The sequence below is a fragment of the Neolamprologus brichardi genome, chromosome 15 (genome assembly GCF_056152115.1).
Source record: "Neolamprologus brichardi isolate AB-2024 chromosome 15, ASM5615211v1, whole genome shotgun sequence".
In the NCBI taxonomy this organism is placed as follows: Eukaryota; Metazoa; Chordata; class Actinopteri; order Cichliformes; family Cichlidae; genus Neolamprologus; species Neolamprologus brichardi.
In genome coordinates this window covers 10,406,208-10,478,296 of record NC_142118.1, presented here as the reverse complement: position 1 = coordinate 10,478,296, position 72,089 = coordinate 10,406,208, and the positions used below count along the sequence as shown (strand labels likewise).

General features: G+C 39.1%; 3 protein-coding genes across 6 annotated transcripts; 2 read left to right on the top strand and 1 right to left on the bottom strand.

The window, feature by feature from the left end:
- The first annotated feature begins 31,126 nt into the window (after positions 1–31,126).
- fam110c (family with sequence similarity 110 member C) lies at positions 31,127–34,252 on the top strand. The gene has a single exon (XM_006797247.3). It carries the CDS (start codon positions 31,210–31,212, stop codon positions 32,257–32,259), a length of 1,050 nt encoding a protein of 349 aa, XP_006797310.2. The 5' UTR covers positions 31,127–31,209; the 3' UTR covers positions 32,260–34,252.
- Positions 34,253–38,705: 4,453 nt separating this feature from the next.
- Positions 38,706–56,939, top strand: fbxo25 (F-box protein 25). Of its 4 annotated transcripts, none has more exons than XM_006797064.2 (11): positions 38,706–38,786; positions 39,564–39,760; positions 49,277–49,380; positions 50,018–50,067; positions 50,184–50,276; positions 50,376–50,469; positions 51,015–51,196; positions 51,504–51,686; positions 52,128–52,271; positions 53,875–53,901; positions 54,509–56,939. In XM_006797064.2, the coding sequence occupies exons 2-11, from the start codon at positions 39,633–39,635 to the stop codon at positions 54,596–54,598; spliced, it is 1,095 nt and encodes a 364-aa protein (XP_006797127.1). In that variant the 5' UTR covers positions 38,706–38,786; positions 39,564–39,632; the 3' UTR covers positions 54,599–56,939. The 4 variants fall into 4 exon arrangements, with proteins under 4 accessions (XP_006797127.1, XP_006797131.1, XP_006797129.1 ...); XM_006797066.3 differs by having other exon boundaries at positions 38,719–38,786; positions 39,580–39,760; XM_006797065.3 differs by lacking the exon at positions 38,706–38,786 and adding an exon at positions 38,821–38,993.
- Positions 56,940–57,261: 322 nt separating this feature from the next.
- On the bottom strand, positions 57,262–71,784 carry si:ch211-225h24.2 (testis development-related protein). The gene is made up of 4 exons (XM_006797069.3): positions 71,378–71,784; positions 65,032–65,088; positions 60,402–60,517; positions 57,262–59,151 (listed from the first exon to the last, which is right to left on the bottom strand). Exons 1-4 carry the CDS (start codon positions 71,462–71,464, stop codon positions 58,698–58,700), a joined length of 714 nt encoding a protein of 237 aa, XP_006797132.1. The 5' UTR covers positions 71,465–71,784; the 3' UTR covers positions 57,262–58,697.
- Between the last annotated feature and the right edge of the window lie 305 nt (positions 71,785–72,089).

Here is a 72,089-nt window from a genome sequence, read left to right as displayed (position 1 = left end):
GTTTCAAATAATTATAGCATTTAAGTGATTCTCCAATCATTGCATTTTTATGATATTTACATTTTAAAACAGTTCCTTCCTTGTGGAAATAGATGTTGTTTGCTCATTTCCTCTGGTTTGCCGCTGTATTAAATATACTTGTAACAGGGCGGCCCTTAGCGGCTGGAAACACAGTGAGGTGGACCAAGGCAAGTATAGTGGAACAAAGTATTTATTTTCTATGCAGCTCTCCTTACAACAATTTGTCAAGCTTCTTCACAGCACAAAAAAATCCACACTCTAATGACAACTGGCAGCCTTAAATATGTTCAGCTGTCACAGACTTAACCATTATTCCACTCTCATGTAAGTTATTAAATCCCAACCTTCCACCACAGTATACAATATATCAATAAGAATAAATAAATACATAAATACATTTCACATATTAATAAATATTTCACACTTTAATATTACACCAAACCCAATATTATAAAAACCCTGAAACCCAAGCACAAAAAGATTCACCACACTCTCTTTACCAATGGTCTCTCCCGGAACCTTTAAATGGTGTCTGGATCGCTGGGGAAACATTTGCCCAAACACCCTGAAGAGGACACAGGCAAGAAAGGTGAGTAATCATTATCTTACACTTATTTGCACTACTTTTATCCCTAGATTTCACCCACATTTGCATTCGTTTTCCTTACTGGTAAACCTTAATCACAATTTCAATCACCATTCTTTTCTCCTGACAGACAACCACCACATTCCTTGATGAGAAACAGCTGTGCAGGATCTGAAATAAGGCTACCAACTGATTTTAAAATTCCCAATAAATAGTCAATAAATATTTAAACTTCTTGTGTGCAAATGTTTTACTGTGCAAATCCATGCTTAAAGTGCAATGCTAAATAAAGTGCTTGATAAGGTGCTTTTAATAAAGTGAAAGGTGTGCTCTAAAGTGCTATACAGATAGTATAATATAAATAAATGTAGTAAGGGAGTCCTCTTCCTTACAATACTTCATCACTAAATTTAAAACACTGTACTTGAGAAATATTATTCCTAAAACCATGTTAAAGGCTGTAATACAAAACAGTCTTTTTTTGGCACAAATGTCAAAACACAATAAAACTACATTAAATTAAAAAAAAAAAAAATGGAACAGTAAGCACTCTGCAAGTTCAGACAGTATTTATTATAAATATTTCAAAAGAAATGAACATTAGTACAAAACAAGGCTGTTTGGGGAAGAATGGTTTCAATGCATTTTAATGGCTGGCTTAACTGTTCTTGGAGCATGAACAAATTCCTGGAAAGAATGCTCCTAATTGACTGAAAAACAGCAGCGTTTCATTATTGGTCATAGCATGCGCTCACTACCATGATCACCTTCTTTTTCTTTTTTTCCCAAGCTTTATTTTCATTTTTAAATTGGAAAACAAACAAAAACAAACAAAGCAACAACAAAACTCTAGCTAGCTCATTAATCCAGTGTCTCAATGTTGGAGAATTTTCAGATTTCCAATGTAGCAGAATACATTTTTTCACTGTTGTACTCGCAAGTAAAATAAAATATTTCTTATGGTAATTCACATTAATAGAACCTGTGTCACCTAGAATCCATAGTTTTGGGTCCAGTTCAATTTGGATCCCCATTACCCTTGAGATTATTTCAATGGCCTGTCTCCAGAACTCTTCTATCACTGGGCAATTCCACAGCATGTGCAGGAGATCACCATCTGCCACCTTATACCTCAAACATTTGGGGGAATAATTATTATCAATTTTATGTAACCTATAAGGGGTGTAATATATCCTATGAAATATATTAAATTGCATTTGCCTGTGATTTGTAGAAATTAACATGGTCTGTGCCTGTTCCAGTAAATGGTGCCATTCTACCTCTTCATCGACATGGCCCAGGTCTGTCTCCCATTTTCTTTTTATAGATGCTTTGTTATGGTCAGGTAACTTTTCATTGATAATAGCATATATAGAAGATGCTATTCCTTTTATTGACTTCCATGGTTTGGTGCAAAGATGAGTTTCAAGAGGAGTTTCTTTCGGTATCTCGGGGAATAACCCTTTGGATTTCTCTTTGACCCAATCTCTTATTTGTAGGTTTTGAAGAAACTTTGTCCTGGGAGTTTGAATTTTTCCTTTAGTTGTTGAAAGTCAATAAATGTATCAAATTGTATAAGTCAGCAACAGTTCGAATATTTCTGTCCTTCCATCCCCGCAATATTGGGTCAGCAATATGCAGTGTTGGGAAGGTTACTTTTAAAATGTATTCCACTACAGATTACAGAATACATGCCCCAAAATGTATTTTATAACGTATTCCGTTACGTTACTCAATGAGAGTAACGTATTCTAACTGACTAACGAGCAATTATTTCTATTAGTTATCAAATACCGGATTACCATAAGTCGTATCTCCAATTCGTCTGAAAAGTAGAGGATGGAGAGTTTCTATGTCAATGCTTGATGTTATAGTCTTTTCTTCCTTCATTTCACCCCCACCCCCAAAGTTAACAGTGGAGGCCTTCTCATCTGAGAGTATAAGAGCGAATTGCTTTGTTGAAATCACATTAGATCACTTTAGTCTACTCACTCGGAAGATCTTTCAGATAACGTTGTGCTTCGGCAGGAGTGGGGAAAATTTTGATAGATCCCTGGTGCCTGATGCGAATTTGCGCTGGGTACATCAGAGCATATTCAATCTCCTTCTCTCACAGCCTCTGTTTCACGTCACGGAACTCGTCTCTTCTGTGTTGCAGGTCTGCGCTGTAATCCGGGAAAAAATATATTTTCTTATTCTCATTGCTTAGGCTGCTGCCTCCATGACCCGGCCTCGGATAAAGCAGATGAAGATGGATGGATGGATGGATATGTCATCTCTCCCCTACTTCTTGCCAGTCGGAGGACTTTCTCTTTGTCTCTGCAGTTCAGAAACGTGTGAGGTGAAGTTATCATTCCCCAGGATTTGTGGTATAAATTTCTCCAAAAATCCAACTTCTGCTTGCTCGGGATGTTCAGTATCCTAAGGTTGGACCTTCTACTGTGGTTCTCCAAGTCGTCAATTTTGTCTTTGAGTTGCGTTGTCAATTTCTCCATTTTATCGACACAGTTGTGTGCATCTTTAATGTCGCCTTTGTTTGCGCTCACTCGCGCCTCGATCTCCTCAACCTGCTCAGAAAGCGCATTAAGAGAGGATTAAATTTTCGTCAGGGTTGTTTGTATGTCGGCCGTTTTTTTGTCAATATGGTTCGTGAGGTCCTCTTTAGTTTCCTTGATAGCATTGAGTAATTTGCTAATTGGCAATTCCTCCTCCCCGTCCGCCATATTTCTTGTTGCTAATATGTGCAGGTGCCCTGAAGTTTTAGCCGTTTTCTTTCGTTTTGAGTGTCGCAAATTATAACTTGTCATACAGAAGTTTCCTTAGTAACCTTGCCTCTTGCTATGGTCCAGAATTATATGAGGGCAAGTCAGGATAAAGATAGATTCCTGGGCCTACCGCTGGGAGCTCACAAATACACGTCTACTCTCTTCCGCTGTCAGCCATCTTTTTCATGATCACCTTCTTAAAGACTTTAATCAAGATGGCAATTGTTTTTTGTGGGCTAAACTGTGATTTGGCGTAGAAAATATTGCAATGGTGCTTTTAATTAAAAGAGATTCCACACATGAATACTGAAACTTAAACTGGCGAATGATTTATGGTGGAAGATGTGGCCAGGTTGTAGTCACAGGCTGATTTATTTAATGTCACGTCCGAGTGGCAGACGTGTGGAGTTGTAGAAAGGACCCAAAATGCGGCAGCTCTGGTGCAGGTATTTATTTACAGGAGTGGGTACAAACAGCAAAGGTGGGTGAACATGAAACTGGAAAACCTAAACTGGGTAAAACTAACAAAACAAACCAGAAACGTAGATGCAGGGAGGTCCGGGGAAATACATACGGAGAGACGCAGGGAGACCAAGGGGAAACAACACAGACGAACAGCAACGACTAAGACAGAAGACACGACTTAAAAACACTCAGAGAACACAGGGAGATTACACACAGGTGGGGGACACAGCTGGGAGTGATTAACGTGACGAGACTAGGGAGGCAAACTGAAAACAGTCACATAAGACGCAGACCTTCACAATAAAACAGGAAACACATACACGCAAAGACACAGACTAGGAAACGCGGCCTTAACACAGGAATAGATGGGCAGAACAAAATAACACTAAACAGGAGGAACAACAGAACCAAAATCACACTAATAGAAAACACAAAACGCTGGGTCAAAAGGACCCAGGATCATGACATTTAATATAGAAAAACTACTTATGTCATTGTGAAGCTCACAGAGGAGTTCAAGCACAGCTGTGACATATTGTGCTCATGAAGAAAAAAGAAGTTGGCAAGCAAAACAGCTGTTGGCCTTAGTTGTTACTAATTTGAATGCATACTTAATTATTATTTTTGCTCACATTAGCCAGCAGAATATGTTCTTAATACTACTAGCTCACTTTGAAATTAACATCTGGATTTACTGAACATGATACTAAAGTGGGTTTATGGTTGGTAATAGTGTTTTAAAACTTACACCCAAATCCTTGTTTAACTATTGAACTCATAACCCACCAGAAACTCTTGGGATTTTACACCAGAAATAAAACAGGTTCACAGCCTGGTAAAAAGTATTAGTTTCTATAGTTTCTATGTCATGATTCTGTCATTGTGACAACTGGTGAACAGGTTATTATAATAATTATTATTATCACATAATTATTTTTAGTTGAAGGTTTAAAGCTGATTAGTGTGTAATCACTTCTTCCAATAAATTGATGCATTCTGATAAACTTAGAAATAATCCATTTAACATACAAAAGAGCAGGTTTGTGGAAGCTGTCATGTTCCCCCACAATCTTGAATACAGTGGATAAGATCTACATCACTACAACACTGCCTAATAACATTTTATGTATGTGGCTATAGACTGGCCACATACATAGTATGCCAAAGGTGGAGGAAAAGGAACTTGTAGGTGTTCACTTGCTGTGGAGGTACATTTAAATTTGTGCCTGCACCTTCAGACTCAAGATATGCATTAACATACCTGTGTTTTATTATCTGAGAAGGGGCCCTATACACTGAAGACGAGTAAACATGAAGGAAACATCCTCTTCCTCGTGATCTCAAGCATCATCTCCTAAACTGAAGTCAGGGGGCTCTGCCACACAAAAAATGTCCGACAAATCAAACTTGCCCTCTGATAAACATTTTGATTCAACTCTAACATCATATGATGGTAATTTTGTTAAGTGTCCAACTCCACCAATGTTAGATCTGCTTTAGTAAAGCTGCCTTACAGCAGCTAATGGCAGCTAACAGGGGCTAACAACATCTAAAACAGTGGCTAACAGCAGCTAAGAGGAACAAAAACAGTGCTCACTAACAGCAAAGTTCAGCAAATCCTCAACAGTTCACCTCACTGTCACCAAACAGAAGTGAGCTTTTCTGACCTATTGACTTGCATTAGACTCCTTTCACAAAGTTTTACAGACTCCTCCAGAGTAAATTGATATGGACACATGCTAATTGCTCAGATAAACATTGGACTAACAACCTACACTCACTACAAATGAACAACAGTAAGGTTTCCTTGCCCTATGATGGCCATCATAGCTTAGATTATACACTTGAAATGGGAGCGGTAAGAGAAAAGTATTCAGTTGATTGTAATTTATTGACATCTACAGAGATTTATGAGATTTTATACACAGCACACTGTAATGTTAATGTTGTGCTAGACCAAAGTGAGCAAATTTGAGTCCCTGAACTAGACCTCGCAGACACCTTTGAGGTATTGGTGCTTTTTGAGCATTTTAAAGCAGCTATCTGACAAATAGTAAGTTTGGCTCTGTGGTTGATATGTAACAAGGCTGCACTTTAATTTTGGTGAGTATTTTATTTCTACATTAGTTAACACTAATTATCAGGTCTGTGTCTGAGTGATTTACCCAATCAGTTTAGGGATATGCCTTGCTAATAATAATGGCTGATGAAAATTTAGTACACCATCCTCTCATCCAAATTTGATGACTTGTTCTTCTCACAAAATGGTCACAGCCATAAATAAGGTTACCTTTAGAGGTCAAATGCACTCTTAGTTAAGAATACACCAGCAAATTAAAAAAACAACAACAACAACAACTGCAAAATCACACAAAATATGACAGAAGCTGAATAAAACACAAACAAATTAGAAAAAAAATCTCAAAAACCATAGCAGTAGTGTTTTCAGACAGATGCTAACATGACGAAGCAGCTGCAGATCCTACAGAAACTAAAACTTGTGAAGATTTGCACGGAGACCGAGTTTTAATCGCATGACTTGCATGTAATGCTGTTAATATAATATCAATGTTTGCTATTAACTGTTTACTGTTATCTTGTCACTTTTGCATCTGTTTCCTCACCTTATTGTCTCCCCAAAACACTTCTGCTGTGTTTTGAGTGCTTTTGCAGTGTTTATCCTATTTGCTGGTGGGGTTTTTTTTCATGTTGCAGTATTTGTTCTGTCAGGGCCAGCGTACATGCTGCTAAAACTGAGGCTTTGAAATGGTCCTGTGGAATATCACATTGTGCATCTTCTACATACAGTCTATGCGATGCATAGGGTAGGGAGGGGGGGAAAGGAAAAAAAGATTTGTAAGAAAACATTTCAAACATGAATAAAGATTGAATAAAGATCATTTGAAAAATAGTTAAGAAAAAGTACGATGTTTTAAGGATTTATACTGCTGAGCTGAAAGTTATAGTTATTCAGTTTATTTAAGTTACATGTTAATAAAAACACTTCTTTTATGTAGTTCTAAAGAAGCACTTCAGTAAGATAAATCCAAGTTCGTTGTGTAGTGAGATTTATGATGGACTCATGAGGAGATATCTCCAGAGAAGGTGAGTAGTTCAACATGCCGTGAAGAATCTGATAATGAGCATATGTATGAGTGTTTGAAAAGCATGTGTCTAAAGGTGATGGAGACGATAAGGTATTCACTTAATGTAATTTATGGTGGTCAAAGTGAACTGTGGTCATGATAAAGCCTCAAAAACTTAATGTCATCCTTCTTTTTTGGTTTCTAAAATTAAAATAATAGTCCATCATTCTTATCCTGCTTATCATGCAAAGTCACTTCATCAGTGTATGAGATAATTAATCTATAATTAATCTTCAGTTTCCCACTTTTATAGTTTCAGCAATTCAGGTCAAAGGTCAAAGGTCAGGTCAGGAAAAAGGTCAGTTTTAGCTCGTTCTTGTGGATTACTGGCTTCTGCATAACTGCTGTATGTCTCAAGAAAAAGCCACTGTTGTTCAGAATCTCTAATAAACTGTAAACATTGAGCCTTTACTCACCTTATATCCTTAAATTCCTGTAATCCTTCTATCTGCATATCTAAAAACTAGCAACAACCTCACCAGAACTTCAGATTGGCCTTAAACCTGGCCCTTATTGTGTTGATCCCCATCCATGATGATTTACAGCATCAGTAAGCTAAATCAGAAGAAGCCATTTGGGTGTTCTCACCTGGCAGATGGAAAAGGAAACACAACTCCCATAACAGAAGTAACACCCACCTCAGGGGCCAGCTTTCATGGACCTAGATACGCCCATCTTGTTAGCCTTGTCCAACATCCAGTCTGTCATGTCAGTTGCAGACTCCAAAGCCTAAAGTCCGGTTTATTCACCAACCGGTCTTCCTCTCACTCGTCCTCCTTGTTAGCGAGGCCTGGCCCCTTCTTCGATGTTGTTGATAGCAACAGAGCCCTGCTGAGATGACTGAAAAGTGTAGTCCCAGCCTCCACTTTATTTCCTCCCACTGCTGTAGTGTTTTTATTTTTTTTCTCCAATTCATGAAACCAAATCCTAGCAGGGACTCTCCTTTCTTTTAATGGATTATTAGCTTCTAAGTAGCATACAGACGAGGCCTCCAGGGGTTTTTACGTGGGTTTTTCCAATAATCAGTGCTCTGCTGACCTACAGCCAAAGAACTGTCATCCTTGCAAACTCATGCTTCCTCCAATGCTGGCTCGTATGTATATGTTATGATATAACCTCTTGAGTAATGTTTATAAACTCTCTCATTGTGTTACCTCAAAGCCGCAAATTTGTGAACCTTCTGTTGATCTTACTACACGTCATACAAGTCTGTTTTCCTTTCCCACGATTGCTGCATGTGCGCTCTCTACCTTGGGTTTTCTACATGTGCACACCAACAGGCATGGAGGTTTAACCAGAGTAGTTGGTTTTGGGGGGTATTTATGGCTATACTACCTGCTTCAGGCTTTCACTGTATTCACACTGAAGGGGAAAAAGTTGCGCTCTGCTTGGCCTAAAACGGAGTTATACTGCCTTATATAAAATGCTGCAGATAGATTTCCTTTGATAGTCAGACGGTCGTGACTGATTGAGCAAAGTGCTGGTCTAGGCAGGCCATAAAGTAAAACTCAGCCCACATTCCCAGTGCATCAGCTGATTTTCTTTCCGGCCCACATCAGCTGATGGCTCAGCTGATGCCCTAACTAAGCATGCAGTTGGCAAATCTAATATATCCTATTAAAGCTGCTTTAGCCTGCCAATCCAAGCTGCAAGCTGCTTCCTCTACAAACTGCTTTGCAACCCGCCTCCACCCCTGCTCCTCCTCTTCAAGCTACGCGTGACTTAATCAGCTGTCACTGAAGCCAGCTCTGTTCTGTGCCCTATGGAGTTTAGGTTGCTGCTCTCCCTGCCTTATCCTTTCTATGTATACACACTGAAGAGCAGGGAGAAGGGCAGGGCCATACGGCCAAATATAAATGACTGCAGATGGAAATAATTTTCCTTGACTAAAATGATTCTGACTGAAATACTATGATTTGGTTTGCAGCATCTGGCAGGGCTGCTGGATCATGATATATAGTATACATCATATACTATGTTGAAAGAATACTTTTATTCTTGCTTTTTCAACAACACAAAATGTTGTGCAATATCTGTGTGCACACTGAAATTCAATATTTGTTCACAGTGAAACAATGTGGCCTTCTGACATTTTAACTTGTCATCCAACATATTGCTTTTCATCTGCTCCACACTGGGGATTTAAAGGATGCACATCATTGTATTGTTATTACAGTTTTATCAGCGTATTCGGTCATTAGCTACAGGAGAATGTGTTATATAATATATTTACATGTGAATGGAGGTGCATTAGCAATGTAATTATTGCTTTTCTTTAAAGCAATCATTAAATCTTGAATATGTTAGAAATTGTATGAATCCATTTTGCAGTTATGAGATCTAAAGAGCTGTGATCCAAGAGATATGTTACCAATTACAGTTTAATTTCTTGTTGACTACATGATTTAAATGTTAAATTTTATTGGTGTTCGTAATAAAGACCTAATGAAAATCAAATTTTCATTTTAAAACAAAACAAAAACCATCTGTGGCACTACTTACTTTCAAAGTTCTGTAACGAGCTTATATCCCTTGTGTGCTGCAGTTTCGTGTCACAGTTGATGCTCATAATCACTTCAGTATGAATGTGGCAGAAAGAAATGCACTGACATTTTTTTCAAAGAGAAGTCCACATTTGCAAAAATAAAAAAGAAGGATTTACAATGTTTGGGGGCTTGAATTGACTAGAAAATTATTAACTAGTGTTGACTAAACCAGACTGTATGACTACATTAAAATAAATGTCACATGTTTTGTCTTCCTAAGGGTTTTTTTGCCTTTGATTTGATTATTTTTACAGTTTCATGCTAAGCTGCGGCGTCTGAAAGCACAACGCAGGTATGAGAACTCCAAGGTTTGCCAGCGCACTGTGACATCACCGATTCTTACAGGTGCAACAAAGCGAGCCGCCCATCCATCCTTTGTGTAAATTACATGTTTGTGTCAGATGATTCTAGAAATTTAAAAAAGCTGCTGTTATGCTGTTATGTGCATAGTACCCATGTGCATAATACAAACCAAAAGGAAATGGTTTTTCCCAGAAATTAAATTCCCTTTCCCAATTCAGACACTGTGAGGGCCAGTCTGCCCACTATCTTTTATTGCCTTTTATTTCATCTCATCTTTTGTTAGTATAACAGCATCATTTTCAACTTTATTACAGTTTTTCTCTATTGGCTCATTTCTTGAAACAGAAATTACATTCTCAAAACTCTAAGATCATTTGGCAAAACACTCTTACAGTTTACAACACTATAGCTCACCTGCAAAAGCTCATTTTTCTTCCAAAACTGTTCACTCATTTGTCAAAACGACATTTCTTTCTAATCTGAATAGTCAGTGCCCCCAAAATGCATTATTCACACGCAAAGAAAGTTTCATACATATGTAAAAAGAAAATGTACATTACATTTGTATGAACACAAAATCAAAAAACAAGGACTTATTCAGTGGTTGCTGTACTCATTCTCCCGCTCTTGTCCACTGTCTTCACCCTCCTGATTATTTACACCCTGTTGTCCGTCTGGCCACAGATTCTCGTCCACATCACAGCGGATACTTTCTCTTGCGATGCAACGAGGGAAGAAACGGCGTGATGCCGCAACCATCCCCTGCATTGATCTCCTGTAATGTCGTCACACGCTGCATCCATAGCATGGAGCATGGACGGCTGATCCTGAGCATGATGCTCATACACTCTCCACCTCCAAGCAGAGAAAAACTCCTCTATCGGATTGAGGAAAGGAGAGTAAGGTGGTAGGAATCCCATGACCATCCTTGGATGCGTTGCAAACCAGCCCCTAATGAGTGGGCTATGGTGGAAATTGACATTCCCCACACAATTACATAAATGGGTAGGTGAGGCCCTATGAGACCTCTCTCATTTTTAGGGATAAAATCGGTATAAAGGCGATCCAAGAAGATGAGGAGCTTGTGTGTGTTGTATGGGCCAAGACTGGGGATGTGAGTGGCCACACCATTTTCAGAAATGGCAGCACACATAGTTATATTGCCCCCTCGCTGACCTGGGACATCCACTGTGGCCCGGTGGCCAATAATATTACGGCCACGTCTTCGGCCCTTGGCCAGGTTGAAGCCAGCTTCATCCACGAACACCAGGATGTGAGGGGTCTCTTGTCCTTCCAATGCCATTATTCTCTAAAATAGAGTAAAGAACATAAAATCAGTCATACAGAAGAGTCATATACTACAGTTAGGCAATTACATGTTCTCCACCACAGGTTCAATATACTACAGGCCACTACTCCAGTGGTTCTAAACTAGTGATAGGCCTATGAGGAAGTACTGCAGGGGTATTTGATAGAAAGGGGAGTGGGAAATACTGATGACTTACTGAGATGTTACAGTAAAACCTACAGTATTAGATAGATTTGATTGGGAGACAACAAAATAAGGATTATAATGAGAATTGTATCATACAGTAAACTGCAGTTTTCTGTTGAAATTGTTGAAGTCAGATGAAGCAAATACTGATTCTGAAATCAGGTAAAGGAGGTATTGAAACCAAATAAGAGAACTACTGCTTACTGTAATTACAGGTAAGGTTAAAATGAGAGACAACCAGTAACTGACTTACATTTACATACTGGTAGCGCAGCTCCTTCACTCTGTCAGAGTTCCTCTCAAATGGTACCCTGTAGATTTGTTTCATTGTCATCTGATGCTTCTTCAAAACCCAGTCTATTGTGGAGATGCTTATTGTGTTTATATTCTGGAATATATGATTGTCCTGAAGGATGGCATCACGGATCTGTCTCAATGTGATGGCATTATTTGCCATCACCATGTTACAAATCTCTCTTTCCTGTTGTTCATTGAGCAGTTTTCCTCTGCCACCCACACGAGGTTGTCGTCCAATTCTACACAAAGAACAGAATACAGTAAGTTACCAGTGTAATTGTATTATTGTTTTACTCACAGTAACTTCACCACAATCCTAATGCAACATTGCACAGTGACTGGAATACTACTCTAAACTGTATAAATTATGTAATTCCTTAGTTTACAGTAATTTGTTCAATATATTTCTTGTCATATTTAGTATCAAAACATTCCACTAGTCCTCTCCACCTGCTAGTATAGACCTACTACTGTAGGCAGATGCACACAAAATCTCTACAGTAAGTTATACATTTTTTGCCTCACGCACAGTGCCCTATCCTATACAACATATAATTCCATCATAGATTACATAGAGTACATACCTGTTTTCCCTGCGAAAGGTTTGGATGATGGAGGAGACTGTAGAGCGAGGCACATTAGGCTGCACTCGACGATCTGCCTCTGCCATTGTGAGGCCATGGTTTATGACATGGTCTATAATTGTGGCCCGAATTTTATTCAGGACAGCACAGTGTCTTCGCGCACCTCGGCCTCTTCCCCCTACTCCTCCACCACGCATTCTCAGTCCTCCTCTTCTTCTTCTTCTTCTTCTTCCTCCTCTTCCTTGAGGAAGAACTTCCCCTTGTCCATTTGCTTGGCCTTGTCTATCTATCTTCAGAGATCGGACTGGCTCTGGTCAAGCTCTATATATCTGTGTTTGGCAGTACACAATCATGGAACACACCGTTAGTCTAGTTTCACCTGACTGTCAATGACTGTCATCAATTTATCAAATATTCAAAGAAATTCATATTTGGTATTCATGGTATGTTCTTGACCAATTTTGACAATTGAACAGACGGTTGTGCATGCGAGTACTTATACAATGAAATCATGCTGACATGTTTTGGAGAGAATGATCGTTAGACTGAGAATCAACTAATCAGTTTAGATCTACAAGATCTATTCATTTGGAAAATGTGCTAAATGTGGGCTAACTGTATAACTGTAGGCTACTTGTACTTAATCATTTGCAAAGATGCACTGAGACAATAGAGACATGTACTAAGGCATTTGCCATTTGATAAAATGAATGGGAAATGCCATTCTGTTGTGAACATTTGCCAAGAGGTTTGGAGGTTTGTCCATGTTATTTTGAGAATGTAATTTCTGTTTCAAGAAATGAGCCAAACCAATGGAGAAAAACTGTAATCCCTCGGGTAGGTCCAGGAAATTCAGGTTCCAGTAGCAAAACACCGACAAAAATTTGCCTAGTAATAAAAATTAAAATAAAAAATAAAGGGGAAAAATTAATATCAATATATAAGCATAAATATAACATATATACATGCATCTATAAATACAGCATGTAAAAATAACCAGTGTAGCAGCCAAAATATCTATTGCACAGTATTTTGTTGTGCATTCAGAGATACTGTTCTACATACATTGGTTATTTGAGTTTAAATCTATCAGTTCAAAGCAGCTTGACCAGCAAGGCATTTTTACACAAAAAAACTCAATAATTTTCTTTATTTCACTTTAAACACTAAAAATGTTTGTGCATGAAAATCCCAGTAGATTAGCAGTTTCACATTAGTCACTTTTCTCGCTCTCTCTGGTGCTCAGTTTGAACTTTAGAAGGTCATCGTGACCTAGTCTACGAGTCTAAATACATTAGGTTCTTGCCATGTAAACAGCTGGATATTCCGCTAACAAGCAGCTGAACAGGTTTAACTAATAATAATGTGTCCAGAGAGTGTATTTTCCACCCCTTGTTAGACGTAAAGCGAGTCTGTTATTCATCTTAACGCAAAAAAAAAATATTAGGTAAAAGGGGAAAAAAATCATTTAATGAGGAAAAAAACATTGCATCATTAATCCCCTGAACGGTTGTTTTCTGAAGAATTGTAAGATGAGCCTTTGATTAACAGACACTGAATAATTGAGAGGGAGGTGACCTTATATTGATGACAATTAACACTGTATGCATAATTAGCAATTATCAGTTACTTTACATAACCTTCTGACAAGAACTGCAAGCAAAAGATGGCTGCGGCAATAATATTTGACAATTTGCGAGTCGTTTTTAATTGAGTCAACAAGTTTCATTCACGTCTCGGGATGGATGGTAATTGTGAATGGCTTAATAAAAACACATTTAGCAGACGATACAGTGTGACATTAAAATGCAAAATGTGGGTTTTTTTTCAACAAGCGGCATAAGTTTAGAATTAAATAAATGTGAGAGGACTCGGGGGAGAAGTGACTAATGTTGTCAGTGCTCATGTTTACTTTGCTTCCTTTCATCCCACCCTCAGTTTTTCGAATGAGAAACAGATTTCAGCAGACGACATGTTAAATGTTGCCTGCGATTAGTTTTAGCGCTAATGCTTATATCAAAAGATGTGACACAGGTGTGTTTGAAGTCATCCACTTGCAACCCTGAGCCAAAGGACAGATGTGCTGTGGTACATCTGTCTTTGTAATTGATTTTGGCCGATAGTCACTTTGGCCGAACCTTCAAAAGAGGGCTAGTTTTTAAGCATTTTTCTAATTTCCTCCTTTTTTGTGTTTATTGGAGAAATAGAAAAAGAGGTGGGAAATGACTTACAACAAAGACTTTAAAGCCCTAACCATCGAGGGTGCCCCCAGGGGGGCTGACTGAGGATGAATTAGGTTTGTGTGGAGGTGATGTGCAAAAGTCTCAAGCAGCACCATTTCTTTATATTTTGGACAGAAAACGTGAAATAAGTGTTGTAATTTATTGGAAAATGTCCCAACATAAATGGATATCAAGCATACAGAGCATACAGAAACAGAGTTTGTAACATTTTAATGACCTTGAAAGTCAATATTTGGTGTGACTACCTTTATTCTTCAACACAACCTGAACTCTGTTATGCAAGCTTTCTTGTCATTTCTTTAAGTAGTCTTCAGGAGTAGTTCTCCAGGATTCTTGAAGGACACTCAGAGCCCTTCTTTGGATATTAGCTGCCATTTGTTCTGTTCTCTGTCAAGATGATCCCACACTGCTTCAATTACAGTGAGGGCCAGGGCAAGTTGTTACCAATCAGATGCTTTCCAGATGGGTATTGTGTGGTGGATCAAAACCTGATGGTACTTTAATTGTGTGGATGCCTGAAAGGGCATCCAGACCATTGAGTTCCTGTTTCTCTTTATTCTTTATTATCCTACTTTATTATTCTGGTTGCTTCCGTACACTTTTTGGCGCCTAACTACTCCCTCAGTTTTTGTGCTATTTGCACCGTTCAAATCTTAAAAAATTCTGCTCTTTCTGCTAATGCCGGCTATGACTTTTGGTGCTCATAACTTCTATAACTTCATAACTTCACATTATCAGTGGCCTCACTGATTTTCCTTGCCGGGTTGACCTGTGTTTTAGCTCAGTGAGATGAGCATCCGTTCTCAGACTGGGAGGCTCAGGTTCAAATCCCGCTTATGGCAACATTTCTTTCAGTTAACAGTTAAACTTTTTTAACTCTTTTCAGCAGAAATTCTGCTGATTGAACTCTTTTCAGCGGAAATTCTGCTGATTCAAACTCTTTTCAGCAGAATTTTAAATTTTTTCACCCCTTTTACGCACAAATCCCAGCTTTTTCAGCTGTTTTCAGCAAAAACCTCTTGTCAGCAGAATTCTGCTCATTCACCTCTTTTCAGCAGAAATTCTGCTGATTGAACTCTTTTCAGCAGAATTTTCAGAATTTTAACCACTTTTCAGCACAAATCCCAGCTTTTTCAGCTGTTTTCAGCAAAAACCTCTTTTCAGCAGAATTCTGCTGATTGAAGTCTTTTCAGCAGAAATTCTGCTGATTGAACTCTTTTCAGCAGGAATTCTGCTGATTGAACTCTTTTCAGCAGAAATTTTGCTGATTGAACTCTTTTCAGCAGAATTTTAAATTTTTTCACCAGTTTTCAGCACAAATCCCAGCTTTTTCAGCTGTTTTCAGCAAAAACCTCTTGTCAGCAGAATTCTGCTCATTCACCTCTTTTCAGCAGAAATTCTGCTCATTCACCTCTTTTCAGCGCAATTTTCTGCTTCTTTCCATCTTTTCTGCAGAAATTCTGCTCATTCAACTCTTTTCAGCAGAATTTTAAATTTTTTCACCAGTTTTCAGCACAAATCCCAGCTTTTTCAGCTGTTTTCAGCAAAAACCTCTTTTCAGCAGAATTCTGCTGATTGAAGTCTTTTCAGCAGAAATTCTGCTGATTGAACTCTTTTCAGCAGAAATTCTGCTGATTGAACTCTTTTCAGCAGAAATTTTGCTGATTGAACTCTTTTCAGCAGAATTTTAAATTTTTTCACCAGTTTTCAGCACAAATCCCAGCTTTTTCAGCTGTTTTCAGCAAAAACCTCTTTTCAGAAGAATTCTGCTGATTGAAGTCTTTTCATCAGAAATTCTGCTGATTGAACTCTTTTCAGAAGAAATTCTGCTGATTGAACTCTTTTCAGCAGAAATTTTGCTGATTGAACTCTTTTCAGCAGAATTTTAAATTTTCTCACCAGTTTTCAGCACAAATCCCAGCTTTTTCAGCTGTTTTCAGCAAAAACCTCTTGTCAGCAGAATTCTGCTCATTCACCTCTTTTCAGCAGAAATTCTGCTCATTCACCTCTTTTCAGCGCAATTTTCTGCTTCTTTCCATCTTTTCTGCAGAAATTCTGCTCATTCAACTCTTTTCAGCAGAATTTTAAATTTTTTCAACAGTTTTCAGCACAAATCCCAGCTTTTTCACCTGTTTTCAGCAAAAACCTCTTGTCAGCAGAATTCTGCTCATTCACCTCTTTTCAGCAGAAATTCTGCTCATTCACCTCTTTTCAGCGCAATTTTCTGCTTCTTTCCATCTTTTCTGCAGAAATTCTGCTCATTCACCTCTTTTCAGCAAAATTTTCAGCCTTTTCACCTCTTATCAGCACAAATCTCAGCTGTTTTCAGAAAAAACTCTTTTGAGCACAAATTCTGCTGATTCATCTCTTTTGAGCAGAAATTCTTCTGATTCACCGCTTTTCAGCGCAACTTTCTGCTTCTTTACCTTTTTTCAGCAGAAATTCTTCTGATTCACCTGTTTTCTGTAAAGTTTTCAGACTGTTCACCTCTTATCAGCACAAATCCCAGCCTTTTCAGCTGTTTTCAGCAAAAACCTCTTTTTAGCAGAATTCTGCTCATTCAGCTTTTTTCAGCAGATTTTTCACCTCTTTTCAGCACAAATCTCAGCTGTTTTCAGAAAAAACTCTTTTGAGCAGAAATTCTTCTGATTCACCTCTTTTCTGCAAAGTTTTCAGCCTTTTCACCTCTTATCAGCACAATTCTCAGCAGCTTCTTCTCATTTCATCACAATTGTTAGTCTCTCCACCTCTTCTTTGTGACAATGAGTTTGGCTCAGTGAGATGAGTAGCCGCATTGAAACCAGAAGAGCCAGGTTCAAATCCTGCTAAGGGCAACTTTTTTTTTTTTCACCACTTTTCATCAAAAATTTCTTCGTCTTTTCCCTTTTTAGTATAATTTTTTGCTTTTCACCACTTTTCAACAAAATTTTCTGCTTCTTCACCTGTTTTCAGCAGAATTTTAAGTTTCTTCACAACCATACAACTTTTTGCAACTTTTCAACTTTTTCAGCTTTTTTCAGCAGACATCTTAAGCGTTAAGGCATCCACACAGCATTTTCGCAGGAAATGCAAATTTTTCTAGTTCTTTATTATCCTACTTTATTATTCTGGTTGCTTCCGTACACTTTTTGGCGCCTAACTACTCCCTCAGTTTTTGTGCTATTTGCACCGTTCAAATCTTAAAAAATTCTGCTCTTTCTGCTAATGCCGGCTATGACTTTTGGTGCTCATAACTTCTATACTTTTTGAGATATTGAATTTTTTTTGCAATATTTTTTGCCCTTTTCTGCCACATTATCAGTGGCCTCACTGATTTTCCTTGCCGGGTTGACCTGTGTTTTAGCTCAGTGAGATGAGCATCCGTTCTCAGACTGGGAGGCCCGGGTTCAAATCCCGCTTATGGCAACATTTCTTTCAGTTAACAGTTAAACTTTTTTAACTCTTTTCAGCGGAAATTCTGCTGATTCAAACTCTTTTCAGCAGAATTTTAAATTTTTTCACCCCTTTTACGCACAAATCCCAGCTTTTTCAGCTGTTTTCAGCAAAAACCTCTTGTCAGCAGAATTCTGCTCATTCACCTCTTTTCAGCAGAAATTCTGCTGATTGAACTCTTTTCAGCAGAATTTTCAGAATTTTAACCACTTTTCAGCACAAATCCCAGCTTTTTCAGCTGTTTTCAGCAAAAACCTCTTTTCAGCAGAATTCTGCTGATTGAAGTCTTTTCAGCAGAAATTCTGCTGATTGAACTCTTTTCAGCAGGAATTCTGCTGATTGAACTCTTTTCAGCAGAAATTTTGCTGATTGAACTCTTTTCAGCAGAATTTTAAATTTTTTCACCAGTTTTCAGCACAAATCCCAGCTTTTTCAGCTGTTTTCAGCAAAAACCTCTTGTCAGCAGAATTCTGCTCATTCACCTCTTTTCAGCAGAAATTCTGCTCATTCACCTCTTTTCAGCGCAATTTTCTGCTTCTTTCCATCTTTTCTGCAGAAATTCTGCTCATTCAACTCTTTTCAGCAGAATTTTAAATTTTTTCACCAGTTTTCAGCACAAATCCCAGCTTTTTCAGCTGTTTTCAGCAAAAACCTCTTTTCAGCAGAATTCTGCTGATTGAAGTCTTTTCAGCAGAAATTCTGCTGATTGAACTCTTTTCAGCAGAAATTCTGCTGATTGAACTCTTTTCAGCAGAAATTTTGCTGATTGAACTCTTTTCAGCAGAATTTTAAATTTTTTCACCAGTTTTCAGCACAAATCCCAGCTTTTTCAGCTGTTTTCAGCAAAAACCTCTTGTCAGCAGAATTCTGCTCATTCACCTCTTTTCAGCAGAAATTCTGCTCATTCACCTCTTTTCAGCGCAATTTTCTGCTTCTTTCCATCTTTTCTAGAGATGGCACGATACCACTTTTTTATGTCCGATACCGATATCATAAATTTGGATATCTGTCGATACCGATATGAATCCGATATAGTGTGTTTTTTAATCAATAAAACGTTTTTTTTTAATATCTTGCTGCATTTTGTATAAGTTTATACTCAAGTTTAAATAAATAACAACACTAAAGCTATTCTGTTATACCTGTATGTAAAAAATACAACAAAATATTTCATAGTTCAGCAACACTGATCAATCTAATAAACGTAAACCTGCTCCATCCTCCCTATTCTGTTATTTTAAAGAGTACTTAGCAGAAATATCAAGCAACCTAACTAATAGGGTTGCAAACTCCCAGCAAAAAAAAAAAATAGGGAACCACCCCCCACCCTCCAGCTCATGATGCTTAATCGATGTAATCAAATTTAATTTGATGCAGGGGGAAAAATGCACAGAAAGAAATTATTTTTCAAGAATAATTAAATAGATTCAACATCTTTCTTCAACAGAATTGCAGACTGCACAGATGGTGCCTTCCCAAAGGAAAAAGTACTATAGCTTACTAGGGTATAGACTTAATAGTTACTATATACAGTAATGGACTTCTATATATTTTACATCAGATTAAAACTTTGGGTGTAAGAGTCAGATAATTATTTATTAAAAGCTAGATATTTTAAATGAGAACAAGAAAGAAAAGTATGTCTTTGTGCCCCCCTTTTCCCTGTTCATGCCCTATCGGCCCCCCTGGCTAAACTTTGCTAGATCCGCCCCTGCACAGTTACCAGCCGTCAGCTACGTAGAAAAGGATCCTGGTGTAGAAAGTAATATTAAATAAATTCTAACAACAGCTTATCAAGCTTAAACGTGCTGCTGTTGTTCAGCCGCTGGTTTCCTCTTTCTGGTGAGAAGTGGGCCAAAAACTAAGAAGAGAGACGGACTTGCGACAGAAAAGCCGATCAGCTGATCATTAAGCAGTTTCATGATTGAAGTAGCAGCAGGAGAGAGAGAGAGAGAGAGAGAGAGGCAGTCGCTCCATATATCTGTTGCTAAGCTTAAGGTGGGAATGCTTTACAAACATTCAGAGATGAACTTACACACTTGCTTTACTTCTCTCTGGGAAAACTTCCTCGGAGATGAAATGCTGGTTTGCTAGCAAGGCTACAAATACACACAGCGGCTCTATCACGTGACGCATACTGCTGCGACGTGCTACGGTTATGAGCCGAGTTACGCCGTGTAGCAAGCTTTGTGAGGTGCTTTTTTGATATTTAATGGATCGGATTACATTTTTTATTTCTCACTGATATCCGATCCAGTAATTTGGGTCAGTATCGGACCGATACCGATACGTAATATCGGATCGGTCCATCTCTAATCTTTTCTGCAGAAATTCTGCTCATTCAACTCTTTTCAGCAGAATTTTAAATTTTTTCACCAGTTTTCAGCACAAATCCCAGCTTTTTCAGCTGTTTTCAGCAAAAACCTCTTTTCAGCAGAATTCTGCTGATTGAAGTCTTTTCAGCAGAAATTCTGCTGATTGAACTCTTTTCAGCAGAAATTCTGCTGATTGAACTCTTTTCAGCAGAAATTTTGCTGATTGAACTCTTTTCAGCAGAATTTTAAATTTTTTTACCACTTTTCAGCACAAATCCCAGCTTTTTCAGCTGTTTTCAGCAAAAACCTCTTTTCAGAAGAATTCTGCTGATTGAAGTCTTTTCATCAGAAATTCTGCTGATTGAACTCTTTTCAGAAGAAATTCTGCTGATCGAACTCTTTTCAGCAGAAATTTTGCTGATTGAACTCTTTTCAGCAGAATTTTAAATTTTTTCACCAGTTTTCAGCACAAATCCCAGCTTTTTCAGCTGTTTTCAGCAAAAACCTCTTGTCAGCAGAATTCTGCTCATTCACCTCTTTTCAGCAGAAATTCTGCTCATTCACCTCTTTTCAGCGCAATTTTCTGCTTCTTTCCATCTTTTCTGCAGAAATTCTGCTCATTCAACTCTTTTCAGCAGAATTTTAAATTTTTTCAACAGTTTTCAGCACAAATCCCAGCTTTTTCACCTGTTTTCAGCAAAAATCTCTTTTCAGCAGAATTCTGCTCATTCACCTCTTTTCAGCAGAAATTCTGCTCATTCACCTCTTTTCAGCGCAATTTTCTGCTTCTTTCCATCTTTTCTGCAGAAATTCTGCTCATTCACCTCTTTTCAGCAAAATTTTCAGCCTTTTCACCTCTTATCAGCACAAATCTCAGCTGTTTTCAGGAAAAACTCTTTTGAGCACAAATTCTGCTGATTCATCTCTTTTGAGCAGAAATTCTTCTGATTCACCGCTTTTCAGCGCAACTTTCTGCTTCTTTACCTTTTTTCAGCAGAAATTCTTCTGATTCACCTGTTTTCTGTAAAGTTTTCAGACTGTTCACCTCTTATCAGCACAAATCCCAGCCTTTTCAGCTGTTTTCAGCAAAAACCTCTTTTTAGCAGAATTCTGCTCATTCAGCTTTTTTCAGCAGATTTTTCACCTCTTTTCAGCACAAATCTCAGCTGTTTTCAGAAAAAACTCTTTTGAGCAGAAATTCTTCTGATTCACCTCTTTTCTGCAAAGTTTTCAGCCTTTTCACCTCTTATCAGCACAATTCTCAGCAGCTTCTTCTCATTTCATCACAATTGTTAGTCTCTCCACCTCTTCTTTGTGACAATGAGTTTGGCTCAGTGAGATGAGTAGCCGCATTGAAACCAGAAGAGCCAGGTTCAAATCCTGCTAAGGGCAACTTTTTTTTTTTCACCACTTTTCATCAAAAATTTCTTCGTCTTTTCCCTTTTTAGTATAATTTTTTGCTTTTCACCACTTTTCAACAAAATTTTCTGCTTCTTCACCTGTTTTCAGCAGAATTTTAAGTTTCTTCACAACCATGCAACTTTTTGCAACTTTTCAACTTTTTCAGCTTTTTTCAGCAGACATCTTAAGCGTTAAGGCATCCACACAGCATTTTCGCAGGAAATGCAAATTTTTCTAGTTCTTTATTATCCTACTTTATTATTCTGGTTGCTTCCGTACACTTTTTGGCGCCTAACTACTCCCTCAGTTTTTGTGCTATTTGCACCGTTCAAATCTTTAAAAATTCTGCTCTTTCTGCTAATGCCGGCTATGACTTTTGGTGCTCATAACTTCTATACTTTTTGAGATATTGAATTTTTTTTGCAATATTTTTTGCCCTTTTCTGCCACATTATCAGTGGCCTCACTGATTTTCCTTGCCGGGTTGACCGGTGTTTTAGCTCAGTGAGATGAGCATCCGTTCTCAGACTGGGAGGCTCAGGTTCAAATCCCGCTCATTACAACATTTCTTTCAGTTAACAGTTAAACTTTTTTTAACTCTTTTCAGCAGAAATTCTGCTCATTCACCTCTTTTCAGCAGAATTTTAAATTTTTTCACCACTTTTCAGCACAAATCCCAGCTTTTTCAGCTGTTTTCAGCAAAAACCTCTTTTCAGCAGAATTCTGCTGATTGAACTCTTTTCAGCAGAAATTCTGCTGATTGAACTCTTTTCAGCAGAATTTTCAGAATTTTCACCTCTTTTCAGCCCAAATTCTGCTTATTCACCTCTTTTCAGTGCAATTTTCTGCTTCTTTCCATCTTTTCTGTAGAAATTCTGCTCATTCAACTCTTTTCAGCAAAATTTTCAGCCTTTTCACCTCTTATCAGCACAAATCTCAGCTGTTTTCAGAAAAAACTCTTTTGAGCAGAAATTCTGTTTATTCATTTCTTTTCAGCGCAACTTTCTGCTTCTTTACCTCTTTTCAGCAGAAATTCTTCTGATTCACCTCTTTTCTGCAAAGTTTTCAGCCTTTTCACCTCTTATCAGCACAATTCTCAGCAGCTTCTTCTCATTTCATCAGAATTGTCAGTCTCTCCACCTCTTCTTTGTGAGAGAGAGTTTGGCTCAGTGAGATGAGTAGCTGCCTTGAGACCAGAATAGCCAGGTTCAAATCCTGCTCAGTGCAACATTTTTTTCAACTTTTTCAGCTTTTTTCAGCAGACATCTTCAGGGTTAAGGCATCCACACAGCATTTTCGCAGGAAATGCAAATTTTTCTAGTTCCATCAATTTTTGACAAGATCCACAACACCAATGAAATGGAGCCCAAAACCATAACAGAGCCCCTGATTGTTTTCCGATTGGCATAGGCATTCATTGTTGGGTGTTTCTCCTGAATTCCTCCCTTCATGCTGCTGAAAGTTAAACTCAAAAATTTCAAATGTGTATTCATCACTCCATAAGACCTGTTGTCACAGATTTTCAGTAGAGCTGTTGAGTAATTTGCCATTTTTGTTACCCACTAGTCTAGTTTCATTAGTTTTTTAAGGACGCACTGCTCACCATGCCAAGATATGCCATGTTTTCAGGTAACAGCTCTTTGGGAATCATTTGTTGGTGCAAAAATGTAATTTTATGCTTGTCAACATTTATTATCTTTGTTTTTTGTTCGACTAAAGAATAAGATGGGACTAAATCATGTGTTGTTATACGTTGCAATGGGTACCTAAAGATGCAACTGGTTTATTGTTATCCGTTATGTGTAGACACAACATTAGTTCATCCTTTGAGTTAGGTGCCTTTTTTGTTTGAATGATTCATAAGTTAAGTGTCTGTCACGATGAGTTGTGTGGCTGTGAGTGGCTGGACCCACGTGCAGGACTCGGAGACAAAACATTAACTTAAACGACAGCTTTATTTGCTGGTGAGTCACCCTTGGCGATACATAAACAACAACTTAAACTAACTAGACTGGAGCTGCTGAAGGTAGACGACAATGAATACACACACAACAAACATGGAGGACGCAACAACTGGCAGGGAAAAACACAGGGCTTAAATACATACTGAGGTGATTAGGGAATGTGAAACAGGAGGAGAGCACAGCTGGGACTCATCAGACATGACGAGACAAGGGGAGGCAAAACTCAACACATTAACATAGTACACAGACTTTCAAAGTAAAAAAGGAAACTGAACAGACGTGGGCTAAACTAGGGGATACAGTGACAGAACAAGAGACACACTGACAGAAATGACTGTATACTAACAGAAGTAACACAGAACCACGACCTAAGAAGGAGAACACAAGAAATGCCAAGGACCTAGGGAGTTAGGAATACTAGTGACAGAAATCAAACCCAAGAGAATCAAAACACATCATGAAATCAAAGATAACTAATACAAACAGAAAAACACTGAGTCACAGACTTAGGACCGTGACAGTGGCTTCAACAAAAAATACAAATAATAATTAAATGAAAAGGACTGGACTGGAAATGAGTGAAAAAGCAGCCAATGTCCAAATAAACTTTGAAAACCCTTCAGAAAGCCTGGAGAACTATTGCATAAGACTGCTTTAAAAATGAGAAATCTACGGCTCCTTGGAAGCAAAATATAAAGAAAGGAGGAGTGGCTCAAAACTTTTGCACAATATTATATTTTTCACAGAGCATACTGATTTATTTTACAATTCAATCTTATATTAATACAGAGCCTTTTACATCTCTGCAAACTGAGTAATGTACATCTAATATTTACTCATTGTTTTCTCTGTTTGTGTCTTCATCACCTAACTGAATATGTGGCATAGAATATGCAACTTTTCCATCTTATAAAACTTTGTACAAAATTGAGCAGAGCCATTGTTGATATAAAAACTATTTATTACAGCCTGAAGTTGACATACCTCTGAAGTTGACATTCATTTGAAACGGGGGTCAAGAAAGTATAAAATGCAAGTAAACAAAGCTAAAAAAATTGCATGGCTAAGAAATGTAAATGTCAACATGGAAACAGATGTGGTATGAAAATGATGTACAAACATTGAGATGTCAGTTTAAATTATCTGAATTACAGCTTTGGTTTCCTTTAGTCAATCTAACATGCAGTAAAATAGCATCTTCCTCTTTTTGATGTTTAATGGATGCAATAAGCGATGCTGCATGTGCCTTTTGCTCTTGAAAGAAAGTCTTGAAGTGAGACGAATCAGATACAGTCTTCTAAGCTAACTGCGTGTTAGACTTGAGGCTAATGGCTTCCATGCTATCCATTCCAGTGCTGCCCTCTGCCTTTTGAACAAATAATCCTGGAGAACTGTTATCTTTCAGGTTCAGTTTGTAGACGCATGCTTCACCTTCTGCTTCAATTACTGTATTCAGTTCCATGAGAAAGGAGAAAACAGGGAGTAGGATATCATTCCAGGTTTTGTAATAAGAATTGCAATGTTTCTGTATACGTTCAAAACTTGATCTTGTAGCTATTATAAGCTTAGAGAGGACAGCTGAGTGTTGTTGTGTTTAATTTTATCAGATATCAGAGATGAGAAACCAGCTTGCATAGATTTTCATGTCTGAGCAAGTATATCTACCACACAGACTGCATATAAAGAATGGGAATAGTTTCCAGGTCTAAGAGGTAAAGTAAATGCAGAAGGGCCACAAACCTGCAAATCTTCCAAATGTCCAACAGGAGGCATCTTGTTGCAAAAAGATGTCCGACATATATAAATCTATGAGAAAATAACTCTACAAGTTACTTTGTTTGGGATTTAGGGCCCAGTGTTTTGATTTTCTTTAAATTTTAGTGTTTCCTGGTTTCTTTATTTCAGTTTGTTTTATTGTGTGAGTCCCTTATGTTAGGGAGAATGTAATTCCTCAGTGTTTAGCCTTTGGTTCTTGTTATTCTTAGTTTTCTTTACGTCAGTGTTTCTAGTTTAGACCACCTTAGTTTTACCTATCTGGTTTCTGCTCTCAGTTAAGTTTGTTTTTATTCTATCCCTTGTTTCAATTATCATGCTTGTCCAGTGTTGCCATGCGTTGTCTAGTTTTTGTCTGTCCATGATGCCATGTTTAGTAAATTCCTGTTTTATTTTGCTTCCTTTGTCGTGTCTCCCTTGATTGTTGTCAGCTGTCTTCTTACCTGTTGCCCATCCTCTTGTTATCGTATGAGTATTTATTGTCTGTGTCACCCTTTGGTCATTGTCACATCCTATCGTCATACCTGTGTGCTCACTGTTTCCTGGGTTCCCTAGAAGTTTATTTTCTCTATTAGTGTTTTACAGTGGCTTGTCTTTGAACATGTTAAACAGCCAGCAATATTCATTCATTCATTCCACTTCACAATCCTGAGTTCCGCATTTGGGTCTGCAACCTGCTTGTCATACAGCACTACGTGCTACACTTGATATCTGACTGCAGTAAACACTTTTAATGAGGTGAGTTTACGGGCTCAGTATAACCAAATACATCACAAAGTTTATTTTGTAAAGCATGGTACTCATTATAGTTTAAAAAGGACTATAAAGAAGTGTACGCTTTAGGGACACCATATTTTGTGATTGACAATCTGCTATTTTATGAGCATGTAGAGTTCATTAGTCAGACCCACTCACTCATTTCAAAACTTCACTAATCACTAGGTAATGTCATGCGGTTGTGTCCATCTTTTGTATACAGTCTACAATCTTTCCATGTCCTTTGAAAGACATGGCCCCAGCATACTTTAAAATAAAAAAGTGAATGAGAAGCGCTCTATGGTTGGCACTTGATCGATTATTCTTCAAACTATGGTTCAGAACATTTTGTTTCAGTAGCACCATTGCCTCTGGGTGCCACTTATTTTGCTGCGGGTAAGCCTGTCAGTAAGTTGCCAAACACAGTCACTTACTCATACACTGACTAATAACACTTGGTGGAAAGTGTGTGAATCTGCAGTGCTGAGCAGAGCTTTGCTGATTCCTCCACTCCTGCAACAAGTCTGTTTCCAAAATTCCTGTGTAGATTCACCATAAATGAAAAATCTGATTTTTAAATGACTTTGATATGTATATGTATTTTATTTTGGCTATTTTACACTGGCCTCGATGATTGCTTAAATACTTATGTTTCAGTGCACATTCCGTGATTTAATTTTGGCTACATTAATGCATGGATGAAAAGTTCTGGCACACAACACAGAGATATATAGTGTCAGAAACCCAAAATCATGACACAAAGCAAGTGTGTAAAAATAAGATCCACGTTTACTTGAACCAAAAAAAACATTACCTTCAAAGAAGGCAAAGATTCAGGCAGGGTTCAAAAGCAGGCAGAGAAAAAACAGACTAATACAGGAAGACAGCCGAGGGGGGGAATCAGCCGTGAACATGTGTCGTAATGACTACGGGGACCAGTTGGTGAAGTGGATGCAGGTGAGCAAAGAAGCTGGAAGGAAAGCAGGGCAGGTGGGAATGGTGGGTTTGGAACAACAGGAGGGAAGTGAATGGGAACATAAAAAAACAAACTGCATGAAGACCAATATACACCCAAAAATCTTCTAATATATTTAAAACATGTTACAACTATAATTTTTTTCTGCTAATTGTACCTTCTTCAAGAAGAGATAAAGGAGACCATATAGCAAGACAAGACACAAATGATGGGAGAGAAGGCAAAATTGAATATAGTAGTTGTATATAAACACCTGGTAAGTGAAGAGAGGTTAGTGGAGAAGTCCAGTGCATCATGGGAAGTCCCCCAGCAACCTGAGCCTATTGCAGTGGATCACCTGATCTAGCTCACACTATAAGCTTTATCTGGAAGTAAAGTTTAAAGTCAAATCCTCAATGGAGACAGGTCGTCTTGTGTTTTCTGGTATTCCAGAATCTGCCGGAGAGGACGCAGAGGCAACGGTGAAAAGCTTCATTAAAATCCACCTGAAGCTGCCGGAGGACACCGTAAAGAACATCGCCTTCGATAGAGTGCATCACTTGGGGGCCGTGAGGTCGCCGGCCGGGAGACCACGTCCTATTGTGGCCAAATTTGGCCACTTCAAACAAAAGGAACAGGTGAAAAGCCGCGGCAGGGAATTAAAAGGAACGGACTTCAGCGTGAACGACCAGTTCCCCAAAGAGATCCTGGAACGACGCAGGGTCCTCTTCCCAATCCGACACGGCTTCATTCAGAAGGGCTCCCGCGCTGTCATCGCTGTGGACCGGCTGTACGTGGACGGACAGCTTCACCGCAACCCCGACATCACTCCGTGGCTGTATTAACTTCACACCAGAATCTGCTACACCCTTTCCCTATCCACTCACACTAACTTGCATCAACTTAACATTAACATATGTTTAACTTACCAGTATCAAATCGCATCTTAAGTGTGATATCATAGCAGAATTAACACCGTCACTCTCCGTCAACGGTTTGATGGGAATGTTTCCGGGTTTTTTTTTTCCTTCTCGTTTTTTTTTTCTCTCTTTTTCCCCCTCTTGTTTTTATGCTGCTCACCCTTGTCCTTGGTGTCCGAGGGCGAGACGTGACGTGAATGAAACTTGTTGACTCAATTAAAAACGACTCGCAAATTGTCAAATATTATTGCCTGTATATATAGACACATTACTGTGTCTATATGTCAGGTCGGGTATCAGACGCCACCTCTCTGGGGACATCTCAGGCCCTCCAAGGTATGGAGGCCTATCTCCCCCCACCACTTCCCCTGCCAGTGGCAGACGCCCTCAGACATCGGTGCGTTGGTGGGTCTTTGTGTCCGGGGATGGGCGTCCAGGTACACACAGGCTCACTCCTTGGTGGCTGCTTATCGGGGCCTGGAGCCTGGGGCTCGCTTGGGCCACTTCGGGGGTGGGGTGCCCTCAGCCTCTCGGCCTGGGGCTCGGTCACTCTGGCGCAGCTCCCGGGCACGTCAGTGCAACCCCCCCTGGCTTCTGCTCCGCGGCCGCTGAGTGACCCCTCATCTGGGACTCTCCTCAGCTCTTTCTGGGATAGTGGCGCGGCTGCCCCTCTGTTGGTCTTCCTTGGTCTCTTGTGTTCTGGGGGCCTCCGGATGTCTGGAGTTTTGATCTCCTCCATACCTGCTTCATGCCCTGGTGGACGGGGCTGTGGCTCCCCACACCCTCTAGCAGATCATTACATGAAGGAACCTTTTAAAAACAAACGCGTCCATGCTCACAGGTGTACACACGGGTGCTCACACACACAAACGACACCCTTTTTGGCTCCTACTTTAAAGCACACTGTGCGCTGTCGATCTTACGTGCTGCACAATAATGTTTAACATTTAGTATTTACTGTTATATTCCCATAGATCATCATGATGTTGTTTATTCTATTGCTCTAGTCTTCTTCTGCTTGTTTTCTTTTTTCTTTCTCAACAGGTGATCCAGGAAAAAAAAAAGACGAAGGTGATGAAGCAGATTTTCATTGTCTTTTCTCTCTATCTCTTTTCTCCTTTTTCTTTCCCTCTCCTTCTGTTAACTTCCTTCTGAACTTTTCTTCTTGTTTTTATTTCCCGTCCCCGAGTCCAGTCTGGCCTGATTACAATATCTTAGAATAAAAATAACTAATAAGGCTCAAATAAAACAAAAAAATAATAATAAAATAAGATCAAAGTTTACTTGAACCAAAAAAAACATTACCTTCAAAGAGGGCAAAGATTCAGGCAGGGTTCAAAAGCAGGCAGAGAAAAAACAGACTAATACAGGAAGACAGCCGAGGGGGGGAATCAGCCGTGAACATGTGTCGTAATGACTACGGGGACCAGTTGGTGAAGTGGATGCAGGTGAGCAAAGAAGCTGGAAGGAAAGCAGGGCAGGTGGGAATGGTGGGTTTGGAACAACAGGAGGGAAGTGAATGGGAACATAAAAAAACAAACTGCATGAAGACCAATATACACCCAAAAATCTTCTAATATATTTAAAACATGTTACAACTATAATTTTTTTCTGCTAATTGTACCTTCTTCAAGAAGAGATAAAGGAGACCATATAGCAAGACAAGACACAAATGATGGGAGAGACGGCAAAATTGAATATAGTAGTTGTATATAAACACCTGGTAAGTGAAGAGAGGTTAGTGGAGAAGTCCAGTGCATCATGGGAAGTCCCCCAGCAACCTGAGCCTATTGTAGAGGATCACCTGATCTAGCTCACACTATAAGCTTTATCTGGAAGTAAAGTTTAAAGTCAAATCCTCAATGGAGACAGGTCGTCTGTCTGGAAGCTGGTTCCCGAGGGGTCTGACAGCTGAAGGCTCTCCCTCCCATTATACTTACTACTGGGAACCACAGGTAAGCCAGCAGTCTGAGAGTGAGGTGCACTGCTTGGATAATATGGTACTGTGAGGTCTCTGACATATGATGAGGCCTGATTATTCAAGACCTTGTATGTGAGGAGAAGAATTGGAAACTAAATTCTGGGTCTAGCAGGTAGCCAGTGAAGAGAAAATAATATGTTAGAAACATGATCTCTCTTTCTTGTCCCAGGCAGTACTCTCACTGCTGTGTTTTAGTTCAACTTAAGGCTTTATGGGGAATTTTTAGAACCGTCTCATAATAAAGAATCAAAATAGTCCAATCTACAAGTAATAAATGCACAAACTAGTTTTTATCACCACTCTGAGACAGGATGTTTATAATTTTATCAACTTTGGGAATCAATCAGTCATTCAAGTGAAACACAATACCTTATTTATATTTAGGCGATCTCCCCTAGGTGATATGTAGACAGCATCTGGTTTCACCACAGCCCTCAAACTTGCAGAGAGAGCAAGAACATCAACTTCTGTTTCAAATAGACCTGAATTTTGCGTTAAAGTTCATTTCTTCGTATGCAAACAGACACTTTTCAAGCCTGAGGAAAGAAACCAGTTTGTTCACAATTTTTTTTGTCAACACTCGTCAAATTGCACAGTCACAGTCACCACACTGAACACAGTGGAGAAATGGAGTTTTTTTTCCCGAAGTATAAAAAGTTATAAATTGAAACTTACATTCAACAAACTATTTTTTTATGTTTATGGATTAGTGCCACCATGTTTTAAAAAAACATCACTGTTTCATACCTACCTCCAACAATCCAACTGTTATATTTCATACACATTCTCCAGAATTTAAGGATGACTAGTTGAGGGAAAACACTTATTGCACAACTTTTTCACTATAATGAGCACCAAGCCCATATGATGACTCAGATTTAAAGTCATTAAAAACTATAAACTGTTAATGATTCAGAAGCCAGTTTTCCTGAATGTTGACAGTATGAAACATCCTGTCTTGTGCAACAAGGCTAAAGATCCACATTTTCACCTAAAGGACTGGGAAACACACTCTGCAGAAGTGTCACCTTTCATTGTTCTCACTTGCGATGGTATCAGGTGTACTTTGAACAGGCTTGTGTCTGGCTAAAACTACCCTTGCGCAGGATGGGTGGGGTAATGTGGTGTGTGTAAGGTAAGGTCCCCCGTCACAATACGTGCTCAGACAAAGATCGGGCTTGAATGGAATCCTTTACCTGTAGCTCTGGGGAAAGTGTACACTGAAAATCTACAACAAGACTTCAGTGCCTGTCGAAACCACAATGGAGACAACTAATGACACCACAAAAATCCTGGGGAAAGGTCCTGAATACCTTCGTAAACAAATGGATTTAGAGAGTGAGACAAAAGGACGCATGAGTGCTGTGGAGAGGCTCGCCGCAAGTAAACCAAAATACGTCAAAAGCCAACAGGTGGTTAACTCAACTCAGGAGCCAGTGATTAGCCTTGGATCGGCCTCTGTGAGTAGCACTGGGTCCTCGAACCGAAGCTCACACCGGGATGGGAATCTTCCTACAGGGAGTGACTCGACAGGGAATACACTCACTGTGCAAATCTCTTCACCAGTGCAGGCACATCGCTCCAGCGCCAAAAAACGACCAGACTCTCTTCTAATTTACAGACAGAAATGTGAGTTATTGAGAGGGCCAGCAAATGAACGGAAGCACCATATAACCCGTAAGTTGTTGCTCAACCCTGTAAATAAAAATGCCCCATTATCCGAGGGGACAGATAAGGAATGCGAGTCTCAGGGCAACGGGCGAAAAATCACCACGCCTAAGGAAACAGCAAAGGAATGGAATCCACATGTAGTTATCTCTAAACCGGAGAGCAATGGAGTGACAGAAGAGTGCAGAATCAAGAACAGTGACTCTGGTACAAAACCTAAAGCTGGAGTTGTAAAAGCATCTAGTGGTCTCCTGACAGTTCCTGAGGTTGAAAGGAGGTCTGGCAAAGGAGTCAGTCGTTCTCACTCTGATATCAGCTCCAGGTATTCTAAAAACTTTGCAGACTTTGATGTTTTTTTCAAGTACTGCGGGCTGGACGGTGAGGTCATTGAGTCTTTGGGGAAGGACAACTTCTCGGCTCGCTCAGATGAAATTGCAATAAAGCTTCGGAGTGTCAGTGTTTCCACGTCAGATGATGGCTTCTCCAGGAACAGTAGTGACAGCGATGCGCTCATGGAGGAAAAGCTGCACGAGAAGATACGTCAAGAGACCTCAGTTATTGAGCGCAACGCACGGATTATCAAGTGGCTGTACAGCTGTAAAAATGCTAGTGACACTGGAAAAAAGTTACGAGATCTTCACTGATTGCGCTTTTTCTTTTTACCAAGTGATGTTACATAAAAGTTATATTTTGAGGACAAAGATGGAAGTAGTTTCTTGTTTTTGGCCTTAGAAAACATTGAATGATACCCTACTTGTCCAACTGTACCTAAATCTTAGGTTATGTATTGTGTATGCTGCATGTGTGTGTGTGTGTGTCCTTTACTGATGACTTTTCTGAAAGCAAATGATGACTGAGTGATTTCTTTTTTTTTCTTTTTTTTTTACTTGCACAGGACCATCTATGATCTCAGTTACGCTGGAAACAGATAAAATACGTCATAAAAAGCTATACAAAAACAAAAAGTATTTACATTATTCAGCTTCAACATTTTTATGATTACTGGCTTATTTAATATAATGCTTTTGCGTTCTATTCAGACTCTTTAAAAAACATTTCTGTATTAAATATGGTCAAACGTGCATACAAGAAGGCAAGCAGTAATTCAAAAGAATTCAGTGAAGTGCTGTGATATGAAGCAAAAACATACTAGTATGAACTAGTTTGGGATTATTTTCTTTTTCTATAAAAATAAAATACTTGTAAGTTCAGTGATTTTGGTTGTGAGCCTTTTTAAAGTAAATGGGCCACAGTCATATAGACTTACATTGTTTATAAAAGCTATACTGTATTTTTATGCAACTATAATTTAAAGCTTTTGAAAATGTACAAAATTTGTCAACATGACATACTTCCTGCTAATGATAAATCAACGTCTAACAATGCTGCAGCAATTCTAGCTGTAGCTTTTTGATGAGTTGTCATCAATGTTACATAATTCATCTACAAAACATTAGTGCATTTATTTATTATTCATTAAAATGCAATTATTTTATACGATCGCTTATAAAATGTACTATTTGTAAAGAGTGGTACTATTATTTTAAGATAAAAGGCTCACAGCTCATGGCCTTTTGAGTCTTCCCAGGAACATTAAAAGGAGTCTCACACTGATGCTCATAAATTCTGCTCCTCTGCGAATACCTTTAGGCCACCTCAAACATGAAAGCATCCCTAAATCAGAATTTGTACAACCTGCCTTTTAAGTTTATAATCCAATAATGTGCACTACCATTTCTCTCAGGGTGAAAGGTATACATTCCATCACACCAACACACATGAAGACACACACACCCACACACAACCTGGAGACTTACTCTGAGTTTACCCATAACTACTGCCTGCCAAACTCTGACCATAACATATCCTAATGTTAAAAGATAGCTTTAATATATAAATTTGAATGATTTAGATCATGAGGATTTGTTCCCTTGTCCACATACAAAAAAATGTGCATGTAAGTGTGTAAACAAATTTAGGTCACCACAACAAGTGTAATACCTGCCACCCCACAGACACTCAAATACAAACCACAGCAACTGATACAAAAAAATGTACGTATGGAAGATCTGCTTATATTTAACAGATGTATGAAAAAACATTTGAGGAAGTGGTTATTTTCCTCACAAACTTTCCCTTAGATCTGTTAGGGGATTGTGCTTAATAATCTGATCGGCTTATGTCCAGTGACCCGTTGTCGTTGTATCTCTCTCCCAAGCTCTGTCTGCTTTGTCTCTTCATTGCTTTCTCTCTCTTTTTGTCTTTTAGCCAAGTTTTTTTTTATTCTTTGAAGCTCAGTGGCTGAACATGAGCTGGGGGAAAGCAATGGAAAGACTGTGCTTGACGCAATATGTTAAACGGTATTACCACCTATTCAGTTTCACTCATTGTCTTCTTACAGAGAAAGAAACAAAAAATATACAAGTTTATGTGAGGGGGCACAAAGTAGTTAGCTGGTGCAGACACACCTTTCACTTCTCCAAATGCCTGACTGACTGTTTAGTACAAGCCTCCACTTGTCGGTTGCCAAAAGTAGAGGTTACCTGTTGATAATGATAGTCATCAATATGTGATTATTGATTGTGAATGTGAACTCACTATTGCTACAAGTTTGCATTTAATTTTGTTTTTTATATGTAAAGTTAAAAAAATTTGTACTCCTAGATAATTTGTATATCTTTACCACCTTTTGCCCAGCTGCTGAAAATGTAAAACACAAATAAAACTGTTTTTACAAGTAAAATGTTGTATGAGTATACTCACAGTGGGTAACCACCCAGGGTGAAAATATTGTCTTTGAATTACTCCCCTGCGACCATGATAAGCGGAAGGGGATGGATAGACGGATGGATTGATGTTAAATTACTTACTCTTTTAATAATAATAGATTGCATTTCTATAGCGCTTTTCAGGACCCCTCAAAGCGCTTTACAACACCACTATTCATTCACTCTCACACAGACTGACAGAGGCGAGGCTGCCATATTGCACCATCGACCCTTCTGGCCATCACCAGTAGGTGAAGTGACACAACAACTGAGACTGTCCGAGCCAGGGCTCGAACCGGCAACCTTCCAATTACAAGAGAAACACACAACTCTTGAGCCACGATCACCTTACTCTTTTATCAGTTGTTCTGTTGGTTATGAGAATTATCAATTACCTATACACTGCCACTTCATCAGTTACACATTGCTAACACTGGGTTACCTTCAGAGCTGCCTTAATTCTTCTTGGTGATGTGATATCATTATTTTTTATCATATCATTACATTACATTGCTGCTGATTTTTCAGCTGAAGATCAATTATGAGAATCTCCTGCTCCACCACATGCCAAAGGTACTCTAGGTGTAACAGTACACCAGTATTAAATTAACTATTACTAAAATAATTATCATACTTCTCAGCAAAACTGTGTTAAAAAATGTTATGCATGTGCTTCTACTGCTCATGGAAGAAAAAAAACACTCTAATCTTTTATTTTTTTTATTTTTTCTAGTTGACTTCTAAAATATAGAAAAGACAGCAGATTTTTAGAATGCAATAAAAATATTAAAAACAGAACATTTTTATCATTTCTGATGCAGACAGACGTCACTGTTCAGGATACCCAGCATCAACATACTGGTCCAGATGTTTCTGCTCCCACTGAAATTCTGTTCAGTTTCCTCACTGTATTAAAATACTTTAAAAATCATTTTAATGTTAGTTATAAATGAAAATATGCTTTTTTAAACAAGTAAAAAAAACCTGTGAACATCAGGAAATAAAGAAAACAATTCAGTTCAAAATATGCTGACAGCACTCACAAAGTGAGGCATTAAGGCTCACTAAAACTATCCAGTTATGAGGCTTGACTTTAATCTCCGCCAAACCAATTTAATTTGCAACAAATAAAACACTGAAATAAATTAAGTGTATCCCATGTAACCCCTCCACTGAGAGGTTAGGGTCAGCAAGTATTCTGAAAACAGTGTGCTGGGCACAGGCTGTTCTTGGCAGGTATCATGAGCTTGGACTGCCCGGTCAGCAAATAGCTGGTAAAGAGAGCTGGCTGTTACACCCGCGAGACCTCACATTCCTGACAATGTTGAAGCACTTTTGTTAATAGGTCCAATCTAAGCAGCCAGATGTGTGACATTGTGAACAGAGGCTGTGGTTTACGACACCAACTGTCTGCCATCTATAATCCAGTTGAGGAGTTGAGGTATAAGTTGACATATTTTAACATAGTTTTCAATTACATTGATTTGGCAGTGAATCCTGTAGTTCTGTAAGAGCAAAGAGTGTTTGTAGTTGTGTTTATGTGAAAAAGAGTCTCCTAATTATGACCAATTATTTAATTGTGACAAACCTGAATGTGATATCTCATCAAGGTTTCTTAATGCTGCAGAATACTTGCACAGCAAGTGACAAAACACACAAACAGCTCGCTTTGAGAGTGGAGCGAATATTGATTAGATTCAATTTTCATCTGGTTAAGTCACATTCTTTATTGATTATTCTTGTGATTCTTCCAGTTTTCCGTGTTAAAAGAAAGTAGGCCTACTTGAGCTTTCAGCGTAATTTCACCTTTTCCTTAATCATCTCTGAGTCTGAACACAGTGTGGAGACTTCGGGTAAAGGCTTGGATGTGACTCGTGTGAAAAATCTCCACTGCTATGAGTTCAGAGTTCAGTTGCTTTGCTCTGTGGTTAACAATTTTAGCTAAAAAACCTCTTTAAAGACACAAAATTCCAGCAGAAGGTCAGTTTAGGTCTGGAATAATGAAACAACAACCATGTGGTAATAATGACAGAGAGTTCACAGCCAACCTCAGCTGGAGAAGGCTGTTACTGTTTGGGAAAACTTTGAATTTTGGTTAGAAGAATTCTGGATTGTAGAAGGGTAATTATGCTGACTGCATAATGAATCAGGTAGTGGGAATTTGATTTGCTGAATTTAATACTGGGAAGTGTTACTCCATTTTCTCACAGAGCCCTCAATCGGGGTTTTGAAATCCTATTAAATTCCTAATAAAATAACCGATTTGTTATGTGTGTATGTATGAAGGTCTTTGATCAGATTTATTTATGTTAAATTTATGCTACCTCTACAAGTAGTTATGTCTCAGGTTGCTGTCTTATGAATGTGGAAGTTTTAGAATAGTCTAAGCATGTGTGTTTTTGTTTGTTTATTTATTTTAAAGTGTCAAAGTTTTTTGGTTTCGGTTTTTGGCAAGTTTTCAAGGTTTTAATCACAGCAAGTACAGCCGTGCTTCTCTCTCAGGGCATAAAGTATTACAGGGTCATAACTTCTTCACTTAAGCATATTAAACTTTATTAGGGTGTTTTGGCTTGGTGTTTCTTACTAAACCAATGTTTCCAATAGTGGCTTAAATCTTAATATCGCTGCAACTCTTAGTATAAAGGTGGACTGACTACAACTGATCGACTGCCAAGTCTCTCTAAATGTTGACATGAGTTTTGAGTTCCCTCCCCAGACGCCTTAACGCCCACTCACATCCTGGGCCATCTGACCTCAGGAAATCGCATGATAAGGTGGGGCCAGGTTTCACAATGAGCTCACCCGAAACCCTGGCTAATTGGGACCCACACCCATTTTCACACCTTGGCTCATGTAATTAGAGGATCATCAGGGGGTCCTTTTGTCCCTCTTTGGGGGGATACTCCCACTAGGTTTAAATCTGGGACTCTCCGCCATTTGACCTTAGAACTGAAGAAGCTTCTCGGATGAGAGGTGAAATGTCTTCAAGTAACTTAAAGAAGTCCAGACGTTTTTCTTTGCAAGCTCCTTTGACTAACTAGTCAGTTGTTATGGTCTGTTGACGACGTATTAAGTGACATTATTTTAGCTCAGAAACTATGAAATAATTAAAAAGGGAAATAATAAAATATATTTTTAAATAAAATGAATTGATATTTTAATTAGTTAACAACATTAATTTTTAACATTATGCATTTAATAAATATATATATTTCCAATTTTAATTAATAATGACAGATTTAAGTACTTACGGTGTTTATTAAATTAATTATTCATTAGCAATTTTAATCAACTAAGGACACGTTTAATTATTGACATTTGATTTTTTTTTAAGGAGAGGGTAGAGCTGGGTGAATGGGTGGGTGCTTTCACTCCTGCCACTGGCACTGTTATGTGATTTTACATTGACGTGATGGCCAAATAGGTCCTGCAAGATTGGGTATGAAGGGGTTGTTCAGGTGGTTGCATTCTCCAAGCTTTACCACTAGATGACACTAAATTACACACACAAAATACATAAATGAATACGTATTAAATTCACATTTTAACCACAAAGAACCCCCACTGCAAACCATATAGGACATTAGACTGTATTTTTAAGCTCAAACAGGTGACGTGACAATAACAAGAAAATTTTTTGAGAGCCGGTGTACAATGAGTCAGGGCTGTTGAATCCGTACAAAACTTTGAAAGAAACATGTTCAAACGGGATGTCGTTTTTGGACATCCGAAATAGTTGCATTTTTTTTATTTGCATATACAGGCACAGTATTCAATTGACCTTGCTCTGAACGACTTGCGACTTAAATTCAAGAGAATAACGTCATGTGAAACAATCAAAAGTAAACTTATCTTTTCACATCCAGTTTGCAGCTTTACGCCATGCACATCAAAGCAGAGTAATGAAACTGTGACCTAGATAGCGTGTCATAAAATGTAAGGCTTAAACTTAAACCATACAACTGATGTGAAAAAACAGTGGGTGGGGTGAGAAAATAGTTATTTATTCAAGCTAAGTCTTTAAAGCGTTTCATAACATTTTTCAGCATCAGTCAGTCAGTCACTCAACGCTCCAGCAGACCAGTTACCATCCCCCATCTCAAAATCAAAACACAAGTACATGTGTGCAGTCCGCTGTCACGTGTCGAAGAAAGCCCCCAACAAAACAAATAGGATTAAAAAAAAAGCTGTTGAGTGACAGGAGTGATTATCCAATCGGCCTCCCGAATCTGGGTAGCAACAAGATAACTACAGACCCTTTGACCAATCAGAGAGCAGTAGGGGGCGTGAATTGACGAATTCTCGCGCTTACTTCCGTCAATATTTCCAGCTCCGCAGGAGGGGAAGGCTAGAGACGGAAGCAGATACGGGCAAAACAACAGAAGAGCTGCTTCTCTTTAACGGTTTGTTTGGCCGTTTTTCAGAAATTCACAGTCTTATACCAGCGTAGCGGAGATTCATTATTTTCTTCTTGTCGTCATTATTTGTTTTGGGTCGACTGACAGCTTTGTGTTTGATAGCTAAAACGACTTTAACAGCGCCCGCTAACGCTGTTATTGTCCGAATTCTGAAGGTAGAAAAATATATAATTGCGTCACGGATATTGCAAGGTATGTTATTTAAGTATATTAAAACAATGTGGCTTAGTCTGGCCCTTTACATACGAGTGTTAAATCTGTAAACGCGCTGTAACAGGGTAATTGAGAATGGCTGATGGCCCTCTGCTTTATGTGATATGCAGTTGAAAGGTAGCTGCAGGCTACAGTGTCTCTATGAACACTAAGAGAAACCATAATAATACTTTTTGTTCTCATCTTTTTTAACCAATGCTGACATAAAATATAAGAATCTATGTGTGGTGGGATTTGTTACAGGTGATTTAGTTTAAAAACAATCAGTTTCAATTTGTAAGCTTTAAAAAAATCATCTCAGTGTTTTTGAACTGTCATTAAATTGGTGATATTTATAACTTGTTCACCTTTTCATTTAAAAGTTGTTGTTGTTTTTTCCGTAGAACCTAATGTGAACATAATGTCAATATAGCCGCTTAAATGCTTAAAACTGTTAGTGAAATTTTATTGTAGCATGCTATGTTTAATAAGGACAAATTTGATTTCAAAATTTCTCTCTTCTTTGCATGGTGGCATCAAGAATAAAAAAAAATCTTTTTCTAACAACAGCTGGTTAAACCTCCAGGTGTGAAGTAGCAGAGGCCCTCTCTGCTCACAGTCTCACACCTGCCAGACAAGATGCCTTTCTTGGGTAAGGATTGGAGATCGCCGGGGTGGAGCTGGACAAAGACGGAAGATGGCTGGAAGAGGATCATCTTGTTTGGAGAGGTTTTGGAGGACAACAACGGAGAGATTGATTTGAAAGAGTAAGTTCCCTTCACCTTTATCTACCTTTAATCAAATTTCTTTGGTTTAGTATAATCTCTGTCTGGGCTCTACATATTTAAGTAGTCAAAAATTCGCCCAATTAAAGTGCACTTTAGCTCTGTATCACATTGGTGACCTGTCCAGGGTGTACCCCACCTCTAGGATAGGCTTCAGGCCCCCTGAGACCCTCATAAGGGTGTGCAAAAGAGAATGCATAACAGTAGTATATTTAAAGTTTTGCTGCTCAAAATATTGATACAGCCTAAAATGGAATGAAAAAAAAACCCCGAAATTGCTGGTCATCTTCCTTAAAAAAAAAAACAAGGAGTTTAATCAGTTTTGAGTAAAAGTAGATCATAGTTTATTGGCTTACATTCATTGCCTTATTTGGCAATATGTTTGTAGTAGCTTGTATGTACATTACTTTGACCATTTTTAGTTTGCTGACGACATTTTGGAGTGCTGTAAAATTATATGAGTTATATTAAAAGTGTAGTAATCAAAACAGGTTGCTCTTATTGTAAAATCCAACTGTGCCTTTAGAGGCCAAACTAGGTCTTCAGTGGATACTCTAAACTGGATTACAGAATCACGGATTTCTTAGAAAATAGAAAAGGGGAAAAAAGTAAAAAGAGCAGTGGTGAATGATTTAATAAGGACACATGAGTGGACAGATATCCACTGAACAACATTTCTCTGGATCTTTTTCACATTTTTAAACTTTGTAAGACTTACAAACTCTTTCGGGTTTCTTTTATATGTGTAAAATAAAAAAATGTAACCACAACAGTAGGCTAATTACATGTAATACATGGCTTAATGGATCTAACGTCATGGGTTGCTGTTTTCTGTTACTGAAGAATTTTCTAAGCTATGATATGTGTTAATCCCTAACTGCAAGTTGACTCTCCTTCAGGATAATAATGAAGCTAAAGGTGAACTGGTGTAAAATGACCTGTTTACACAAGTCTGTTATAGAGATACCTAATAGCCCAGGGTTAAAGGGTACATAAGGCAACAATTCACTATTCACTAATCATTCAACCACTTATTATGAGGGCCATAGCACATACAGTTGTGCTCAGAGGTTTACATACAGTCATTATGGGGATGAATGTTGTGGTAATTTGGGGGTTTTAATGATTTCTTTGAACTGTTCTTTTTCAGGGGTGGAATGATTGTACACCATACATCTTTAATGACTTTAAAAACAGCAGGACTTTTACACAAATTGAATTTATGAGGAGTTTTAAGTTGCACAGGGTCAAAACTATACATATGCGCTCACTAATATTTGGTTCAGTGTCCCATCTCATTCAGATGCTTTTGCTATCTGGCGCAGCTTCCTCTGTTTTTGCTTTGAGGCAACAGTGATGCTCAAAGCTTTTTCTGTCCAACATTCACACCCATCCAGACTCTGATGAACACATCAGGAGCAACTCAGGTTCAGTATCTTGGATGCAAACTGGAGCAGGGATTGAACCTTTCAATTTTGTAGGTTACCTGCTTTTCCTTCTGAGCCGCAGCCACCATCAGCAAACATAATGGCTTAACTCTTGGCTTGATATTTGACCGCTCTTCTTGGCAGAAACAAGCTGAAAATTACAATGACATTGGTTCTCATGATGACTGTATGCAAACTTTTGACCTTTTATGAGGTGATTATACTGTACATTCCCATAGTTTCAGCTTGTTTTTGCCAAAGAGTGTTGTTACAAAAAAAATTATTGAGAGTTGAGGTATAAGTTGACATATTTTAACATAGTTTTCAATTACATTGATTTGGCAGTGAATCCTGTAGTTCTGTAAGAGCAAAGAGTGTTTGTAGTTGTGTTTATGTGAAAAAGAGTCTCCTAATTATGACCAATTATTTAATTGTGACAAACCTGAATGTGATATCTCATCAAGGTTTCTTAATGCTGCAGAATACTTGCACAGCAAGTGACAAAACACACAAACAGCTCGCTTTGAGAGTGGAGCGAATATTGATTAGATTCAATTTTCATCTGGTTCTGCGTATAAGTCACATTCTTTATTGATTATTCTTGTGATTCTTCCAGTTTTCCGTGTTAAAAGAAAGTAGGCCTACTTGAGCTTTCAGCGTAATTTCACCTTTTCCTTAATCATCTCTGAGTCTGAACACAGTGTGGAGACTTCGGGTAAAGGCTTGGATGTGACTCGTTTGAAAAATTTCCACTGCTATGAGTTCAGAGTTCAGTTGCTTTGCTCTGTGGTTAACAATTTTAGCTAAAAAACCTCTTTAAAGACACAAAATTCCAGCAGAAGGTCAGTTTAGGTCTGGAATAATGAAACAACAACCATGTGGTAATAATGACAGAGAGTTCACAGCCAACCTCAGCTGGAGAAGGCTGTTACTGTTTGGGAAAACTTTGAATTTTGGTTAGAAGAATTCTGGATTGTAGAAGGGTAATTATGCTGACTGCATAATGAATCAAGTAGTGGGAATTTGATTTGCTGAATTTAATACTGGGAAATGTTACTCCATTTTCTCACAGAGCCCTCAATCGGGGTTTTGAAATCCTATTAAATTCCTAATAAAATAACCGATTTGTTATGTGTGTATGTATGAAGGTCTTTGATCAGATTTATTTATGTTAAATTTATGCTACCTCTACAAGTAGTTATGTCTCAGGTTGCTGTCTTATGAATGTGGTGAAGTTTTAGAATAGTCTAAGCATGTGTGTTTTTGTTTGTTTATTTATTTTAAAGTGTCAAAGTTTTTTGGTTTCGGTTTTTTGGCAAGTTTTCAAGGTTTTAATCACAGCAAGTACAGCCGTGCTTCTCTCTCAGGGCATAAAGTATTACAGGGTCATAACTTCTTCACTTAAGCATATTAAACTTTATTAGGGTGTTTTGGCTTGGTGTTTCTTACTAAACCAATGTTTCCAATAGTGGCTTAAATCTTAATATCGCTGCAACTCTTAGTATAAAGGTGGACTGACTACAACTGATCGACTGCCAAGTCTCTCTAAATGTTGACATGACTGTCAGACACTGTCCAGCATCCGCAGAGCATTCTCAGAAGGTTTTCAAGTAAACATTTTTTTTCCATTATTAAACAGAAAACAGTGGAGAGTTGACAGGAAATTAAAGGATAGGAATATAAAACAAAAGCTTAATGTTTCCAATTACATGGTCCGTCTCAAACCACCAGAACACAGTGGATTTTTCTTGGTCAAATTACAAGAATAAGATCAGAAGTGCTCACGAACCATTAAATCACTTAGAATTGGTGCCATAACATCTAGGCTTTTATCAGGTGATGTACATCCCACAGTTCAACTTTTTTTCTTTCTGACTACAGGGTGGGCTATTTATATGGATACACCATAATAAAATGGGAATGGTTGGTGATATTAAAGTCCTGTTTGTGGCACATTAGTATATGTGAGGGGGCAAACTCCGCAAGATGGGTGGTGACCATGGTGGCCATTTAGAAGTCGGCCATCTTGGATACAACTTTTGTTTTTTCAATTGGAAGAGGGCCATGTGACACATCAAACTTATTGGTAATGTCACAAGAAAAACAATGGTGTGCTTGGTTTCAACGTAACTTTATTCTTTCATGAGTTATTTACAAGTTTCTGACCACTTATAAAATGTGTTCAATGTGCTGCCCATTGTGTTGGATTGTCAATGCAACCCTCTTCTCCCACTCTTCACACACTGATAGCAACATCGCAGGAGAAATGCCAACAGACATCCAGTATCCGAAGTTTCAGGTGCTGCACATCTTGTATCTTCACACCATAGACAATTGCCTTCAGATGACCCCAAAGAGAAAAGTCTAAGGGGGTCAGATCAGGAGACCTTGGGGACCATTCAACTGGCCCATCCATCCATCCATCCATTCGCTTCCGCTTATCCTTTTCAGGGTCACGGGGGGCGCTGGAGCCTATCCCAGCTGTCATAGGGCGAGAGGCAGGGTACACCCTGGACAGGTCGCCAGTCTGTCGCAGGGCTAATACACAGGGACAGACAACCATTCGCACTCACATTCATTCGCACATTCACACCTAGTGGCAATTTGGATTATCCAATTAACCTATCCCCACAAGCTGCATGTCTTTGGACGGTGGGAGGAAGCCGGAGTACCCAGAGGGAACCCACGCAAACACGGGGAGAACATGCAAACTCCACACAGAAAGACCCCGGCCTGATGTTGGAATTGAACTCAGGACCTTCTTGCTGTGCGGCAACAGTGCTAACCACCGTGCCACCGTGCTGCCCACGATGACCAATCCACTTTCCAGGAAACTGTTCATCTAGGAATGCTCGGACCCAGCACCTATAATGTGGTGGTGCACCATCTTGCTGGAAAAACTCAGGGAACGTGCCAGCTTCAGTGCATAAAAACACATCATCATGTAGCAATTTCAAATATCCAGTGGCCTTGAGGTTTCCATTGATGAAGAATGGACCCACTATTGTTGTACCCCATATACCACACCAAACCATCACTTTTGTTGTTCCGACAGTCTTGGAGGGATCCATCCAATGTGGGTTAGTGTCAGACCAATAGCAGTGATTTTGTTTGTTAACTTCACCATTCACATAAAGGTTTGCCTCATCACTGAACAAAATCTTCTGCATGAACTGAGGGTCCTGTTCCAATTTTTGTTTTGCCCATTCTGCAAATATTGTGCGCCGATCTGGGTCATCATTGTTGAGATGCTGCAGTAGCTGGAGTTTGTAAGGGTGCCATTTGTGAGTAGCTAATATCCGCCGAAGGGATGTTCGACTAATGCCACTCTCCAGTGACATGCGGCGAGTGCTACGCTGTGGGCTCTTGCTGAATGAAGCTAGGACAGCCACTGATGTTTCTTCATTAGTGACAGTTTTCTTGCGTCCACATTTTGGCAAATCCAACACTGAACCAGTTTCACGAAACTTAGCAAGCAGTTTGCAGGGTGTCTTGCATTGAAATCTGCTGCAATGACCCGGTTACTGCGTTCACCAGATATCAACACAATTTCGCTCCTCACGTGTTAACCTCTTCGACATGTCAATGGCTGTGAACAAAGAGAAACTTGTAAATAACTCATGAAAGAATAAAGTTACGTTGAAACCAAGCACACCATTGTTTTTCTTGTGACATTACCAATAAGTTTGATGTGTCACATGGCCCTCTTCCTATTGAAAAAAACAAAAGTTGTATCCAAGATGGCCACCATGGTCACCACCCATCTTGAGGAGTTTGCTCCCTCACATATACTAATGTGCCACAAACAGGACTTTAATATCACCAACCATTCCCATTTTTATTACGGTGTATCCATATAAATGGCCCACCCTGTACATAGTAATATCATACAAACAACTTCATAATGTGACCTGTGTGCAGTATATACAGCTAATCCTAAACCTCTTTGCATATGACACTTTTTCTTTTTCACACACGTTCATCGTGCATGCTGTTAGATTGTAACAAAATGAGTTGAAGTTAATGTGCTTGTGAGCAGGTTAGGTTTGAAGCATAAGTTGCCATGACTGAGCCTAAATCACGGAAAACTACAGGTTACACCTTAGGTTCCCTCTCAGAATTGACATCATAACTATTTTACAAGCCTCGGCTTTTATGATAACAGTGCATAATGATAACCTCCAATTTCAAACACGCTGGCTGTTGTGTGTTCAAATAATGGGGCTTATTGGATTAAAGACTTTAATGGCAACAGCTTGTTGAGATTAGCTAAACCAAAAAAACATCTTCTGCTTTTTGTCTTTCTAGTTTATATTACACACTGCCCCTGTCTGCAGCTCGTGTGGCCTCCCACAGCAGAGCTCATGTTGTTCTTCACAGGAAACTTGTACTGTTTTGACATGTGCCAACTGGCAGTGAGCAGTTGTAAAAATGAGGAGACAAGAGGGGATTTTCTGTATTCATTCATTTCTTTTTGTATGTATTTTTTTCTGCTCCAGCTTCTTGTTCTGCTTGTGTTTTGGAGTTTTACTGGATGGAGGATTATTTATTGCCTCATTGTATATGACTAGGCATTTATATGTTGGCACGTCCTTCTACATCTTGAATTTATCTGACTCCCTCGCCTCTGTTGTTTAGAAATTTGTTGTTTATTTTGTTGCATTTTCATTAGGGTTTACTGAAAAGTGATCTTCTCAAGTCAACTGGTGACATCTCTGATCATTGTGAGGACCAGAGACTGTTGATATAGTGGACAATAGTTCATGAGCAAGCCTCATAAAACGTAAACACACACGGAGGGTTTGGTTCGTGTCACGCTGGTACTGACAGGGTGGAATTGGTGGCATCTCAGTAGCAGTTGGTGACGTCCCCTTCAGGCCAGGGGGATTTTCTGTCTAACTAACAGTGCTTCCCGGTACCACAGTGACTCATCAGCAGTCTTTAGCCTCTCATCAGACAATAACTAATTACATCATTTAGGCAAATTGGCTGCTCTCCAGATGCAGTCTCCCTCCACAAAGCCAGTGACCTCATGGCAACCGAGGTACGTTTGCCAGGCGACCACATGTAGGCCAGAAAGAAAGGAGACAATACACTGGGTGTGTGCTAGAATGGTACACAGTGTTACAGAAGTACTTCAGATCACAGTGCGTGTGTAAATCTAAAACAAACTGGTCACTGATCTTCATGCTGTCGAGTGTCAGTTGAGTGTTTGAACCTCAGTTTAATGCTCATTTCTCTTACAAGTAATTGTGTAAATTGATTGCACTTAATCAAATGTGTTTGTCTACTAAGAGACTAGAACATCATCTAAAAGTCTTCATACTATATTTTGTATTCGGTTAATTTCCTTTGGAACTACGTGCTCCCTTCAGGGCCCTGTTTATCTTTTATTTGAGGATTTTAAAATGTCCACAAATCCTTTTGAATAAGTTGTTCCTTTGTGATGTTTTTTATTGGTTCCTTGGAGATGGTTATTCCATGTGTAGCCCGTGTAAGAAAGTCACGCTATTGAATTCCACCTTTTTATAATTCACTTTGACAGATTACTGCGCTTGCAAGTGTGTTTGTGTTTATGCCTGTGCAACTGGATAAATGGATAGAGACAAGGGATTACTGGGGAGCTCATTCACTCTGATCAGCTGACTCTGTAGTCAGACAAGCAAAGCCATGTCTTTACTTATGCTGGAGAAAATTTAAGTTGGTCTCTTATTCCATAAGACCAACTCAGGAGTTGATTAGATTGTTCATTAATCAGAAGCCTGGTAGTTTGATCCCTGGTTTGACTGTTTTACATGTTGAAGTGTCCTTGACCAGGAGACTGCATACCCAGTACGTCAACTGGTTTATTTGATCGATAAAGTCCACAGAATAATGGACTTAATGGTGTGAATATACGTGTGAATGATGAAATGTGGATTGCACTGTTAGTGTTTTGATAAGTTCAAAAGAAAGGACTGTATAAATACCATCCACTTGCCCTAGGGTCTTATTTGGAGCTCTCCTCAAAGATGTTTTCCATGAAAAAATTCCCTTCGTGCCTTAACATGTATTAAATGTAACTCTACCTCTTTTCCTGATTTTTTTTATTGTTAGCACGGACAGATCAATGAATATGCAAAGTTGTCCCTGTCCTGACCCCTCCGTCTTCACTAGTCCACCCCCGCTATCTTTGTGCTTCTGCGAGGCCCCACTCACAAGATCTTGTTCTACATGGTGGGAGACAGGATTGGTCCAAACCAACTTGTTTTGCAAAAGAAGAAAATCCAATGCTTAAGAGCAGGGAAAAGAGAGGAAAAAGTCACAAAACATATCAAATAAAGCCGCATGGGACCAACCGCACTGGACATTTTTGTCAATGCACCAAATATACAAGTTCTTCAACCTCTAGAAAGCAATCGGGTAAAAAAAAAGGAAAAAAGCATCCACAAGTTCCAAAAGTTAGCCGCATATGCTAGTCACATCATAGAGATATAGCAGCACAGAAGTTGGAGACACATTTTTAAAAGGAATGAGATTAAAAAACAAGTCTGTGTGTTATCAGCAGACTTTCCAACTGCTCGCTGAGCACTTGTGGGAACTATTTAAAGACTACATGACCCATATGATGACCCTGAGTTGGAAACCCCCACTGACAGGACTCTGACTTACTCAAGGGCTATGGGTGCACCATGGTACAATGTACTATTGCCTCATAGAAAGAAGGTTCTGGGTTCTAATCCCGAGCCTGAGCGGAGTCGGTAGATGCTACCTGTCTGTTTATAGTTTGCAAGTTCTCCTTGTACCTGTGTAAATGCATGTTAGGTTAACCCAGTGGTTCTGAATTGGCTTTAGATGTAAATATAAGCATGTCTGTCTTGTCAGTCATGACAGGCTGGTGACATGGCCGATTAAGAACTCACGTCTCACCCTATGACACCCAGGGAGGGGTTAGCTTACCAAGAATCCTCTCTTAGCTGGCAGTGTTGCCACTTAATTTAACCAATGGATTATTAATGCAGTGTATCAGATACCAGCTTAGTTCAGTAATTTGATCTGTCTCACAACGCTCATTAGAAAATCAGCGAACCAGAACTCCATGATCACACTCTTATTCACGATTGAAGTTTTGCCGCTTGTTTTTGTTTTTTATTGTTTTTTCACATAGATTTATTTGTTGCACTTTGGTAGCATTTTGTCACTTATAGATTCAGAAAGCCATTTTATTTTCTGCCCTGTGTAAGGGCGGGCTCAAATAACAGACACATACAGACACCACTGAGTATAACTTTTATGCCTCAGAGATCGCAGCTTTTTGGCTTTGTATTTGTTTTAATTTGTTTGTACTCAACAAGTAATTTGTTTTGCGAATATTGGTTAATATTTTGACCTGAATTTAGTAAAGACATAATAATAATTTACCTAATAGGTGGTTTAATTTTGTGGGAGTAGATTGAAAGAGTAGAGAACAGGCACAAAGTAAGCAACAAGTCTCTCACATAACACAGGACTGTAATCTGAATTTGTTTAGCCTTTTTATGCAGTAAAACCCTGTCACAAACCCTGGGAACATCTGTATTCACTATGTTGACTTGAATGTGACATGTTTTAATTCGTATTTCTGTTGGAGCTCGGCCTTTTTGAGTGTTCTCCGACAGCAATGTGAAGTTGAGGTCAACAACGAAAATGCTAAGTTCTGTGTTATCAAAAATAACACAGCCCTGAGGCAAGAAACAACAAAGATTAGATACAGCACGCTTAATGTTCTGAGACCTCTGTCTGACATGTTTGACCTTGGCCTGCATATCAGTGTAGCAGTAATACAACAGGTTTCCTTCAGTTTCTTTTTTTCCTCTGATCTTTAATTATATACTTCTCACACTGGTTTTCCCTGTAAGTTCAGTAACACTACACCACCTAACTTGGCTATGAGCCATCTTGCCGTGCAACTGTGACACACAGGCTATCAGTAAAAAGTCACTGATTTGCTTCAGGGCGACGCCACAGTGGTTCGGTAATTGTAATTACATGGTGTTTTCAGACTTGCTAGTGTTATTAATGCATTACGCACATGTTTCCTCTGTCCAAACAGGCTTTGCAATGGCAACAATGAAAATCTGTTTGTTGGAGATGTGTGTGAGCTCTCCACCACAAAGAGGAAAAAGGACTTCTACAACAATAACACTAAATCCCAGTGTGAGTTTCAGCTGCACATAATCACTGTTTTGGCTCGGGGAATTTTTTGTGGCACGAAGATTAAAAGCAATGTGTACAAAAGTGCAAAAGTCAGTGAGACAGAACTAAAACTCTCAGGGATTTGGATTAAGGTTGTGCTGCAAATGTTTACTACAACAATTTGTAGTGTCCTCCGTCTCCAGATGCAGTGCATCCATTATAATATTAATAAGCACATCAGCAGCTCTTGTGCACCTCTTGAGGTTGCATTTTATAGCTAAGATTTACATAGAAAATCTGAAGTGAAGTAACTTTTTATACTTTTAATAATAATTTGCCCTTAAATGATCTTGAAAGGTTTCGTAACTATCAGTTCTTCTAGAGAGCACAAATTGATTGTATCATATCATTATCCTACTGTATCAGTAAGACTTGTAATGTAATCCATACAGAAACCCTTAAACAATTTCAGACTTTGGAAATGTTATAGTGTTCAATGTTGACTCAAACTGTTGCAAATAAATAAATAATTTTTTAAAAAGTCATGAAGTTTCAGGTGAAATATCTTGTCCCTTTCTTGTCATTAAAATATGTAAAATTCAATGATGCACAACTGTAAGAAAGCTTTCATTAAAATGTTTGTTTTTGCATTTTTTAGTTGTTTTCACAGATAAATGGATCTACATTCAGAAAGGGAGCACAAAAGAAGTGAGTACTGAGCTTTTCACACAAAGGAGCGATTGTCTTTTAATGGAAAATACACATTAGTCAGTTCTTTAATTAACAGAGCTTGTGTGCACGTTTTTCCTGATGTGTACCTGCAGCGACATGGATACTGCACACTTGGCGAAGCTCTCAACCGGCTAGACTTTTCCAGCGCTATTCAGGACTTGAGAAGATTTAATTACGTTGCAAAAGTGAGCATTGATGCTCGTACAGGATGTTAAAGAAACCTTTTAATTGTATGACTTATATAGCGCATCTTAAGCTCCTTCTTTTTTTTCTGCCACCCACAGCTTTTTCAGCTAATAGCCAGATCACAGCTGACGTCTTTGAGTGGAGCTGCCCAGAAAAACTATTTCAATATCTTGGAGAAGATTGTACGAAAGGGTGAGAAGACCTGACATGGGGTGTCTGAGGGATAAATTGCACACTAGACTCTTTATTTTCATTATTACGTTTGGTGTCAGCGGCTTTCAGTATCTAAACTCTAATTTAGTTTTTTTCGGGGCGTTTTGTGTTGGGAAAAGTAGCTTTTTATGTTAATCGATTTTTTGTGTGTGTGCGTGTGTGTGAATGTGAAGCCTTTGAGCAATCAGAACATGCTTTCTCTCATCCTGCTGTTCAGTCATTGCGGTCTCGTGTTTAACCGCAAAACCAATAGGGCTAGCATGCTCCATCATTACAGGGTTACAAAGGACAGACCACAGTGGTGTGTATATTTCTGGTAAACACATTTTAGTTCTTTTGCAAACTTGAAGCTTTTTTGTGAAAAGAAATATTAGTTTTCCATTTGTCTTTTTGTTATGTATATGGGGTGGTTTACGGCAGGCGCCCGCACAACAAAAAAAATGTGTTATGATCCTTAAAAAAAATTCCTCAATAGCCCTGGTGTTTTCCTTCATGTTTCTCTTTTGCTTGTATTTTTATTCCAGTTCTGGAGGACCACTATAACCCACGCCTCGTCAAAGAGCTTCTACAAGACCTGAGCTCCACCCTGCACAGTTTGACCATCCATGGCAGGTGTGTCCTCGTGGGAAACGTCAACATCTGGTTGTGCCGTCTGGAAACCATTGTTAAATGGCAGCAGGAGCTGAACAACCTCCAGATCCCCAAGGTATTTTTATTGAAATCACAGAGTAGGTTGACCGCAGAACTTCCAGGCAGCAATCTAAAATAGCAGCCATGCTGGAAATCTGTCTGCGCTGACTTGTCATAAGAGTGCTGTTTAAAATAAGAAGTAGGCTAAAAATCTGCCTTTTTATTTATAGTGCTATACATGTAGCTCCATTTGTACCTGCTTATGAATTATGACTTATTGACAAGCTGGTCCAATTTACAAGCTGAATTTAATGTGGGAGAAATGTGAATTACAGAAGTGTTGTTAGTCCACTATTTATTTTTGGTGATTCTTGTTTCCTCAGCAAATGTGCACTGGCATGTCATTCAGTGATTTGCCCCTGCACATGCAAAACAAGATCCTCTATAAGTTCTCTGATGCCTGTGACATCATTAACTTGGGACAGGCCACACCGACATTGCACATCCTAAGTGAGAACAACACACTGTGGAAGAAACTCTGCCTCTTTCACTTTTCGGACAGACCGGTGAGTATTACACTTAATCATTTGAGCTTGAATCTTAAGATTTTATTACTTTTAGTCATACATATATAATCGAGTGTTGTAAAACTGGATTGCTTCAGAACTAGAAGTAGAGCCCAGGTTAACCACTAGAGGGCAGAGTTGGAACAATTTATTCACAGCTCGCAAATGAGCTTATCCTCTAGCTCTTACACACACACACACACAGCCAAGCACACTATCTTAGACCTTTCGCACTCTTTCAGGATTGATGTTAATGAGGAATTGTTCTTGATTATATCTAAATACACACTGTTCTTGTTTTAATTGCATCTAATCCCAGAGTGTTTTAAATAGCTGGTAAAAGTTTCTTTCCATCCATTGTGTCTTTGTCTGTGTGTGTGTGTGTGTGTGTGTGTGTGTGTGTGTGTGTGTGTGTGTGTGTGTGTGTGTGTGTGTGTGTAGTTCTGCAGGACTTTAGCCATAACCAGGAATGGCAATGTGGACTGGAAGCTGATGTATTTCACCTTGCAGAAACACTACCCCATGAAGGAGCAGTACGGCGACACGTTGCACTTTTGCAAACACTGTAGCATCCTCTTCTGGAAGGTAAACAAGACAATGCAGCAGTAACAGTCTAAGCACGTTTCCTTATACTGATTTATTGATTTTGGTGTCATAACCTGTAGGCACATATGTAATGAATAAAATCTAACATGACTTGTAGTCATGTAATAGTAATATGACTATTATATTATGAATTTAGTTCACCAGACTGCCATTCTGAAATAACCTAACAGGTTTAGTCCAAGTTTAACTGCTTGCTGTAGCTTTTGCTTGTATCCCCTTTCAGCAATGAATAACCTGAATCCCTGAATAACCACAACCTGGACTGCTTAATGCTACAGACACACAGAAACAGCAGCCTTTAACCACTGCACGACTAAAATTATTGCAATCATGTCCAGTGAAGTTAAAGACGGGGACTAGATCTGCAACAAGATTTTAAACCAACTTGTATTGAGGTGATGATAAAATGGCAATATGATTAGTTAGTCTGCTAACAGTTTGAAAATTGAATGGGGTCTACTTGAAAGTTCCCTACAATCTGCTTTTGATAATGCGTCAACTGATAAGTTGGTGAAAATCTCAAATCCCTTATTGCTACATACAATGAAATTAAAACAGAAATTCTCATTGAGTGCTTACATTCAGAATCCAGAAAGAATTTGAAACAGAAATTCTGCCACAAATATTTGGGGGAAATATTTGCCATCCAGTTTCTGCAGGATGGCAATTTAACTGCAAAGTGTAATATCGGTACTCTGCGCCCTTGGTTTTATATAGTAAGATAGCCAGAATACAAACAAACCCTTTTAAAATGAAATGCATCGACTCCGATTGATGCCAACGTGTTGGTCATCTGCCTACTACAGCAGTTATTTGCAAACCTTTGCCAGTTTGTGTGAGGGTGGCTGCAGGCAGTCTGAGTCAGAATAGTTTGGACACAGATTGCCTCCCATGAGGCAGCTGGTGCCGTAGTCTTGAGGATGTCGCACACTTAACCTCTGGCCAACCAGTTGGTTATCTTATTTTAAAAATTTGTCTCCTATGGCAAAGAGACAGAAAAGTCTTTACAGAAGTTTGATACAAAGGAAAAATCTCAAACACCGTGAAGTCATATCTTTATATTTTGAATAGTTTACCTTCCTTGGTATTGCTTTTGTATTTTTAACTTTAATTATTTAATATTCAGTTTACTCCAAATTCTTAAAGCCAGCAATAAAAAGGTTTGCTGAATCAAAAAGAAAACAAAAAAAACCCAACGCTGTAGTGCGGATCCTTGTTCACGATTACAGTACAATAATTTAAAAAAAAATAATAGTGTCAAGCAAATTAACCGACTGGTTTGCTTTCAGCAGCACAGAAAATCGGATCTTTTAACTAACTTTAAGACAGAGATCATGTTTTGGCAAGATCAGGGAACTTCTAGAGATACAGAAACTGAACAGTGCAGCACTTTTATTAAAAAGTATTCCTATACATTCAATTTCCTCTGTTTGTTTCTTTATTTACTTGCCACAAACTTGTTATTATCCTCTCCTGGGTACCTAAATTATTTAACCTACTGCCTTCTCTGCATCCTTCTCCTTGCTTGGCACCCATCCTTCATGCCTCTTCTCCTGGTTCCCCTTGTCCCTGATACCTTAAGGATTGCCATCTGGCTTTGTTATTGAAGGTACTTTATGTCCCATAATGCTTTTCTATTTCTTAGATTGCCATGTTGTCTCATTTCCCTGATGATTGCCCCGATGGTCCGATTTCATTTCCTTGTATTGAGTTTTGTCTTTTGCTGTCCTGTCATCGTGTTTTGTAAACTCTGACATTGTTTCCGCTGACATCTCCTTTAACCTGCTCCGGTTAAAATAGATTTTTTTTTTCCTGAATGTCAGCTGTCACTTTGTCCAACATAAATATTTGGACACTTCCATGTGCTATCATCCAGAACTTGCTCACCACATTTTTGTAAAATCCTTCCTAAGTTCTGTTTAGTTTTCACATTGCATTTTATCTTTTATATGCGCTTAAATAGGCCATGTGTTTTTACCACAAGTAAACAGTGACACATGGCCCTGAGAACTTTTAATTAAAACTGCCATAACCAGCGCTGTTATGTTCACAGTTTATGACATAATTACTAAATCACCCTAAGAGTAAGAGCTCGCTTCTGTGCTGTAATCAGTTTTAATTCTACTCTAAGTAAATGCTAGAATCATGTCTGCGCCAACTCGGAGGTTTCTCAGTCTGCCTTCGTTCTAATGATTAAGCTGTTGACTTCCTTCCAGGACTTTGGCCACCCGTGCACAGCCAACGATCCAGACAGCTGCCTGATGCCCATCTCTCCGCAGCACTTTATCGACCTGTTCAAGTTTTAAACCCTCCATGCTGTTTTTCACCTGAAGCATCCATTCAGCGTCACTCCCACACCAAGAGGTGTGTACAAGAACTTGATGTCTTTAACCCAAATACAAAGGGCTTCAAAGAAATTTTTTCTGTATTTCTTTAACGTCTTTACTTCCTTACGCACAATTATTTCCGTAAATTGAGGAAAAATTAAATGAGAGGATTTCTCCGAATGTTGATAGAAGGTGAAATATAAGCGAGGCTTTCTCCTTTCGCATAAACGTTTGTCTTTTAAGACAAGAAAGGTTGCTCCTTACACAGGGAATAAAATATGATGTAAATGCAATATGAATATTTTGAAAGGAATTATATGTAGAGCAAATCTTAGCATGTTTATGTTAAGTACAAAGCCCCCTAAAGATCATGACTGGAGTTCTTTTCATGTGGAATTTAAATTTAAATCAAACATTGAAGATATGACTTTCAACCTTAAGGGGTTTAACAAATGCTGTAAACCTTAATTGGACACCACTTCTTTGTGAAAATTGATAGTCACCCAAAGCATACTGTAAAAGTAAACAAAAAAGAGTTTCTCAAGGCAAGGAAATGGGATATTCTTCAATGGGCAAGTCAGTCACCTGATCTCAACCCATCAGAGCATCAGAGCATGCTTTAGAGTTATTAAATACAAAACTCAATGCAGAGAGCTATAATCAAGAAGCCATTGAAGGTGGCTGCGGTAAAGGCCCGAGAGAGCAGGTCCAGGGAAAAAGCTCAAAGAATTTTCATCCAAGTATTAAAAACTATCCTCGTACCTGAAATTATGCTAACTTGTCCAGTCGTTTTTGATCCTCTGAATTTGAGGAACTGTATAAAATTGGCTGTAATCCCCAAACAGTTAAAGCAAAATTTCTCTAAAACTGCTTAAATCAAAGCTGAAAGTCTGCACAAATTTTGAACCTAACTGCAGACATGTATTTTTATTTATTTTTTTAAATCACAAAGATATGTTTCTAACGAACCATAAAATAGTCACATTGATGTGAACTTCCTTTCCCTCACAAGCGGGAAAATGAAAGGATATGATTGCATCATTACAACAAAACGACCATAATAAGATTTGTGTTCTGTCAGTACCAAAAGCAGTCTGCCCTCCATTCCCTGTGATTGCAGGCGTCGGTCCAGTTCAGTTACTCTTTAAAACCGATTGGAAAAAGATCTCTGAACTGGTTGGAAGCATTTCTTCTGCCATTAGCTGTGCTGTATGTTTAGTTACTGTTATTCCACCAGGCCTGTCATAATAGCACTATTGATATTATTGCACTACTACTATCTGCTCTATAGGCACACTATATATATTAAAATATTTGAGATTCATTTGACTTTTGTAGCAATAATGCTATCGGTCAAATTCATTTCTAATTTAGTTTTTTTTTGGTGCCGTTTTGTTTTGTTTTTTGAATATATTAAAATCAGTTACCATAACTATACAAAAAGACACGCCACAGTTATCGCCTTTAGAGAGTTTTTGTAACCTCCCCAGCTTGGACTTTGCCCACTGCTGTGTTTCAGTCTGTGGTGCTATGGATGTCCAGCTGTAGCAGGCCTGGTACATTTGGTATTTGTGGTGCTTCTGATATATGTATCAGCAACATGCAGTAGCACCAACACATTCCTGACCAAGTGCAAGTTTTACTCCCATTAAAAGCAACCATGTTCCAGCCATTATTGCTGCAGTGAAGGCACAGTTGCCGCTAAAGTGACTTAAAGCTGTCCGCAGTCGTTTTCAGAGATCTAGTCTGTTTCTTTTGTATGATACAGCTCAACCTTAAATTCATCAGCCAGATAAAATGGAAAGGTTATTGCGAGGTAAATGTAGCCTGGCGAACTATTCTGTTGAGTGATCTTTAGGGGGCTCAGTATGTAAGTAATGGTGATGTGTTTAAAAAGAAAGTTTAACATTTATAGTGTGGCAGAAAAAGATGACTTGTGTTAATCTTTTATTTTTAATGGGGTTCAACAGCTTTTCGTTCCGTTTCATTTTGGTGGCATTTTCCTGCAATAACTGCATGCCATGTTTGCGTCTCTGTTATGTTGTCCTCTGTGAATACCTGCCGTGCTCTGTGTACATCAAGCGTCAATGCGTCACGCACACACAAAAGAAGTAAAACCCCATCAGCTGATCAAGTTGTTCTACTTTTGTCAGAACTGTCATGTGACAGGTAAATTGTAAAGCATTATTTATGAAAAAAAGAACATTTTGTATCCTTCCAACTTTTGTAATACCCCTCTACTGTTCCCATACTCTTGATGGTACTGTCATGATTTTTCCGGGGCAGGAAGTAGCTATTCAGTAATAAATATTTCTAAAAACCTGTTTGTACTCTGTTATTACTTGATTAATGAGACTCAATTTTCTGAAGCCATGTAATCAAGTTAAAAAGGAGACTGGAAAACAAGAAGTGAAAGATCACATTTTACCTATTTGTAAGGGTTAGATTATGTTTTTAATTATTAACAGAACAATATATTTGCAGTATTCTTTCTATTTATCTGGGTGTGCGTGTGTGTGTGTGAGAGAGAGAGAGAGGGGGGATCAGAGTAGACAGTTTCTGTTTGGATCACTGAATTAGTCCAGATAATTTCCAAAAGCAAAGTCCAGTGTGTTTACTTCACTCGCAAAAGGTTGAAAGAAGCAGAGGCAGCGTGTCAGTCTAGATCTTTATTCTGGAGAAAAATGAGTCCCAGCCTTTTAGTGAATAAATACAAGTCACAGGCATCCCGGCCAGTGGAGCTGCATATGTGTAGATCTCTGGTTGTGATGAAGCAGATTTCAGTATCAAACAAATAACCCATTTAAAAAGAAGAAAAGATGAGTACATATCAATGGAAAGCACGAAAACAAAAATCATCATAGGAAAAAAACAAAGAATCTTCATTGTATGTGTTATAGCCAATATACATAATATATCACACAGCATTTAAGAATTAACAAAAACAAAAACACTTCTGCTGCTCCTGCTGGTGAAGCTTATAGCATCCCGAGACACTGGTTTGTAACTGGAGACAGGAAGTGTGGTCGAGCACATACAGGTGCATCAATGAGCTCAGCGGATTGGTCGTTTACAGCAAACACATGATGTCATTTTAATGACAAGGCACAAGTGCACAGAGCTGCTTCTCATGAGAAATGGTCCTAGTACTAGTTTGGCATTTACTTTTTCCATCATTAGCAAAATTACAACTATCCAGCATCAGATTTAAAAACATCCATCCATGAAACCACCAGCAGAGCTGCTTTGCCATCATATGGGATAGATGCTACAGATGAGATCTTACAAATGTTCATGTCATAAAGATGGTGAGTTGATCACAAAGTTGGTCATTTGCGGATTAAAATGCAATGTATTGTCAGCATATTACAAAATCCATTGAGTTTTTAATCACTTTTCAATTATTACATGCCGGAAATGTAGTTTTCTCCGTTTTAATGTAGATTTTGACATGAATGTTGATCAGAAATCCTTATTATAAGTCTGATATGGCACAAGTGCAGCATCAGCCCCAATACAACAGCAGAGATTCAGATCTCAGAGCCGTGATGTCTTCCCACAAAGTCATCTTCCGTCACTCTCAAACACACACGGGTATTTCACACGTAAATGCTATGTCATAAGCTGTTTCGTGATTGCACAGCCCATAATTAATATACAAGTTAAGGCTTAAGACATTCATTGCTCACATACTGCGACTGCATAGACAGGAAGGAAGTGAGAGCCAACAAAAACGTCTTCAGCAGGATATTCTTCATTGAGTCTCTACCAGTGACGCCCCAAAGATTAAATAAAAATCACTTTTCTTATTTCTTGGCAACATTATTTATCTAATTGCCATGCCAGTGAGTATTGCAGATAAAAATGTACAGCAGTTGAAGGTTTTCCTTTGTTCAGTTGTAGTTTTTGTGATTTGAAAGTCACAAATTCAGTCAGAATACTTTGTCTTATATTCTGATTCACTACAACATGTCAGCATGATGTTGACATTAACATTGGTTGTGTCCAGAGCTAGATAGAAAGAAATATTTGGTTCAGATTGTCAGATTTATTGATAGTACAGAGGTATAAAGTGCTGCTATTTAAACCCCTCCCATACACTTGCACTCTCTGATACAATCCCTCTGCTCATCCTGCTGATGCCGGCCAGCTTGACTTTAGCACGGGCCGTCCACGTGACGGCAGCTGTTGAATCATTGGAGTCCAACAGGTTAGCGTAGCGGGAGGAGTCCTCCTCTTGACCCCGTCCACACCAGGAGGGGAGCTCTAACGCCGTCGCCGGGATGCTCAGGGAGCTGGGGGATGACTCTGCCACGTCCCCATTTTGGCTCTTGCCTACCGGCGCTTCATCAGGAGCAGTCTCAGCGAAGTTCTCCAAGTGTGGTGGTTCCCAACCTTCTATCTTCTCCAGTTTTTTGGCAGGGGAGATTTGCCTCATCGTCATCGTAACACTCTCCCAGAAGCAGTTGGCCTTCTCTGGCTTGTCCTTCTTCTCTTTCTCCTTCTCCTCATCCTTCATTTTCTTGTGAGACCTTTGAGCAGGAAATAGATATACAGTTGTGGTCAGAAATTTGCATTCACTGACATTTTCAAGGCAATTTTGGATTTTTTTATCATTTCTTTGAGTTTTCTTTTCTGGGTGGAATGATTGTACAGCATACATCTTTGATTACTTTTTAAAAAAGCACATTCCAGTTTATAGCAGATTTGAACTGTTTGAATGCTGAACATTTAAGCAATTTCTTTCATATGAGCGTGACAGTTTGGGGTTTCTTCCAAACCTTGGAAAAGTTGTGCCACATCTGAAAAACACCTGATTACGCGCAGTTGTTTGAACTGATGATTTCAAACAACTGGAGAGATTTAAATGAGTGTATGCAGATACGTGAGCCTATGTGGATTAGAAAAAAAATACATTCACCCAATTCTTGATTTTTAAAGTCATTGCAGATGTTTGCTGTACAATCATTCCTGGTAGAAGAAAAGTTAAAAGAAATCATTCAAAGTACAAAATCACCATGACATACATTCCAATGATGAGTGTCTGTAAACTTATAACCATAACTGTAGTCTTAAACATGTTGATATACAACAGCCACTTACTAAGAACCACCCCTCCATCCTCCTCCTCCTCCCCCCTGTCCTACATAAACAGGAGCTTCTGGGTGGGAAACACTTACAGTGAGCTATTATATAGGAATTCCTGTTGTTTATCAAAGCAAGTGAACTGATTAAGATTTCCACCTTCATACATGTTCCACTATATATATATATATATATATAATTTTTTTATTCATTTATTTATTTATTTATTTATTTATTTATTTATTTATTTATTTATTTATTAGTGGGTAGCTGTGACATGACTAAATATACTGTGACATGACTAAATATATATACACACACAAATACAAGTGGTTTTGACATGGATCCATTATATTTAGTGAGGAGTGTAAATGTTTGTACTTCACACACTTGACCAGTAATGGCTACTGAGTGCCTCTGTATAAACATGATGGAAACCAGAAATGTTGTGGGTAGCTGTGACGTGACTGTGCATTTACTGCATGCTATTAACCAATCAATAATTTCAGAAAGACCATTTCTTACAACATTGCCATCTACACCATGGTAGAAGCGAAAACAGTGGAGCGGCTTCTTATTCTTATTATTCATTTGGAGTTATTTTCTGTCAGATATTCTACTTTGTGTTAGCTCCGTTTTTCCCCCCAGTAAGAGAAATATTTGGAATATGATAAAGGTAATAAGCACATAACCTCACCCTTTGCGGTCAGCCAGCTTCTCCCCAGTCAGCAAGAAGCGCTCGTCATCTTTAGATGAGAACATCTTCTTCTCCCTCCTGTCTTTCTTGGACATGATCTTCTTCACTTTGGCCTCCTGAGAGACACCAGCAAGACAAGAGTGTTTTTGAAATGCCGATCTGACTTGATTTCACTCATCTGTTGCATGTTAGCTTAATATCTCTGTATGCCTGTTTGTGAGTGATTGATACACCCTGAAGACGAGGATTTCACAAAGTTGGCTTTGCGGGAATTGAGAGGAGCAGCATGTTCACACTGATGAACGTGCAATTTTTATTTATTGTTTTGGATTGGGGAGGGGGGAATTTCTGTTATGGGCCTCACTGGCATAGAGCACATTCCACCAGGAGATCCTCCACTCCCTCTGAAAATCCCAGCCTCCCCGTCACATCAGAATTCCTCCCTGCCATGCCCTCGCAGATTTCCGCCGAGCACTGACGCAGCCGTCCTTAGCGACCGCGGAACAAAGTTTTGGCTTTGTTTCTCGCCTGGGAAGAATTCCCAAGGTCAGCTATCAAGGTCTTGACTCCTACTCACATCCGTGCTCGCCTTTGCTTGAGTGTGCATTCTCAGTATACACAATATTACATGATTAATGAGCTTAACCCTGACACGACCTTTCAACTGCTTTTATTGTTCTCATACTTATGAAGGACTTTAGTTCAGGGCTCTGTGTGCAGTACCTGCACAGATCTCTGACCAGAGGAAGCCACCAGCAGCTACAACAAACAAACAATGAGCTGGATATGAAATCAGCTGTCTCCCAAAGCCAAACAGGAACACGTATGATAAGATCTGTCACCAACAGAGAAAACAAACTTTACAAAACTACCACTACATAGGCTCCACTAGCTAAAGCCAGACACATGCAAATACTTAAGACACAGCTCATATCTGTGATGGATCTTTAAACACTTTACTCAGTGAAAATGCATCATATCTCCCTGTGCATCTCACTCAGAGGAAGTCTCTTTGATTATAAGTAGAAAAAAAAATCCCAAATATCCTCCACTCACTTCTCATCCTGAACATGCCTGCAGGCAAACTGCCCCCTACCAGTTTCCTGTTGTTTATTATCATCAAAAAAAACCATTTACAAAACCTAATCTCAGCTGTTTCAGCACCCTGTCTCAACTCTTGACTGCCCAGCTCTTGTTCTCCGAGTGCCATCGAGTGTAAACTGCATAAGGTTTGCAGAAGCAGTTCGAGCTGTCCAGCAAAGAAACCGGAGATCCCGAAAGAGTTGGAGCCTTTCTCAATGGACGTATACGAGTGTATGTGCTTGCATGCATGCCTGCACAAATAGAGGCCTGCCTATTCTGCCACTGTGCTCTAACCTCTGGGCCTCTAGATCCAAAGCAGCTCAGTGACTGGCCAAGAAGGTAAAGCAAATGGCTCGCTGGCTCTCTGTGTTATTCACGCTTGGCAGAACAATGGAGGTGTTATGGACCAAATTCTTCTTTCCATACCTCTGACATTGAAGCCGAGGGATTGCTGCATGAATTGCAGACATTGGGGATAAATTCAGGGGTGTTTTAAGCTCACAATCAGGCCTTGGTTATTATGAACATTATTTATATCACCAATTAATTTCATAATTGATCTAAAAACTGTCCAGTGCACCAAAAGCAACAGTTTAAAGGCGTAGAACCACAAACAAACCAAGATACTGAACTTTCATATACAGGAATCAAACCACTGACCCTCCAATTAATAAACAACCCACTCTACGCCCTGTGCTACCTCTCCTCTGCAAGGTGAGGGTTGTCTTCTTAGCCCATATCTTAACCCAATCTTATGCATCTTTATGCATAATTTACAATCTTTATATTCTGTAAACAGAGCCCAGAGAAAACACAGGACTATGGGTCAATTGCAATACCTTGAAAAGTTCTAGTGGGTTTGCCTTTTCTAATGACACCAAAAACAGCTTTAAATAATAATTAAAAACAACAACATTTATGATATATGCTTGTTTGAATTTGATAAAGTGAATAATAACATGTTCCCATATTTCCCACGAAATTGAAGCCAGCAGCTGGTTGTTTTAGCTTAGCTTTGGACTGAAAGCACATAAGTGGTTTTAGGGGCCTCATGTGGTAGTCATTGGGGTATATTTTTTGTCCATTAATTTGCAGTTTGACTCGTTAACCAATTAATTAATCAATTCATTATTTTTAGCATTAGATAAAATGTATAGAACAGAGTGGTAGTTCTGAAAGTAAAGAAGCATCTGCCCATGAAAGCCTATTTTTAAGTACAAAAGCATGTTCATTAAGCTTAATGAACATTGTTGAAGCATCATAGAGTGAAACAGCAACAGGTAACCTCCACTTTCAGGGCTCCCTGTGCACTTAGTGAGTCCTAATATGAGCATGGAACAACAGAGGGTGAAAGAATTGCAACCTTCCACAGTGTCTGTGGCTATTTTCAGCCATTGTTTTTCTTCCACACTGATTGTTCCACTCCAAAAAGCCCAGCTCCTCGAAAGAATGCTCAGTTTCCTTCCCTTCTCCAGCTCGGCCACCCCGTCCTCACAAACAGGACGGTGTATGAAATATGTCCTGTGAACCGAGTCACAGTGGCTATACAATAAAGCGAGCGACCAGCCGGGGTTGAAAGACAATGAATCACCTGTGTGCGGTTTCAAATCAGACTTAACAAGTTCACACACAGCATGTCTTTGAGTAAAGGCCCGCCGTCAGCACATATTATAAGATGAACAGAGCGCTGAGATAAAACTCACCTCCACAGACAAAGGACACATGTCCTCAAACCCTCATAATAAAACCATTGTTTATTATATTTACAGCAGTGATGACCAAGCCGATTTAGCTGATCAGGTATGAGCTTTCCTCCAGCAGACTCACTTTCAGTTCAGCTAATTTGTGACTCCTTAAATCTTATATTTAAGGAGTCACAAAATATTTTGGTCATTGTTTCTAAGAGCTGTGAGGATGCAGTACTGACTGACATAATTAGTGCTACATGTATCAGTGCCTGGACAAAGTAAAATATAAGCAGTCAGACAGGTTTTAAGATGCTTGCTTATTAAACAGAAAAGATGTACACACGCACTAGAAGTTTCAAATGAACCAGGAAGGCTGTGTGCAAACTGTGATGGATGCTTACACACAGTCACAGTAATACATTTTAATCGTTGCTTCTTTCTCATGAATATGTTTGGTTAATTTTAGGGGTTTTAAATGTATGATCTTAGTGAACATTACTATGATTACACAACCTGTATGCAGTGTGGAGCAGGCCTGGTTGAACCCTGAAACACATCTTAATTGGATGTCCCAAAGCACCGAGAGATGTCTGCTACAGGTTGAGGCACAATAAAGCCGTAAGAGAAATCACCAAATGGACGGTCAAAGCTAATAAACACCAGGCCGTCACCACTTGAGGCTATCAGCCTCCAAAGGGAAGGGGACGTTGCTTCAAAGGCAACAACAACTGCCTGCCCCACATTTTGCACCACACCTCTAACTAGGAGATGCAGCCAGATCTCAGAAAGTCTTCCCGCACTCCACCCAGATGTGATTCTCCTATCTAGGTGCACAAAAACCATCTTGCTAGTCAAACTTGTTGTGCTCCAGGAGGACACGCTGTCCATTTCTCATGATCTGAAGAAAGCCACGTAGTAAAATCTGGCTGATGAGACCTTTGTCAAAAAATGGCACGCAGTGTCATTTCCTGTCAAAGTTGGCTGTGAACAGTGCACGATTTCCTGCAGAAGATCAGCTAGGAAAGTAAAGCATTAAAGAGTGCCACTAGAGAGTTAGCGAGCCCAATATGGTTATGGTTGATGAAAACTCGCAGGTTGAAGCCTTCTGCAAGTGAAGACTAACTTTATCTTCTCTGATCCACTGAGGCAAGGCATACAAGTTAAGGGGCAAAATGCTGTTGACCCTCAAGTACCTGCTGAAAAACAAGAGGATTCCCAGAAAAGTGGCCTTGTACTTGTCTTAAGCTACAAATGTACCTGCATCATAATTTTGAATGGAAAATATTCCAATTTGTAATTTTGCTTTGCTCAAACTATTTACAAAACCATGTTGTGATATGACATCAGAGGTTTCCACAAAATAAAAAAAACGATACTTTAGATGACTGAACTGAAGTGATTTAAATAAAGGAAACAGTCCACTGAAAGATCAAAATGACCTATTTTTTTCTTTCTTGGGATAAGGCTGACAATACAAACGCACACAGTGACAAAACAACCCAGACAGTTTTCCAGCGATAAGGTTAAGGATAAGACAGGGGATGATGGCTGACAGCTGGTGTGTTTACAGATAAACAGTGCAGTGACACTGCGCTTGTGCATGCGTGCGTGTGTGAACTGACAGAGCATTGGCCATTTAAAGCATCTGGATGTTTTGGGCGACATAAGATTGACTCTTTCAGGGTCGATTCCTGCGATGTTCTGAGCGTGTGCACAGAAAGATAAGCGTGGGTCGCCTGAGTGCATATCTTTGAGCGGACAACCATCACGTGTCAACTCTGTAAGCTGATGTATGTTTGGAAGCAGATAGTGTGTTTGCGTCTGTGTTCTGTCTGAATAGCTGTGAAGCTGCTGTTTACCTTGGAGACTGCAGTGACGGCTTCCTCATCCTCTTCCTCTCCTTGTATGTCTTTGTCCTAGGACACACATACACCCGCAGTGAGTTAAGACAAAAAGCAACCTTTCCCCGCCCCAAAACAGAAACTCTCATATTTTAAAGCAGGGATTGTGTGTTTGCGGACTGTGCGCATGCCTTCCTGTTAAAAAAAAAAAAAAAAAAAAAAGGGAGGCAACCGTTTTCAAGTGCTAACACAAACACACCGTATTTGGAGTGCGAGATAGAGGGATGGAGGGAAGAATGAATGGATGGATGGATAGAGAGCTGGGAGAGACGGGGGGAAACCACTAAGCTCTGAGGGCAGATTTAAACAAAAGGGAGAGAAAACAAACCCATGACCTCTTCCCTTAATGGTCCTCAACAATATGTGGACTGAACAGAGCTATTTTGGTCTCATTGTGTTTCAGTCTGCAGATTTTGTTTTTAATATAGACGTTGTATAATATTTGTGTTATTTGTGTTATTATGTGACACCCTTTGTTTTGGCTTTTATATGATTGCCAATGGGCTTGTGCATTTTGTTTAACCATGTAAATAACTCCATTCACCAATATTCTACCTCTTATTATTTATATAAGCAATTTTATGGTCTGCTTTAATACTTGCACGTTTATCCACTTTTATTCCACAATGACTCCTCAAAACTGTAGTAGGTTATATACATTGTTACAGGGATATTACAGTGATTAGAGCAAGCTGTAGGTAATAAAAGCACTGTGCTGCAGTGGTTTGACTCATATCTAATAGACTCCAATTTCTTCATGTAAATGGGGAGTCTTCTTCAAATACTTTAACTATGGAGTTCCACAGGGTTCTTTCCTAGGACCAATTCTGTTTACATTACATATGCTTCCCTTAGGCAGCATCCTTAGAAGGCATAGCATACATGTTTTCTAGAGTATTTAAAAGCAGACTGGGATGGAGGTTTCTTCCTGTTAAAAGGGAGTTTTTCCTTTCCATTGTTGCCAAATCACTTGCTCATAGGGGTTCATCTGATTGTTGTGGTTTTCTCTGTTTTCACTTTATTATTGTAGGGTTTAACTATAGTTGCACACCCACAAGAAATATGCAAGAAACAGAAAGAAGCAAACAATAACAGTTCACTAAATTTTAATTTTTTCCAAGACCGTTATATTTGCACTTCCACAAAGCTCCTCTAGTCTACAATTTGAAGTATCCTCGGCAATCATCCCAAACCCAGAGTTGCCCCTGATGCATGAACATTAGCTTAAAAGTGCTTAGGTATAGGGAAAAGGGCATTTGTGTGAAATGGATGAATTAGGCCTGCAGTAGGAAAGCACTTGCTCTGAAAGTAGAAGTACTACTGTAAACCTAATGGAGTTTTTATCAGAACAGTAATCATTTAGTTACATGCTACAAGAGTGTTTTCATTTGTTAGCGTCATAAAATTACCACGATAACTGAATGAACAAGTATAGTTTAATGTATTCAAACAGAGGTGGGTAAATAAAATCTGCATTTTTTTCATATTAAATTTGAAATACACTTTTTTATGTTTTTTTTGTTGAAGTACACTCCTAGTAAAACATCACACCTAAATACAAACCACTACACAATATATTGATGATCATTATCTTTGTCACTACCTCAGTCATTCCCTTACGACACTTTTTCCACCTCACTTCTTCCTGGAATTCTTGTGGACATTTCCAGGTCCTTTTCTTTTACCACCTGCCCACCAGTTTCAGTCACCTGACACCTCTGTCATCTCTTCCAAATCATGGCATAAGTATTTATACCAGCCATTATTTCGGCTTACAGATCGTCAGTGTTATTTCACGCCATCGTTTTATTTCAGCTGTATTTACATCTAACTTGTTTTTGATCCAGCCTGTTTTGCCATTATCTGTTAAATATCTCTTAAATAAATATCTCTTCTTAGATTCTAACTGTCTCAACTTCTACACCAAGATGCCAAATGTGAAAATAAGCAAAAGCATTTTTCAAAAGCAATATTTGCACTTGAAAATACTTTACAGTTTGATAAACTTCAGACTCCTTCAGAATTTTAAATGACATATCCCATCATCCATAACTTGCAGTTTGATTACTTAACTTGCCCCAGAAGACTTAAGGATATTAAATCATGATAAGTAGGTGGATTGAAGTCATTAATTCTGCAGCCAAGCCTCTATAGGAGCGGCGCCAGAATTCCTGCTAAATGATCAAAGCTACATTAACTTTTAACATCTCCTAACTCTATGGGACAGAGGAGGAGAGATGGTGGTTGGACATGTCTGAGCAAAGTCTGCTAGGTCTCCGCCACCTGAGCTGATCAAAGATACAGTCTCACACAATCGCTGACTACTGTTTGAGCGTAAAAAGCATTAACAACTTCAGAACAGAGAGTGTTAGGGGGAGGGAGGAGATTCAGGGCAAGGGGGAGTAGTGTTTTGGAAAAAAAAAATCCTCCTAACAGAGATCAGGAGTTCTTATTTCGCACCCCCAGGGCGGCCTTTTTTGCATTCTCACTTTCCCTCTTTATGTCTGCACACAAGTGTGTAAATTTAAGCGCAGTGTTTCACAACCGAGCTTGCCGGGCGATAAAGAACCACTCTGAATTCCAATACCAAAGAAGCAGTATTTATACTCCACATTCTCCAAACCCAGGGACACAGAAAGCATTTCAGGAAACAGTTTAATGTCTTGGGAAATATGCTTATTTACATTTTTGCCAAAGGTTAAATGAGAGCATGCATGCCAGTATCACGCCTGTAGACTGAATACCAAGCAAGTTTGCTCGGCTTAAAAGAAAGCCTGTAAGTGGAGAGAAAGGCCACATGCTTGTTCATGGAAGCAGAATGAACAGAGCACCACTATTAACACTCTAGCCACATCATTTGAATTGATGTATACCTACATTTTTTGGGCTTATCATCATCTGCATTTTATCCCAGTTGTCATTACCCCTACTTTTCTCTTTATTTGTGCTGTTGATTCCTTAACATGTACCTCTTTCAGTTTATTTCCTGTTTTATTTTGAAGGTTTGATCCTTTTGTGGCATATACTTCCATCCTTTGGTCTTTTCCCACTCTCCCAAGTGTTGGATTAAACTCACCTGTTCCTTGTTATCCATCCGTGTAGTCTTTATCAGGTTGTTTTTGTAATCCCTATATTTTCTCTGCTGGCTCTCCTTCTTTCTAGATTCATCACAAAAAACTAAATAACCATTCAACTAATATCCTTATACTAAACGGCTTCATAAAATAGACTCCCCCACTGTTGCCATTCTTCATCCCAAGTTAAACAAGCCATCTCCTGGTCCCTGTATTGAACAGCTAAATGCAGAAAGCATTCAGACAGATCCTATTTATGACATTTTTAGTGTTGGACTGAGGCAAACTTGTGAGACCAAACAAGTGTCTGAGGTCCAGGAACTCAACTCTCTTCCCTTCAGCAGGGGATCACATTTCCTTTACCTTTACTATCCTCTTTATGACTCAATGATTTAGAAGTGAGGCCTTCAAAGGTTCACTAGACGTGATGTATACTCTTATTACCCCACTTCACAGTCATGGTGGTTTTATATAAGCATTTAGGAGTGTTACTGCCGTAAGCCACAGGCAAACAGGCAAACACACCTTCTGCAAGCTGACAGCTGCTTGCAACTTGTTGAACTTCAATAGAAGTGAGTGGCAAAAGCAAGCAGGCACAGGGCCTGCTGTCACCCCGGTGCACTGTTCATAGACAAAAGGAATGATAGTGACTTCAGGCTATGCATTTCTCTGCTCTTGCTCTTTTCTCCCTCCCTGTCTCTGTGTTTTACTTGTCCGTATCTGTCCGACTGCAGGTCTCTCCACTATTACACCCAAAGAGATCTGCCGTCTTGTGATGACGATAAGCAAAAATAAGATTTTGATCAGGAGATTTAAATACATGGAAGTATATTTGTCAGACAAAATAACAGAGGAAGAGGTGTGAGATATAACACAATGAAGGTCGCTGGCTGACTCCTGGGCCACCTGGATATATGTGGGTGGAGAAAGCTAAAGAGCAGGATTTCAGATTCTCCTAAGCAGAAACTTGACTCCTGATGGCTTGAGTGTAGGCGCACAGTAGCCAACAGATCAGACTATTGTTGTTTTGAGTAGTTTCCAGCAATGTTCTCTTTTTCAGGAAAGCTACACTTAATAACGAAAAATGGTACAGAAAAAAACCCTCTGAAATCCATACAGTGTGACTCAGCACAAAGTTCAGGACAGAGCTCAACAAGACTATTTTAGTTTTCTTCATGATTATCACTTAAATAATCAGGTGTTTTTCCCATGTTGTGCTTACAGGCTGTCATCTTGTCTATTTTCTGTCCTCGATTTGTCAAGATAATTAGTAGATTTGGTACTTTTTGTAGCTTTTGTAGCTTTAAAGTGGATTAATCCTTTTTGGGGTGGTCTTTCTTGTTTTTTGTTTAAAAAGTACAGAAGAATTCAAAAGGCTATCCCTGCAATTTCATTGTGATACAAAAATGCTGCAGATTCGCTTCGCTCTCCTCTTCGGTTGCTCTGCATGTGGTAAATCAGACAGTGCAGCTACGTCAGTTTGAATAACTGGAAGGAAAAAATCTTTCCTTTGCAGACTTTGTTATCATAACTTTAATCCTGACTTCATCCTGTTGGGTCTTTGCTGTGTTTACAGCATTTTATGATCTGACCCCCTGACCCTTTTATGTACTTCAATGCCATGCAGACGGGACAAGACCCCTCCTCCACCCACCTCCTCGATTGCTTTCCCAGGATCTCTAAAGAGCAGCTTGCTGCTCTGATCCTAGGTCAGTTTATAGGTTTTTTTTTGTGACCACTGGCGACAGAGACACAAAGTGAACTCAGAGCAGCTCTGTCCCCTACACATGTAAGGGAAACATGCGTTATTTCCCAACTGGAGGTCGATAAAACTAAGCCAAGGGTCACAGATATCAGCACTGTCACAACAGCAGATGAAAAATGTTGGGAAATGGTGTTGGTGGATTTTCCCAATTGTGTACTGCATGACAAATGTATACATGTAGTCTGAGGTGTATACAGGGATGGAGGTGCAGGCAGTGAGTAAAATATGACACTGATATGATTAAGGAGAGCATTTTTATGTAATTGGTGTTGCAAATGTCCTTAAACATGTGATTCACTACTCGCTCTACCAAAAAGAAAAAACCTAAAATCATGGCTGGCCTTTTAAAGAAGCTTTGATCATGCATACAGTAAGCTGATTACATACCGCAAGCATGACAAAAGCACATTATTTTGTGACTCCAACCTTTATGAGGAATAAAATATCCCATGAGTTTTAACAGATTTATCTATGTATCCAGAGATTTGGAAGCTGCCCGTCCTCCTCCTCTTTCACTGGAGCTTCACTATTCAACTAGATGTGAGCACCTTATGCTCACTCGACGTAGGCTTTTACTCAAAACCTGATCCAAGAGGTTAAAAACACCACCACAAGAATCTCAACTGATAAACATGTCACCTTGCTATTTCTTATGAGCAATGAGTCATGGCTGGCTATCCTTGTGTGTCTGTGGGTGCATGTGAATCCTCCCCCATGCTCCCATCAGCATGACAGAGCCCAGCTGCTTACAAGTGCTGATACAGAGGTTCTTTAGACCTCTCACACTCTTATTGTTTACCTGGAAAATATGGGTAACAAAAAAGAAGAAAAAAAAAAACACAACCCACAACAAACAGGCATTTGTGAACCATGCCTTCTTAAGTACCAATCACACCTCTGACCTTTACGAAAACTGCAAATAGATTCAAAGTTGCGTGTAAAACCTAACCTACCGTACATTAAATCATATCCATCTCTATAATAACATGCTGAATTTACCCTCCTGTGTTTTATTTTATTTTATTACGTTTTAATTTAAATTATATTTCTTATACTTGAGCAGTATTGTGCCAAAATTAGTCCAGACACTCTAACTCTTAGATTCAGGCTCCCTTCTTTGACCTCCAAGCTGCATTTTCTAACTTGAGTTTCAGCACTTGTGCACCTCCTCCATTTCTTTGTTTGAAGTCTATTTGGCAACTTTTATAAGAAGAAAACATAAAAAATAGAAGAATTATGATTTGTCATTATTTAAACAGATGTATAAATATTCAGGCTACTTTATATTCTTATTTGTGTTTATTAAAGTAATTTTTAAAAAGCCTGAGCAGGTGAAATCAATCATTTTGATACAGTTTTCGATGTTTGTATTGCTACAATTTTACAGCTTCCCGAATTCATCCGAGTATAAGCGTACCATTATTAGCAGTGAATGCCTCTGTTTGCTTTTTATCCGTGTCATTACCTTATAGGAGTGATGATAGTGCCAGGACATGTCGTCCTCCTCTGACGCGTAATCCACCAGCACTTTACTCTTGGTTTTCTTAAACATATCTCCACTTGTCGCTGAAATGGACCGAGAAAAAAAAAAGTTGTACGAGAAACTCTGAAGTCGACCCCGCACTGTCCTGCGTCGCTTTGTCCGTCTTTTCTTGATAACTCTTTCAGCGACGCATCACCCTAGCCTTTGAACTCTTTCGGTGGTTTCTCTAGCCGAGAATCGAGACCGCTTTCTCCGTTAGCGGCTCATTCATAGACGTGCCAGGAGCTGGGTGACGATCGCGATTCGTTTCGTAATAGTTTGTCGTGCGTTTTTACGCAGTCTGCGCGACCACCTGGAGCTCAAGCGCTCGCTCCTCCCATATCCCCCTGCTCCTCCGACTGCTTGAAGTTGCCATGGAAGACAGAGGAAGGGGTCACACGTTTCATCTCCAGCCAATAACAACGCAACTCACCTATAAATGAAGAGGAAGTATACAAGTATACGCCAAGAATAGCTGTTGTCACTATCTCCCCCTCTTTTTTATCTCTTACCAGGGAGTCAAAATGTATAAATAGTGACATCAGTCTGTTTTGTATTTGAATTAAAGGCGCAGAAGAAAAACTACAGTATCAAAACTATTAGCTTCAACATACTCGTATTAGTATGTTGCTGCGTTGTTTTTTCTGAAGTGGCA

Excerpts from the sequence above, each read along its gene's own strand:
- fam110c (XM_006797247.3), top strand. The coding sequence starts at position 31,210 with ATGGAGACAACTAATGACACCACAAAAATCCTGGGGAAAGGTCCTGAA.
- fbxo25 (XM_006797064.2), top strand. The coding sequence starts at position 39,633 with ATGCCTTTCTTGGGTAAGGATTGGAGATCGCCGGGGTGGAGCTGGACA. Across the intron at positions 50,068-50,183 it reads AGAAAGGGAGCACAAAAGAA|CGACATGGATACTGCACACT; the intron begins GTGAGTACTGAG and ends GTGTACCTGCAG. Across the intron at positions 50,277-50,375 it reads GATTTAATTACGTTGCAAAA|CTTTTTCAGCTAATAGCCAG; the intron begins GTGAGCATTGAT and ends TGCCACCCACAG.
- si:ch211-225h24.2 (XM_006797069.3), bottom strand. The coding sequence starts at position 71,464 with ATGTTTAAGAAAACCAAGAGTAAAGTGCTGGTGGATTACGCGTCAGAG. Across the intron at positions 60,518-65,031 it reads CCGTCACTGCAGTCTCCAAG|GAGGCCAAAGTGAAGAAGAT; the intron begins GTAAACAGCAGC and ends GGTGTCTCTCAG. Across the intron at positions 59,152-60,401 it reads AAGCTGGCTGACCGCAAAGG|GTCTCACAAGAAAATGAAGG; the intron begins GTGAGGTTATGT and ends TCCTGCTCAAAG.